General features: G+C 45.4%; 1 protein-coding gene across 1 annotated transcript; it reads left to right on the top strand.

The window, feature by feature from the left end:
• The first annotated feature begins 29,135 nt into the window (after positions 1-29,135).
• YWHAG (tyrosine 3-monooxygenase/tryptophan 5-monooxygenase activation protein gamma) lies at positions 29,136-64,336 on the top strand. Its single transcript, XM_090025253.1, has 2 exons — positions 29,136-29,455; positions 60,841-64,336. The coding sequence occupies exons 1-2, from the start codon at positions 29,369-29,371 to the stop codon at positions 61,495-61,497; spliced, it is 744 nt and encodes a 247-aa protein (XP_089881379.1). The 5' UTR covers positions 29,136-29,368; the 3' UTR covers positions 61,498-64,336.
• Positions 64,337-72,089: the final 7,753 nt, after the last annotated feature.

Below are 72,089 nucleotides of genomic sequence, written 5' to 3'. Positions count from 1 at the left end.
AACACTTCACAATCCTGCTCCCTTTTCCCAATGCAAATTCAGTGTAAGGAAAAGCCTTTCCCCATTTGCATCTGGGTTAAACAAAGATGTCGGAGGTTCCATTCAAGGATGGCCTTGGGACTCACAAACATGCCCAGAAATCCTCCTGACTCCTGCTCCTGGTCTGTACAGGGTAACGTCCTGGAGTAGAAGCTTAAGGAGGCCTTGTCTCCTTCAGAGAGGCACGTGCAGCTCTGACTCCTCCACAGTTGTTCCACTCACGCATGAATGCTCATTTCTGCAGAGCCCAGGGTGAAGGATAGGAGAAAGCAGCTCATGCTATGGATACCTAGGATGTGATAGGAATAGGGGTGTGGTGAATCAAAGGCTGGACAGGGCTCAAAGTCCTTTGACTAAACCCTTGCTGTTGGGTTGAATAGAAGGACATCAACAATTTAAATGGCAGTGGAAAAAAATTAAGGGGTTTACTTATATCACAGGAAATCGGATTTATCTATCCTGTATGTACCAGTCACCCCCAAATACCCCTCGCTATGACAGCTACCTGCTCAGTGAGTATATAATATCACCTGAAGTCACACTGAATTCAGTTAAAGAAGCACTTGCACCCACATCTTGGATCCAGGAACCCATAAACACTGGAAGGTTTGATATGTGGATCTGGATGTGGGTTTGGAGGCTCAGGTCACACCCCAGCTTTCCTTATGGGACACAGTGCGTTTCTGGTTACAGTCTTCTAACTCAGCACAGAACAGGCACTGAGGAGCTAAGGTTTCTCCCCAGCCCCAAAGGTTTGACAGTCACAGAACCTTCTTGTTCTCTCTTCCCTCTATCTCATGTCGGACTACTTCAGTACAAAAAACTCTTGTGAGTTTCCCAAAGGCGCCAGTTAAGTCCATTTGCTCAATGTGATCTGGACTGGCCAACATGCGGGGAGCTGATGTTGAGGATGTAGGCACAGCCAGGAAGACATGCTGGGAAACCTGCATTTTCTCAAAAGGGAGGAAGGACGACACCGGAAACTATAGGCCAGTTAGTCTTACCTTGATCCTGGGTAAGCTTTTTGAGAGAATTATCCTGGCGCATGTCCACGAGGGGCCTGCAGGGGAGATTATGCTAGGGGCAATCAACATGGGTTCATTAGAGGCAGGTCCTGTCAGACCAACCTGGTGGCCTTCTATGACCAGGTCACCAAATCCTTAGATGCAGGGGTGGACATAGTCATTCTGGACTTTAGGTAGGCCTTTGACACTGTCTCTCACCCCATTCTCATTAAAAAACTAGGAGACTGTGGGGTCAGCACCTACACAGTCAAATGGGTGGCTAATTGGCTGGAGGGCTGCACTCAGAGAGTGGTGGTGGATGGGTCATTTTCAACCTGGAGGGATGTGGGCAGTGGGGTCCCCCAGGGCTCGGTCCTCGGGCCCGCGCTGTTCAACATCTTCATCAGTGATTTGGACAAGGGGGTAAAAAGCACCCTGTTCAAATTCGCAGACTAAGATGTGGGATGTGGGCACACTAGAAAGGAAGAATAGGCTGCAATCAGACCTAGACAGGTTGCAGGGATGGGCGAATGAGAACAGGATGGGATTCAACACTGACAAGTGCAAGGTGCTGCATCTGCGGGGGGAAGAACCAGCACCATACCGACAGGCTGGGGAACTCCCTTCTCGTCAGAGCAGAGGCAGAAAAGGATCTTGGTGTCATCATTGATGCCAAGATGAACATGGGCCGGCAGCATGGGAAGGCCAACCATACCTTGTCATGCATCCACAGATGCATCTCGAGCAGGTCTAAGGAGGTGATCCTCCCCCTCTATGCGGCACTGGTCAGGCCGCAGCTGGAGCACTGCGTCCAGTTCTGGGCGCCGCACTTCAAGAGGGATGTGGACAACATGGAGAAGGTCCAGAGGAGGGCCACTCGCATGATCAGGGGACAGCAGGGCAGGCCCTACGAGGGGAGGCTACGGGACCTGAACCTGTTCAGCCTCCACAAGAGAAGGCTGAGGGGGGATCTGGTGGCCTGTTACAAACTAGTCAGGGGGGACCAGCAGGCACTGGGGGAGTCCCTGTTCCCCCGAGCACTGCCAGGAGTGACCAGGAATAACGGTCACAAGCTGGCAGAAGGAAGATTCAGGCTAGACATCAGGAGGCACTACTTCATGGTCAGGGCGGCTAGGATCTGGGACTAACTTCCAAGCGAAGTGGTGCTGGCTCCTACCCTGGGGGTCTTTAAGACAAGGCTTGACAGTCACCTTGCTGGGGTCATTTGACCCCAGGACTCTTTCCTGCCATGGCCGGGGTCGGACTTGATGATCTGCTCAGGTCCCTTCTGACCCTGCCAGCTATGAAACACAATCCTACTTGAAATACCTGGACACCTACATGGAACCCAGGGTGTGTCCTGTCTGGAAGCTCCATACCCAGGTGACAGGAGTCCTTTTGGGACATGAGGTTAAAAAAGGCCAATGTGCTTAATCTGGTCTTAATCCGCTCCTGCAGGCAAGGGGCCAGATGCCTGGGAGTTAGGCATAGCTCCTGCCTGAGACTCTCCTTTGAAATTGAGCCTATTTCCTGAGTCTGTGCCTGGAACTAAGTGGGGAAATGTTCTCAAGTACTCTCTGCAGCACCCACACCTGCCTTAGGGGCCTGATCCTGCTAAGGACCATGAACCTCCTGCTGAGCTTTAAACTCCCTTGACTCCCACAGAGCTGCCAGCACTCGTGGTGGGTCTTTGAGGAAGGGGCTCACAGTAACATTGGGTTTGCAATGCACTGCTTTATCAAGACAGGTTTTCAACTGCCTGTTGTTCACTATGGGGCAAATTAATTTTTGCAGCCAGTAGTCAGATGAGAAAGAATTATGTGCATGGAAAACCATATTTGGAAGAATCCTTTCTTTCCTTCTGGCTTGCTGTCAAGCTGCAGAGCACAAGAGAATCTTTTGGAGAATGCAGTCCTATTTCTCTGTAGTCCATCCCTCCCCCTGAGGTTCCCGCCTGGTGGATTTGTATTGAAGTCTGCAGATTTGTTTGATTTACAGGCACAGTCGTGGAGCTGCTTTAGTGTGACTTGCAAGGCATCCCTGGAATTGCACTGCAGTGCTGGGTTTGCCTTCCAGTCCTGGGTGAGTGCTGCTTTGCTAATGTGCAACAGACAGCCTGTCCTGTTTGCACTACGGTCCTGGAGGAACAGGGACTCGCAAAGCAGCCCTGAGATTTCCCTGCAGTGGCAGGTTTGCAGCCCTGTCACTTTGTGCAGGGGCCTCAACTTCATTCCAGCTAGCACCATGATTTTGTAACCAGTTAAGGACATGCTCCGCTCACTCAGAAGCACAGGCCAAGTTTGTGTCTTGCCGGGCTTGCTCTGCAAAGAGCAAAGCATCGTTGGGAGGTGATTTCAACCCTGTGCAGAGGACCACTGAGATACTGCTTGAACGCTCAAGGGCTGTGTTCCACCTTGAGCCAAGCAGGCCAGGAGTTCACCACGAGAGCACCATGGCCTGGGGCCAGCAATGGGACAGTTCCTTTGCTCAAGGTTATAACTAGGATTCTCCAACCTTTTCACTCTGGCTCTGAGAATTGGGAACAGGACTGAGTTGTCCACTAGCTTCTTTGAGAGCTTCACCTGGCTATATCGTGCCTCCAAGGAGTTTGTTTCTCTCCCAGCACTACTCCTCCCAGCACAGTGGCATGAGAGTTGCAGATGTACCCCGTCAGCCCATGTGCTGGGTTTCTCATCGGTTCAGGTGCTGTCTTCATTCCAGCCAACACAGCCTTGGTCTCCTTGTCCAACCAGGTGTATTGCTGTGACTTCTTTGTAGTGGGGGTACTGGGAGGTCTTGGCTCTCTGTAGTGCTGCCTTCAGCAAATCAAGGTCCTGCTGCTTTAAACTGTCCTGCAGTTTCTGAAGTCCACAGCAGAGTGAGTGGGGTAGAGTCCCCAGGGGCGAGGCCTGGTATGTCATCTTGTCAACTGAGTTAGAGCAGTGGACAATCTAACACAGAGAGCTACAGGAGGGCTTGAATTCCTGGTCCCAGGGGTTCACAGTGCCATCCTACACAGCAAAATAAATGGGCTTCAGCCTAGTGCTACTGATGTGAATGCAGCCTGAGGCTCTGGCCTCATGCCTGACAGGCTCTGCACCCGCACCATGTAGCAGAGCCAGCTGCCAACAGGGCACTGCTTAACTAAGGTTCACTGTTGGCCTTGCTCTGGGTGGACAGAAATACTGTCAGCCTATAGCCATGATCTACAGCTGCAGTGTGGAGGGGTCTTATGGAAAGCTTATAGAACAGACTGGAATCTGTCCTAGCCTCACACTCACATGCCAGGTGCATGCTGCACTCATCAAGGCTTGGTTTGAGGTCAAAACCATTGTAGGCTCAATGACTCATCATCAAGTACTTCTGCTTGGAGCACCAAACTGCATCTGGCTGAAAAACCTCTCTGCCCCTCCTTTCTCTGAAAGAATGTGGCTAGGATCATAGCAGCCAAGGGCTGTTGCACCCCAGGATTTAAGCCAAAGAGGATATACAAATCTTGTGTTTCTACCACTCCAAGTTAGGAAGCCACAGACTGTAACAGGAACGAGATCCAGTGTAACAATGGTGAGCCCAAATTTGCGTGTGCAAAGGCCCCTTGTGGCTCTGAAGCTGTAACACCAAATGCCAGGGCGGTGAGTCACCGGCCCAGGGCAGCGAGCCCATGTGGCGCCAAGGACTGAAAGCATGGCTCCTGTGAGGGAAATGGTTCTGCAGATTCAAAGCAGCTCTGGTTAAAATGCCTTTGAGATGAGAGGAAAAGTATAGCAAATGAATGCAGGCTGGGGTAAGGGCCTTGTAGCACTGGTTTGGTGACGGAGCAGAGAACCTGGAGTTACTGGTTTGGTCCCAACCAGGGCCTGGGACTTTGTTGGACTGGTGAAGTGAGCAAACCAAGGGCTTGTGGGATTGACTTGGTGATGGAGCCTGGGAGGATTCATTTAATGCCAGAGCCTGGGCAGATTGTTTGGTGACTGGGCCAGGGGCCTGGTGAGCTGGTCTGGTGACACGGCGGGGCACAGAGGTTCCATCCCAATAAATAGCAACATGATATCATTTGCTTGTGGCAATATAACATCATACCTCCTGACTCACTGAGGAAACAGCTGTTAATGGGACTCTTGGGGGATACAAGTAGCAGGAAGGGTCACCCCAAATCCACCTGCTAGTTAACTTGTATACCGCAAAATAACTCAGCTGGTGGGCAACAGGTGGAGGAGTTTCAGCAGTGGGAGGTATCCAAGGGGCTGGCAGCACTCTGCAGGTTGGGTCTTGCTGTTGTCTTGTGTTTGACCTTGGAAATCCTTCTGCCATGGCTACTCCATTGAGTGGCTTCTCAAGCAGGGAAGGAGAGGCTGGTCTGCCAACTCCAGACAAAGGTGCAGCTGCTGGGGTCAGGCTGCACTGAACTGAATGGGCACATGGGAATGAGCAGCTGAGACTATCTGCTCAGTATTGTTCCTACGTGTTGTGTCAAAGTGGAGGTTTGGTGGGAAGCAGGCTGGTATTTTAGGCTAGGTGGAGGTCCCAGCTTGGGGTGTTGAGGCACAGCAGTTATGGTATCTTGCCAGGTTTGCATCAGAGCCTCACCCTGGAGGCCACCCCTGGTCAGCCAGCTGCCAGTGGGTACCTGGTCATTTTGGTGGGGGAGTCAAAGGCATCCTGATATGATGCTGGCCTTGCGTGACAGTGGCTACAAAAGCTAGTATGCCTAAGCCACTCTGGTCCAAAGGACCCCCTAGGCCTGAGTTTACTTTTGAGAGCTTTTCTGAGATACCAGCTGCTGATTGTCAGTGTGTCTGAGGCCTGCCCTGCTCTACTCCATGTTCCCAAGCCACAGTTCTCCCATTTCCCTTGGTGGGAGCATCGTCCATATTCCCCAGGAAATCTTACCATTCATCAGAGGGACAAAGGCATGTCCCAGCCCATCCATCAGAGATGGGATTGCTAGCAGTGGAAGTTTCGGCAACTGGCCCCAGTGCCAGCAACGCGCTAGTGAGCCCTGGCATGGGGACATGGGTGCGAACAGGTGTGGGGAGCTGCAGTGCCATCCAGCAGAGGGCACCAGTCCCTTTCACAACACAAGCTGGCAACTGTGGACCATGCCAGCAGAGTCTGGGTCCAATCTTGGTAAGGATGCCTGGCAATCCCGATGCCCACTGGGCGAAGAGAAGGCGGAGCAGAGTACAGGAAACAAACTGCTTTGGGTTCTGCTCACCATGAGCTCCTCCTAGAGCTGCAATGGCAGAGACCATGAGGATGGGACATGCTGGGCTGGGGCAGGTGGAGGAGTTCCTTCAATGAAGCATCCATAATGGGACATCCCCTGGGTGTCCCTTGGGAAGCCTGGTTTGCCCTTGGCACTGTCACCCAGTCCTCCCTCTGCTCTGACCAGTCAGCAGGTGCCAGTTGACTGGTACCATGCTGCCTGCTGGACCTGGGGCGCGCAGGAGGCAGCTGCTGGAGAGCCTGCGAGGAGTCCAGAGGCTTTTTTTAGCTGTGTTCTAAGTGCTGCCTATGCGATATTTATATCGGCTCCTTAAATAAGAGCTGACCTCTGGGCCCTTTCTTGCCTGCTTAATTATTAAAGCTCCCTCTGCACAAGGGGCCTGGGGCAGTGTTTCCAGAGCCCCCTGGAGTGATATGTGCCATGGAGACGGCTGTGCTGTGCTGAGGATAGCTTGCCTGGGATTGGTACAGGGGCAACTGTGCTGTGGCTTTGCAGTGCTCCAGTCTGTTAAACAGGCTGTTTAACAGAAGGGGACACAGTGTGGGCAGGCAGTTGTGCATAGCCTGCACCCCTGCTCCAAGCCCAGTTCTGGTGTCTCAGGAGGGAGCTTCTCCTTTCCCAGGGCTGGACACGAGGAAATGAACCTCTGCCCCATCTGGAGGGGTGGAGTGTGGTGTGGTGAGGACACCCTGTCATGCTGGCTTTCCAGCCCATGAGACAGAGCCAAAGCGAGAGAGATCTCATGCAGAGGCAGATCAGGGCCTCATCCGTCCCCGTTCTTCCTAGTCACAGCAGCAGCTGCCTTCTCTGACTTGGCTTCCTTTCCCTGAGGGGAGTGGCGTAGGCTGCAGCAGCTGACTCTTACAGGAGCAGTCAAGGAGCCTTTTCACAGCCTCCCTTAAAGGGAAAGGTGGCCAGCATCCACATCAGACTCTGCAGGTGGACAGGGCCTTGCTGGGGGGTCCTTCTGGTGTCCCAGCTGACCACCTCCCAGCTCTGTTTCCAAAGAACTGTCAGCTGGGCCGGATGCCCCCACAAAGACCGGTGGGCGGGTGGGACATCGCTTGCTGTCTGAAGATGCCCTCCAAGGGGAAACAGCCAGATGCCCATGTCTGTCCCAATAGTATCTCCCAGAACTCTCTGGCAAGCAGTCACATTCAGGACCGGCTTGGCACTGATGCCAACATTTGGGGTGGGGGCAGTGCTTAGCTCTTTGGCTCTGAACTATATTGCTACCAGCATCCTGGTAAGCAGCCAGTCCCCAGCCTCTGCAGGGTGCATGCTTGCAGCACTGAGCTCCTGACCAAGAGTGAGGTATGTAAGTCCGTAGGGCTAGCACTTGACTGAGCACCACTGCAGGTTGGCAGGGAGGAGGAGCACGTGGCTGGACCTTTGATTCTGCTGGAAGAATTCCCTGCAGTCTCCTCTCTCTTCCACATAAGAGTTAACTTGACTCACCACCAGGAGCGGTGGATAGCCTCTGCATCTCAGTTTAGCCCTCTGTGAAACAGGGATGTGTCCCTGTCAGGTCCAGAGAACTGCAGAGTTGAACTAATGATCCCCAGGATGCCTGGAAATGCTTAGTTAAAGGGGGTTATATACTGTAAATGCAAAGTGGGGTCTTCCAGTTACTGCAAGACTATAAAGCTGACAGGAATAGGGTGCATTTGGCATGAAATAACTTTAGAGAATCTCAGATCCATCTGTCTCTCCATCCTGCTGAACAGTTGGGCACAGGGATGCACACAGAGTGGTGGGTATAATCACCCAGCAGGGCTTATGTCACAGCACGTCCCCACCAGTCACCTTCTCACTATGAAGACCACCGTTGGTCTGTTTCCTGCCTTTCTTTCCTGCCCACTGTCAGGCAGAAGGTAACTTTAAAAATGTATTTCTTCCCTTCCATTTAATCTGTCTTTTGCCTCCTCTCTTTTTCATTGCTGACTCATCTGCAGATGCATGTTGCTGTGTAATTTACAAGGTGTTTTAATTAGAGATGGGGCTGCGGGCACAGTCTGCATCCAAGTCCTCCTGGAATCAGGATAAAGGAGGATTTAGGAATCTGCATGTAGATCTGGATGGTAATGCTCAGGTCTCCCTCTACCACCCACTGGGGCCATGAGGAGTCTGCCAGGGCACAAGTCTTTCCTTTTCCCAGTCCAGAGTGATCAAAACCAATACTGTAAAACCAAACACAAAACATAAATGTCTTGAAAGTCAAGGCCGTCTTATTGACAAGAACCTGGCACAACCACCAGTATGTGCTGGAGGCAAAAGTAAGGGAGCAGTAGAGGGTCCCAGCCTGCTTGGGTTGGTGTTACCAAAGAAATCAGCTCCTGTTTACATTTCAGAGCAGAGCCGTGAGACGCTAGAGACTGCAATACCTGAGAAGAGACAGAGACACTGAGTGCATGAGAGTCGGGAGGCCGGGGCAACGCGTAGGGGGTGCATGTGGGAGTCAGTCCTCGCCACCTCCCCCTCTGCCGCCGACAGCGCTGGCAACGTCTGCGGGAGCTCCCTCACTTACCACCACTGCGCTCCCGCCGTCGCCATGCCACCCCAGCCACCAGGGGCACGCCGTTCATGTCGGGAGGGGTGTGTGGTATATGAAGGATGTGAAAAACATGCTATGGTCGAGGCATCCAAGGGGGAGAAGGAAGTGCAGATTTACTTATAAAAACCCAGGCAGAGATGAGGCCTGTAGGATCTCGACCTCAAAGCCTAAGATCACCTGCAGATCTCCCAGAAGGACTTTCTAAATACCAGGCTATAAGGAGACTGCACTGAGGATTATGTGAAACTTATGCAAGGCTTTCTGTTGTCTTTTTGGCTTATTACGTTGCATTTTAAGTTAGACTAAATTCTGTGTGCTCTCGCTGTGTCTTACTGGGCTCTGTCTTAGCTTAGGCGTAGTTTTTCTGTTGTTCTTTGTCGTGCTTGAAGTTGCGAATTGCTGTGTTCAACAAATGCTCTCTTCAGAGAACAGACTATTCTTGTTCAAGCATTTATGAATTCATTGCCACTACCTGAAGTCTAATATTAAGTCTGGTAACGATCTGCTGAGCCAGGACATGGCTAATGATGTTTTGGCAGCATATAGAGATGTCAGCTGAGGTCAGGGCCTTGCTGGTGTCATCTGCTGTACATAAATGTGTAAGAGGTGGTTCCCGTGCTAGAGAGTTTATGGATGAAATGGAAGGAGACTGAATTCCCTAAGACTGCAAAGTGAATGGCAGAAACAGGAATGGGACCATGGGTTCCTGATCACCAGGCCTGCACCTGCTCTATTAGATTGCTGTGTTTCTCTTGGGCCTTGGTGCTGGAAGGGGGTTGGTGCAAAGGTAAATCAGCCTCTGACTATAAAGCAAAGGGGTGGGTAGCAAGCAAGGCACTAGGCTGTACAGGATCCTCAGAGCCAGCTATGGAGTACAGGTTTCCCTCGCTTTATGCGGGTTCTGTATATGCAAATTCACTCTTACGTGATGACCCTTTTTATACCAAAAATTCATTATATGCAAGGTAAATTCACTCTTATGTGATTAGTGTGGCAGAAGCCTGCAGTCAGCTGCTTTGTGTGGTGCATTATGGGAGTGATGCGCACTAAAATATAGTCTGCTATGTGGATCTGTGCTCCTCACTCCTTGTCTGTGACACGTTTCTGTAGTTGCCATCCCCTTAATAACAGTACCCTGTGCTTGTGTACACTGTCTGCTGTTGGTGAGTACCAAAATTGATTTGTAAAAGTGATAGAAATGGGTCTGGGGGCAGTACAGTGAGGTCTTGGAATGTATCCCTGTTTGCTACATTGTAAGGTGGGTTCCCTTTATGCAAATTTGAGTTATGTGCTGTTTTCCAGGAACGCATATACAGTATGAAGTGAGGGAAACCTGCCCTCCGACCACAGGCAGCCTTCCACTCGAGCAGGTCCTGCCCTTCTCCAGGTGTAAAATGTAAGGTTACTAGTGCAAAGTGAACAGCAATGGTTTGGCTTAAGGGGAACCCCTAAACACCCTCCCTGTCTCTGCCACCCCTGGGGAAGGCATCCCAGAGACCTTTGTAAATGAGAGAATTATGAAGTGTACAACAGCAGAACTGAGCGGTACAACCCAGATCACTGGTGTGTCAAGCTGGGCTCTCTACAAATGTATGAAGACAATTCCTGCCCTAACACTGGGGACCTTTTGCACTCCTCTGCAGCATGCAGCATGCAGCAGGGTTTACCGCTTCCAGTCATGGAGCTTATCTCCCTTAGGCAACTTCCTGCTATCACAGGGGCCCTGGGCATTGGTGGCAGAAGATTAGACTAGAGTATCTAAGGGTTTGCTTTGACCTTAGAAACAATTTAGACACAGGCTGAGATGGAAGACAGTGGTGAAGTGTTGTGCCCAGGATCACACTGCAGTCAGCAGAACTGGGAATAAAGTCCAGAGCTCCTGCCTCCCAGTCCCTTGTCCATGGAAGCCTAGGTGTTGAAGATGGAAGGCCCTTTACAGATCTGCCAAAAACTGCTGAAAGACTTCCCTTTTTCTCTCTGTTCCTTGTGGTTTCCCCTCGGAGCTTTTTATCCACATTTCAGTGGAAAAGGGCATTCCTAGTGATGCTTTCCTATGGGTGGGTACTTACAGGAAACTGGTTCTTTCTAACTATTGAATTGTGCTTTTATCTGCCCAACACCTGGAGCAATGTGAACTCCACTCTAGGGAGTGAGGGCAGGATTGTTGTGGTCTTGGATGGGTGCAGGTCTTTGCTGTCCATCACCTGCTCTGTGCTCTCCAAGTCCTCAGCCTTACTTAATACTGAGAACCTTCCAGCCCTCAGGCATTAAGCTACAGAACTAGTGGCTTCTTCCCTCTTTCCTCTTCCCCTGGGCAATAATTATGGAAGTAATGAGTATGGGCCATGTTCTTGGCTGGTATAGCTCTGATGAAATCATGAGTAGACGATGTTGCTTCTTAAGTGGGGTCCTGCTCCTAACTGTGTGGTGTCATTTACTCTGAAGCAAAGCAGACACAAAGCTGCTGGTCAGAAATGCAGTGCTGGGATCCTGTTGCAGTCTGAGTGACCAGATGCAGGTCCCCAAGGGTATGACTGGTACACTTTCCTCTTCACTAAGAGAGGTTCCCGTAGGGAATATTTTATCTGTTATACTGCAGCAGTTATATGGGGTTATGTTTTGCAGGGACAACTTTTGCATGGATACTCTCACACCAGAATGCGCTCATCCAGGTAAAGATACCCATATTACTAGATAAGTTTACCTTAGGGTATACTAAAAAAAACACTGTGTTTGGAGAAAAGCTTGTACCTTCCCAGGTCCAGGTCATAGGAGAACTGGCCCAAAATTTCCAGGATCCAGCCCATGTTCCCTCCAAAAACTTTCCTCTTCATTTCTCTAAACTCCAATTAATTATTATTAAAACTATCTCCCCTTTAGACAATGGGCTCTATCCTAAAAGAGCTGAAAGTGCTGGACAGATAATATGGAATAACTAAAACCTGCATCACTAACTTGCAGCCAAGGTCTTGGAGAGGGGAAATGTAGCAGCTGCTAAGCAACATACAGCCACAGTTGGGACAGGAAATGAAGTAGACTGTTGAAACCAACCAAAAGGGGCATAGACTGTAATTGGCTACGTTAGAATATGGCTGATTCTTATGCTACCTATGCCCATAGACTTTTTGGTGATGGCAGAACATGATCTGGGCCTTGGTTTGTTATCTCCACACAGGTCCCCGGCTCTGGATCTGCATGGCAGGAGAGGAGGATAGCAGCAGCTACTTTCTGTCTCATGTTTCCCAAGGATGCCCTTGCGGAAGTCTGTGATGCCCATGGAGCACACACTTTGGCTCTGCTCTTGCATGTCCTATTAGAGATGGGAATGAGCCAATAACATCCTATCTCCCCAGGAAGCTGTGCTGTAAGGAAGAAGTGGGAGTGAGGCAAGGGGGACATGACCTGGAGAGCATCTGGATGTCCAAGCTTCCAAACCTTGGAATTTGAAAGATTTGGAGGCCACTTCCACAGTCCAGCAACCACACCCAGTGTTCTCTGGCCCTTTCTGCACCAGCCATCCCAATCAGAAGTGCTGAAGGCATCAAGCAGGGCATTAGGGCTTCATCTTTCCTCCCACCAGGGATGATGCAGCTTGCAGGCAGATTGGCACTTAGGGAACTGCAGTCCTGGCTTGGTTGCTTCTGATGCAGGAAATATGACGGAAGACTTCTGGCAAAGCCTCCTTTGAGAAGAGCCCCGTGCCAAATGACAAGCCCAAATTGAACCAGAATATGTGCTGAACATTCTGACTCTTGTGAGCTAAGGCCTGCCCCTAGGTCTACTGTTTGCAACAAATCCACGCACGGTAAACTATAGACACAATTCCCAGATACATTGCAGAGGTTTGCAGTGCCAACTAGAACCCGTGTTCCTTGGCTCCAAAAGCAGAGTCTTCGTTAGCAAACGGTTGCCACAGCAGCTCCCATATTTCTATGTCAGCCCCCAGAGGGAGACATTACAGGCATCTACCTATACTCCAAAGTAGAATCCAGACTTAGTGGGGCTCACAGAAACCTGGTGGGATCCTACCCACGACTGGGCAGTGGGCTTCAGGGATACACACTATATAGAAGGGACAGGACTGGGAGGAAAGGCGGCGGGGGGTCGCCCTTTATGTCAAAGAGCAACTCACATCATCAAGAATTAGCTCTGGGGCAGAGGAAGGTCAGGCAGAGGCACTGTGGGTCAAACTTCAAGGGGGGCAAGGCGAAAGGGAGCTTATGGTGTGTGTCTACTATAGACCACCCTGCCAAGGGGTTGAGCTGGACCAGGATTTCTCAGTACAGCTTATGGAGGCAGTTGGGTCTAGGGATGTCATTGTCATGGGGGACCTAAACTACCCAGATATCTGCTGGGAGGAGCAGTCAGCCAGGTCTGACCGTTTGCGTAGGTTCCTAGCTGAAATACAGGACCTCCACCTTATCCAGGAGGTGCACAGCCCCACTATGGGAGATCCCTTGCTGGACGTGGTCTTGGCCACTGGGGATGACCTGGTAAGGGGACTGCAGGTCCTTGACCACCTGGGTGACAGTGATCATCGCCTGCTGGAATTCACCATCCAGAGCAGGGTTTTGAGGGCTTATACCAAGACTAAAGCCCCTGACTTCAGAAGGGCCAACTTCAACAAACTTAGGAGATTAGTGGGGGAGGCACTGAGGGCCCAAAAGGTAAAGGATATGGGAATCCACGAGGGATGGTTACACCTTAAGGGGACGATCCTCCAGGCTCAGCGATCCAGAGAGGTGATACTCCCCCTCTACGTGACATTGGTCTGGCCTTAATTGGAGTACTGCGTCCAGTTCTGGGCACCACACTTTAAGAAGGATGTAGCCTGCCTGGAGAGGGTTCAGAGGAAGGCCACTCGCTTGGTTGGAGGGCAGCAGGGCAGGCCCTATGAGAAGAGGCTGAGGGACCTGAACCTCAGGAAACAGAGGCTGAGTGGGGATCTGGTGGCTGCCTACAAACTCATTAGGGGAGATCAGCAGCAAATAGGAAGGGTCCTATTCCCTCCAGCAGCACCTGGGGTGATGAGGAACAATAGCCAGAAGCTGCTGGAGAATAGGTTCAGGTTAGAGATTAGGAGGCATTCCACTGTTAGGGTGGCTAGGATCTGGAACCAACTTCCTAGGGAGGTGCTTTTCATTCCTATCTTGGGTAAATTAAGAAAGAGGTTGGAGGAACACCTGTCTGGGGTCATATGATCCCAGCGTGTGCTCTGGCCAGTGGCAGGGGGTCAGACTAGATGATCTGTTTAGGTCCCTTCTGACCCCTAACTACTATGAAACTATAAAAATCCATCTGCTATCTATTCACCTTCTGTTGTGGCTTTAGGAAGTTGTCCCCTGCAGATGAAGCCGCTTCAAAAATACCACTGGTTGCTAGAGAGCCCAACGCTGTGTGTTTAGTAACATCCCCATTGCATTCTGTTTTCAGTGTCAGAAACCTTTAACTCTGCAGACAGGCGGTCGTTACCCATTCTGTTGAACGAGGACTGTCCAAGGAGTTGCACCCACCATGCTCTCTCACAGATGTTTTGTCTCCTCCTTGTTTTAGCTTAAAGCAAGGCTCATCCTGATAGTTTGTTCTTTGTACGTGGGGAAAATCATAGTAAATAGTTTTGCTTGCACTGCTCCCCTGCCCACCTCTCCCCGACAGGGTCAACTACATTTCCTGTCTCTCCAGAGCAGTTGTCTGGGTAGTCCATAAAGCATGACAAGAAGGAGGGGATTTCTCTCTTCCCTGAGGCCTGTACTGCACTGATTTTTGTAGCGGTCAGGGTATAATTTTTTCACTGATGCTGTTACATCAGTAAAACTCTGCATGCAAGGAGCAGCTGTAACAGTATAAAGACAGGCTATATCAGTGTAGTTTATTCCTCCTCTTGAATAGGACTATGGCAGATGTACCTGTATACATGCATTTGTGATGTGGAGGGAGCTGTAGCACAGCACTGGGAGATGCCTGCTCTTTTAAGAGCACAAACAGTCACTGAAACTGCTTGCAGGTGGCAGAGGGGAGCTAGTGAGGTCTCACCTGACCGAAGAAGGCTCAGGCTGGAGCGATGTAAGCCCCAGCCACCATGAAGAGAGGAGCTGCAGGCTGCAAGGTAGCAGGGTGGATTAAGTTTTCTTTATAATATATGCTGGTAGGGGTAATCTGGTAAATCTGGAAGACAGTACACTGTAAGAAAACATATGGGAACCTCTGTTTTAGACAAAGCCTAAAACTATAGTGCAAATAAATGCTTCTCAGCAGTCCCCCTCCTAGGGCAATCGGGGCTGTCTCAGTCCCTCAGGCTGAGGAGGGAGAATTCTGCTGGCAGGGGCACTGCCAGTACTGAAGCCTCCCAGGGCTGGAAGAGCTCATGTGGAGTGGAGGCATCATGGATGCTGCTTGGAGGAGAGTTGGCTCCTACAAACTGAAGGGCAGTCCACAGGCGGCTGTGAAGTAGAGTCCCTGTCTACTCTGCTGTCTGTCGGGGGCTGCACTGATCTGCAGAGCAAGGAGCATGGGGGGTGTCCGGGCACCCTCTAGAACTCCAAGGGCCTGCTCCAAAACCCATGAATCTATGAATCTATCACCATGGAAGTTGGGGGTCTTTGTAGTGGCCTTGGCGTATTTTGGATCCAAAGCACTGCACAGATCCTCAGCTAACTAATCCTCAGTGTGCTCCCTGCCCTAGCACCAGGTTCCTAAGCACTGTTCCCATCACATACAGTGGACCATCCATGAAGGAAGGGAATTGGGACCATCCATGAGGGAAAGGAGGTGGGACGAGCTGTAGTAAATTAAGTAATTCCTCAGCTTGGCATAAAAAAGATATGCCTGGTGGAGCCAGAGCTGGCTGTTACTAGGAGCCAGTCTGGCTGTCTGCCACCAAAGATTTTCCTCTGCAGCAAAAAGCTAGGTTTTGGGATCACACCTATTTAGAAACCTGGATGAGAGAAGGGTTTTTTTTACACTCCTAGGCCTGAATTTTTTGGTATGCAAAGAGCCTTTTGCCTGTCTCTTGTTGGGCCAAGTGGGAACAAAGAAGCTTTGGATTGGCTGTAACTGAGGAGTTGGCTTTGACCATCCAGACTTTGGTGGTGGGAGTCAGCCCACCCTTGGCTTGGACTCGCTTTGACCTCTCACAGAGGGGAGCTGGAGCGATTAGGCCCCTTCATCACATAAGTGGGCTCCTTTGCACTAGACAATTCTCAAATGTCAGCTGACTGCGGTGCAGTTGCGCTCCAAGAAGCAGCTCAGGAACTTGCCATCGCAAGGCTTCTATATTTAGACACTTGTGGTGACTTGCAGAGCAGATATGCTGTTTCCAAGTCAAAAGATGACTATTTACCCCCAGGCACCAGAGCTGCACGCTCTGTCTTGGGACTGGGTTATCCTGTTTGGTAGTGGTTTAAACTGCTTCAGGTCTTTCTGAATGAAGAAGGTTAGATCCTCATTTCTGTATGCAACAATCAATTTATTCCATCCTTGTGGCATAAAGGGCGTGGAACCCGCCGCTCTAGGATATGCCCTGTGCTAAGACATCTCTAATCAGGGTGCAACATGCACAGTGGTTGCCTTTGAGCCTTGCTGCTAGTCCCTAGTGTCAGGTCAGAGAAGAGATGAGGGTGATGGCATGCTACAGCTGCTAAGATCTGGGCAGACTCTTTTACTGGTTATCAAATGTGCAGAGCACAAAGGTGGCATGGAGCCACTTCCTGCCTCAGGGCAGAGGAGAACAGTTGAAGTAGCTTTCCCCCCAGGAGGCCTAGCACCTGTAATGCAGAATGGTGTCAACCAACCCTCAGATGGGCTCCATGCTTCAGAACTGTGTGGTTCCTGACGGACACAGGTATTTCCAAAACTGTAACAGCCTTTGGTACATGCAGTGGCTCTACACAGATCACCTGCATTCCTGTTGAGGCCTGCAGTGAGATCTGCCTCAGCCGACCTCAGGCAGAGCGTGGGGAAGCCTTAAGCTAAGGCAGGTAACTAGGGCTCCAGAGAGAGTGGAGGGCACTGTCTTCAGGATCAGGGCGATTGCTGCCTTAAGCTTTCTGAGCTACTAGAGCTAATTACCCCATGTCACCTTTCAGCATGAGTCCCTGCTACTGTGGTGGCTTGTTCTGATGCTTAGGAAGCCTCTTCTCTCCTGGCTGGTGTTTGCATAATTCCTTTTGATGCCAAGCACATCTGAAGGAAGGGGAATACACTTTAATGCAGGCTTCCCCCTGACATCCCCTCCCCTTGTGAATGGAGTGGCAGGCGAGTCACAGCATGCTTTCTCTCCAAAGGATTCCCCTCCCCCTGTCAGCGCAGCCCCAAATCAAAGGATACAAGCCAGCCATGACAGCACTAGTGTCTTTGAGCTGTCTACTCCCTCCTCTTCTCCTGCCTGTGTGTCATCAGCTGAACTCCCCTGTCCCTATCTCTGAGCTATGCATGTGCCCACCTGTGACTCACTTCAAAGCACTCCCCTCTAATGAGCAAGCAGAACCAGGATCAGTTACAAAAAGGGGGCCTGGGCTCAGAAATCATATTCCATCTCCATCCTCTTTCTCCTATTCCTTGTCTGTCTATGTCTCTGTCGTCCCAATCTATTCTCTTTCTTTCTTTCCTTTTGTCTTTCTCCATATGTTCTGTCTGTCTGCAGCCTTAGTTACCTGCCTTATCTCTTGGCAGTCTTGTGTGGAAGCTCATTTTAGCAGAAGGCCCCTGCTACTCTTGTTCCCTAGAACGCCCATCTTCTCTTAGTTGATTCCTAGAGGCAGTTCTTAGGGTTGATTTCTGTGACAGTCACAAGGGCCTGACCTAAATTTCAGCCTTGCAAGGCACCTGTATGCCTGCAGAGCAACTCCAACAGTAGCCTTCACAGCCCAAAACTGATATACTTGCCTCACCTTCCAGTCAAGACAAGGGGAGTGAGGCAAGGCTAGCGGTCAGACCACTGGCCTGGGAGTCAAGACTCCTGCGTTCCACTTCCTGCGCCGTGCCAAAGCGGCTGTGTGACTTTGGAGAGAATCCTCCCCTTCCCTGTATGCTGGGATAATAATAAACACCTCAGGGGACAGCTAGCGAAGCAGAATTAATTTCTGCTTGCAGTGTGCTTTGAAATCCTTAGATGAAAGGCATAATATCAGTACAAAGCATTATTAATCTGCTGACAAGAGGGAAATTCACATTCCAAGCCCCTGACATCCACTGTCTGGTGTTTTCATCTTTTCCTTGCCGCCCCTCAATCAACTTGTCTCTCAGGTGAGAAGGCCATCTTATAAGCAAAAGAAGCCTTTTTGGAACCATACTCCTTTCTGAATTCCACATATCCAGAGTGCACAGGAATGACTGCAAGTGCCGGATCCTGGACACCATTACTTCAGGTTTGTGCCACTGTCACTCTGCTGATTTCAGTGGCCTTCCACCAGGGTAGAACTGAAATGACATAGTGAAGAATCAAGCCCTGAATGATCCTTACTGAGAGAGATCCAAACCTAGATTCAGCTTGTGCAGGCTGGGCAATTTCTGGCTCTTTGGACTTTTAAAAAATGTATTTGTAAACAAAAATATCTGTAGCTCTTCCCATGATTTGATATGGAATATGTTAACTATGGGGGTTTGAATATCAGTGACAGTAAGCAAAGCAGAAGGTTCCTCTTTCATAGTATCCATCAGCACTGGGGCACTTCCTCTAAGCTCACCCAACCCTTTCACTGCTCCTCTAGTCCTTGTCTTTGAAGACTCTCAGCCCTGATCGGGACAGACCAAGGCTTGGGAATGAGAAGGCAGACATTTCTCCATTTAAATGCAGCCCTTGGTCTCTGCTGACACAGCAATAGTCCATTGGGCTAATGCAATTTCTGATGTGAACACCAGACTGGGAAGTGCACCCAGGCTCATCTGAAGCATTTTGCATAGGTCAGCAAGCTGCCACTGGATGTAATGATTTCCTAGCAGTGCTGCCGTGTGCCCAAAGAGGGAAAGGCTCTACGTTCCACTATGAATCATTAGAGAGATGCATTCACTTTCTTGGGAAGGGAGAGAGGGGGGAGGAACAAAAAGCCCAATTTAAAGTTCACTGAAATCAGTGGGAGGATGTCCATTGACTTCAGTAGGCTTTGAATCAGGCACAGCCAGAGGAGTGAAGGGAGAAGGCCAGAATAAAGTGGAGCAGGTGGAGCTGTCCTAAATGCCTTCTGCAGACTGGGTGGAAGCTCTGACCTGGAGCCTGCTCAGGTCTCTTGTGCTAGATAGGGAAAACAGAGACTACTGTACACTCAGTTGCTCTCTGTTCTGCCATCTATATGTAGTTTAGGCCTGTGGTACCAACAGCTGCATTAGTATTAGATTATCAGATGGGAGGGAGATTTTGAACTTTCAGAGCATTAGCACTACAAACTCAATTAGCAACATATTGAGCTGACTTGTGCATGGAGACAACACAAAATGTCTAGCAGTGATAATTGTGTACTGTTAATCAGGAATGAAAACTCTGCCCCGGCTTGTTGGCTAAGACAGCGCACTTCTTTGTGCCTCAGTTTCCCTTACTTCCAATATGGGGAAAATGATGACCACGCCATACTGGATGGTATTTCAGTAGCCTGTGTGAAATACATGGCCATATACATATTGTTTTTTACTTCCTCTTCTTCCACCACTTGTGTAAGCCTGGAAGCTTGGGCCACAGGAAAATGTTTCCTTAATTCTGTTTCACATTTTATCAGCTCACAGTATGGGGTGTTGTCATTTAAAACCAAGAGGCTCTACTGTAGAGAATTCATGACACAAGGGTGGGATTGCATCAGTTTCAATGCAAGTATTGCCAGACCTGATCAAACCACTTGTCCATCATATTCAACCTCACAACGATGATCAATGCCCCAGACTTCAGAATCAACCTCACGTAATATGTTTTCCAGGGAGTAAGAAAGCAATTGCCACTTCATACCCTGATATATGAGACTGGAAGGTGTCCAGGATTGTCCTGTTTTGGTTGAGGTCACCACCTGTTCCCTCAAACAATATTCACTGTGGGCCAATATCACCTGGGATTGTTGTGTTTTCTTGTGGTGTTTTGATGTGCACAATTGCTCTAAAGCCCATTGTGTTGCTTTGGCATGTACCTGTGGGATGTCAAGAGTTTGCAATAACAAGCTGCTTGTATCGGAGATGCTCAAAAAGACTATCACTAATATCGCATGGTTTACGTTCCCCTGTTAACAGGCATTCAGTTTTCTCAGATTTAATAATCCTTGTGATGTGTGGTGGGGGTTTTTTGTGTGTTTTTTTTAAAGCATTGATTAAATATATTTTTAAGCAAACTCTTGCTGGAACTGTTATGACAAGTTTCCCCAGGAGGTGCTGAAATGCCATAGTAATGAGGATGATATAAAAATGGAGAAAGAGAGGTAGATCGTGCAGATGGATTAAGTACAGTAAATAGATCCTGCAGATAGATTAGCTGCTGGTAGATAGATTAGATTGGAAATCTATCCTCTGCACAGGACTCCCTAGTGTTCTCGGTGCTGCCAATAAAATGATGCTCTAAGCAAATTAATTAGTGCTTCAGCTGGTGGGGAGACCTGTAATGCCGACCTGCAGAAGCTGGTATGAGGAGATAATAGTTTTTGATGACTAAATAACAGCCTCTCGCTAACATGCATAGATGTCTCCACTGAGAGTCCTGTGAAAAGCCTGCTCCAACATGGTTGTGCAACAGGAACATTTTTGGGCTGCATTTGCTGTGTTTGCTGCACAAGTACTGGAAAGCCCAGTAGAGACCTCCTCTAGCACCATATTAAGTGGTGCCCTGGTGAAGGATTCTGAGAGACGCTTTACAACAGAAGACATCAGGCTGCTGACATTTAAGATGAACTGAAGGAATATCTTTTCAAAATCTGAAAGGAGACAGGTGAGGAATCAAGGGATCACTGCGCTGACTGGAAATTGGCAAAAAAGAAGGAAAAAAGGGGGTCAGGATCCCTGTGAAACAGCTCTGAAATCACAGTTCATATTTTACTACTCTAGTAAGGATAGCACACATTGTGGGCACAGAAACAGCCTCAGGGATCTCCCATGGGGCTTAAACAGGACAGGGGTGAATTTCACCCTAAGCATGCATCACTCTCTTCAGTTTCCTTATGAAATTATCTGAAATCTCTGTGTTTGAGCCATTAACCTGGTATTACCAGGTGATCCTGTAGCACTCCTGCCTGGTCATTCTAGGATTATAAAAGCCTACATCATCTGTCTGTCTCTCTGTTTGTAACCCTTTATTTGCATCTGACAAATGGGCAATCAGAGCGCAAAGAAGCGTTCTGACCGAAGACAGCCATGATGGTGGGGACACAGGGGACGGAGCAGGGGGGACAAGGCCAGCGCTCCCTGGAGGTGGTGGCAACAGACCAGATGCACCCTGCTCCCTGCAGGTAACATGGGGGTGGGAGGAGCGCGCCCTGGGGCCTCCTCCTACCCCTTGGGCCTGGGCCCAATTGTCCCCCTGCCACCGCCAGGTTGGCCTGGGCCCACTGCTGCCCCCTTGCCATGGCAGCCTGGCTTCTCCTCACCCTCAGGCCTGGTCCTCCCCCACATCAGGCCCTGCTGCGGTGGGGAGAGGGGGAGCGGGCCCGGACCCCAAGCAGCAGGAGGGAAGGGGGAGCGGGCCTGGAGGGGGGGCCCGGAGCTCTGTCCCCACACCCTGTCATTCTCGACAGGCAGTTTGGCTAGTTACCCTATGAATACCACGACTCCTTGCACATCAGCACTGCAGCCTGTCTGAGATTCTAAATGGCTTTGATGGCTTCCCACTGTTATTAAGGAATCTGCCAAGGTTGTGATGTTTTCCATGGCATTTTGACTCTCATGTTTTCATGCAGTTTCTGCAACAGTTTTTCTCATGATTGAGTGGAGACACTGCAAGGAGAACACGGGGGGAAAAATACTCTTTATAAAATAAACCGGTTAACAGACGGAACCTGCTCAAAGGGGGCTATAGTGCAACTCACTTCAGAGTCCCACTGCCATCCAAGACTCATTCCCATTCCCTACTGCTGATCACATGATGCTTCAATTCTATTTTATTCATCAAGTTGGAGATTCTAGGCCAGATAGGGAGATTACAGCTAGCTCCCACTTGACACCCAGTGTGGAGAACTACTATATGGAATGGCAAGGTTGAATGTGGTCAATAGATGCCAGATGTACTAATGCACCTTTGGAGAAGACTATAGTATGGTGTGAAAAACTGCTCATCATTCAACAGAAGAAGAAATTACTGCTAGTATCTCCAAAGTCCAAACAAAATACTTGCCTTCTACCAAGGCAACAATGGTGCTACCTCCAAACAGGAGGGTCTTTTGTGTCTTTCAACTTCTTCCTATGGTTTCAGCCCTTCTAAAGCTTTCAGCCTTCCTCATGTTGGGATGTACACTATTGAATCCACCTTTAAACTGTTTCTGCAAACAGCTGGAGTAGTCTCCTACTATTGCTGCTTTATGCCTAGCTCCTAAGCCTGGAACTGCCAAGAAACTCAGAGACTAGCACGGAGTGACTGTGCTACAGCAGACAGCAAAGATACCACCATTGCAATGCAATGGCTGTCCTTAAGGTGTCTGTAGTGTCAATAGTGTCTATAAAATGATTTTCCCCCAACAAAAACAAATTGTATAATGCTGAAGAACTCTAATCACAAACATGAATGTTGTTCCCACTGAAGTTAAGGGGTGATTATCTCCAGATAACCTATAAGAATATTAATCAGCCAATCAAAATGAGCCTTCGAGTCAAAGTACATTTATAAATTTACCTTAATACGTCACAAGCCATTTACCATGAGCAGCATGAGAAGCAAGCAAATGTGAAGAGATGACCTTGTCTCCCAGGCCACAGGAATTAATAAAGCAGCATATTTGAATGCTTTTGAGCTATTTTAATACTGTAGGCATAATAAAGGTTATTAGGTCTTCCAGGGGGATCTACTGAATATATATTGGAATCTTGCACTCCTGGTTATTTGTAGCTTTCCATGCCCTGGCATTCATTCAGAACAATTAGCAGTCTCCTATAGTGTATAGAAGTGTTAATATCATCTTTATACCTCTCTGTCAGTTTGTTTTTTTGCAAATTAAAACAGCACATTTGACTCAGACTCGGTAGCATCATTGAAAATGGTTGAGAACCTAGGCAACCAGAAACAGGGCACAACCCCGCCCCAGGTAGTTGAGGGATAATTCTATAATATGAAAAAGAAAATCCACATGCACTGAAGTCAACAATGCCAGCCTCTATTATCCATTGGTTCACTCCCCCCATGAGCCTCTTCATGCGTTTTTTCTTGTACATGGACTCTTCTCCATGAAGCCACTGGACACTTGCCCATCCCCAATTGTACCCTAATGCCTCTGGGAAACTGATTAGTGGTGCCAGGGACAAATCTGGGGTTCCAGTTCTAGCTGTACTTAAATATAAACATAAAATAAGGACAAAACCTGTCAACACTTAACTTTACTACTGCAAGTTGTCCTATTGCCTCATAAAGTTTAATAACTACATAGGTGATTGCAGAATGGGGATTTATGTGTCCATATACCAGGTCTGTATAACATTATGTTTTCTGTCGCTCTTAGTTTTCTTCTTTCTTCCTTGTATCTTGCTGTTTTGCATGAAGTGCCATCTGTTGTCTTAGACTGTAAGATCTGTGAGGGCAGCACTGTCTCTTAACATTTATACAGCACCAAGCCACACAGGAATCTGTAGGCACTGCTATAATATAAATTATAAAAGATTGTGGGAGGAACAGGTACAATATCTGAAACGCAGTAGCTAAACCACAGATAACTTTAATGTTCTCTTAAATATTGTACGTTCTTTATGTATGGGTATCATGCGTAGACCAGAGATGAAGTGTGACACACCACAAAATATGCTGCTGAATGCTCTAAACTAGAGATTGTAAACATTACTAGTAGAATGCCTTTACCATGTATCTCATAAAAGAATAATAAACTGCTATTCTATATCCTGGAGTATCTGTAGGAAATTGAACTGTAAACAATGCACAAGACAAAGTGTGTGTTTATACCAGATATTGGCATACCTCCAAAGATGCCATGAAGCCAAATACACAGCACATGTGAGCGTGGAACTGAATCAAACATATTTGTAAGAGATTGCTAAGGGGTCCTGCTCCATGCCATTCCAGATACTTGTGTTTTGGCAACCATGCAGGTTTTCCTTACCAAGGGCCCAGCTAGACCCAAACCAGCCAGACAGGGCTGGGAGTGGATGAGTGTTATGCGTCAAAGGAAAGGGTGGTTTAAAGGTGATGGGAGGCAAAATGTGCTCAGCGGTGGTTCCCATGGCTGCTCAAGAAAGAAGTGATACGTGCCTTATTCCTGAAGTTAACAGTAGGCTACACTTCCAGCCTACCTGACCACGCCCCTTTGATACAAGCAGTGCAACTAAACATTAACTAAACTAAACCTTGTGAAACCCCCAGGAACTCTGTGGGAGTCTCTCCACTGACTTCAAGGCTCTTATTAAGACAAATGTTTTCAAAAACAGCCACTGATACTCAGCCTTTAAAAATGCTGATCTCTGCAGAGGTATAATGCAAGAAGGAGGAGGGTCCCTACATGCTGGTTTTCCCTCTAGTGTATCTGCAAAACACAGAGCAGGATTTTCTCAGTAAAATATGAGATTATCTATTACCAATATGCACTTTGATAGAGCCATAAGCAGATATGTTGCAATCCAGAGATTAAGAGGCCTTCCTTTATGGAAGTCAATGGGAGTTTGACTGTTGAGTTAAATGGGTTTTATCCATGGTTCCTAAGATTTACATTGCAAATTAGACAGTGACAGACCATGAAGACAGACAAAGAAAGGAAGTAGAAAAAGAACAGACTTCTAAAACTGTTGCATATCATATGGGGAAAAGATATGAGCTGGATATACTTTTTAGTCTCCATTTATCAAAATAATTGATTCCTATTAGACTTGGGAACTATCACCAAAATATCTTGAATAAATCCTTGTAATATTATTAATAATTATCTATAAAGCACCACTTTCAAAAGAGTTACTGTCCTTAAGTGGTTATACTATTGTTGATTACCGTTGTAATACGCTACAATGAATTTCAAATTGATTTTTTCCTTCCATAATAGTTGTGGCAACAACTTGTCTCCAAATTTTAGAGGGACACAACAGGATACAACTTCAGCTATTGACCCCATGAATGCCAACACAATTTTTGTATTCTGTTCCAGGTGTGGTATGTATAACATGGTACATAATTCTCATTCATGCATTTAATTTGCATAAAGGGTGTTTGGTGTGAGGTATCTAGGGGCCATACAGTAACAGCTAAATGCAAAGCAGTGCCAGACACAAAAGGCAGCCAGACAGCATTCAAGAAAACACAAAGCTGTGCTGAAAAAGGATCCTGTTCCAACTGGTTAAAGGAATGGAGAAAAATAAAACCAAAAGAAGATATTGCTCCAAACTGCTTAAATGCACAGAGTTTACAGGGAAACAGCAATAATAGCAAAATACTGATAGCCACTGAGGAACCTTGACATAGGAAAAACCTGTTCTCATCCTGACTGAACCTAGGAACCGATTACAGACCTGACCAAGATGGCCATAAATTCCTGGTTAGGTTATGAAGTGGGGCTTGACCACTTGGATACTTCAGGCTGAGATGATGAAGGGGTTTATATTTAAGTACAAACATCTTGATGGGTATGTTTCAGGTAACAGTGACCATGTGAGTACCATGAGAAGCAAATGTAGCTGACTTCCTCAGGCATATCTGAGGAGTTAGCAGACAGCTGTTTTTGCACCTGTCATAGCCTAATGGTGAATTAGAGGGAAATCCAGTTTGGAGCCCAAAGTTGTAGTGTTGCCTGGATGTGATGACGGATGGACACAGCAGTCCCCATGGGGCAGTGGTCTTTGCTGCTCAGCTGCTACAACACAGGGAGAGGAATGCTGTAGGGGACTCCCATGAGGAAGGGAGTAAAGCGTCCACACCCGAGAACAGGATGGTGATCCAGGCCGACCTTGACATGCTTGAAAAATGGGTAGATGAAAACCTGATGGCCTTCAACACTAAAAAAACGCAAGGTACTCCACCTTGGGAAGAAAAACCCACAGCATGCTTATAGGCTCGGCAGTGCTACACTTGCATCACGGCCAAAAGGGACTTGGGGTCATGACTGACCACAAGATGAGTATGAGCCACCAATGTGAAGTCGCAGCTGGCAAGGTGAGCAAAACTCTGGCTTGCATCCATAGATGCTTCTCTAGCAAATCCCAAGATGTCATCCTCCTACTGTACTTGGCCTTGGCAAAGGCACAGCTAGAGTACTGCATCCAGTCCTGGGCTCCACAATTCAGGAAGGGTGTAGAGAAGCTTGAGAGAGTCCAGAGAAGAGCCACGCACATGATCAGGGGTCAGGAGAACAGGCCTTATGATGACAGGCTGAGAGCTATGGGACTCTTCAGCCTGGAAAAGCGCAAGCTCAGGGGGGACCTGGTGGCTCCCTATAAGTAAATAAAGGGTGTACATCAGGATCTGGGGGAACGCCTGTTCACCAGTGACTCAAGGGATGACAACATACGTGACTGGGTAAGTGACTGGGTAAGTCAAACAGACTGGGTAAGTGTCTGGGTAAGTCAAACAGTCACAAACTTCTCCAAGACCATTTCAGGCTGGACATAAGGAAGAACTTTACTGTCCGAGCCCCCAAGGCCTGGAACAGACTGCCACCACAGGTGGTGCAAGCACCTACTCTGAACTCCTTTAAGGGTCAATTGGATGTTTATCTTGCTGGGATCCTGTGACCCCAGCTGACTTCCTGCCCCTGGGGCAGGAGGCTGGACTCGATGATCTCCCGAGGTCCCTTCCAACCCTAACGACTATGAATCTATGAAATCTATGAAGGGGAGGCACAGAATGACGGTGGTGCTGGACAGTTCCATGGCAGCTGAGAGCAACTGTTGGGGCTGGGCAGCTGGATCTGGGGATGGGAGATGGGGGCCTGAAGGCAGTGAAGAGATGGGTGGATGGAAAGGGAAAAATGGGGAACAGACAGCATGGCAATCAGAGCAGTAAGTCATCACCAGGGTGGAGAAAACCAGGGGCCAAGAAGGAAAAGCAGGGTATGAAACCCAGCTGGGAGATGAAGAAGGCTCCTGGCTAACCTTCCTCTCAGCACAGAGGGGACATGAGGCACTTGAACTAATGGCCATTGTTAGGCTGTGCATGCTAAAACACCTCATTCTCTGGTGCTATGAATAACTCAATATCTATGTGGGAGGAGTTGGTAGTGGGGAGGCTGAGAGGTTGATTCTCCTGATACTGTGGGACAGAAACTGAATGTGGGCTGATCTCATAGCTACAGCACAGGACTAGGTGTCAGGGTGACTTCATTCCATCCCTGGCTCTGCCACAGACTTACTTTGTGGCTTCAGGCAAGTCACTTACCCATTCATAAGATGGAGATGACATGGTGGTTGGGAGGCTTGGTTCATTACTGTATGTTAAGCATTTTGAGATCCTCAGGTGGAATGGGATGTAAAGGGCAATACATTATTATTTAATGTAAAGTACTTAGGGTATGCACTTGCATCCATGGTTATCAAGCCAAGGGACAGTGAGTTATCTCAACATACTTATGCTCATCTCAGTACTAGTGGGTGTATACTAGTGGCCATTATGATGGGTAGGTATCTGTGGTACCATCAGTGAGATGTTTGCACATTTGGGATGGCATCCCTCCTGATTGAGACCATATCTTTTGTAATGAAAACCCCCAACTTCCCAGATAGTTTGGAGGAAGGAAAAATTCTTTTTACACCCCAAACTTGGTTGTTAGTATGTATTATGGCAGCCATCTTGCTTAATAACCACATCTGTTTATACCTGACATTTATTTCCATTTCCTAAAATTTATTGGCTGTCTTATCAAGGAGGTGAAGGAAAGAACAGGCTACGGAGACAACTCAATTTTTGCTTCTGGAGGTGAAGCTATCAGGTTCAAAATGAGTACTTGGGGGAACTGTGTGTTAGTACTTGTGCATTGTAGACCTGTTCTCTGATATGAGATCTCTAAACTTTGTTTTATAAATCTCTGGAATGTTTTATACATGTTGCTATGTCTACAGGCTTTTTGGGGAAAAAAGGTATCTCTTAAGTTTTCCAGTGAAATTCGTAATGTGGAGTTGTTTACCCTGGTACACAATGAATATGCCTTTTTATTTCATTTTTAATTGATGAATTAACATAATGCACTCATTGGCTTGCCACTCATGAATTGTATGGCGTCATTGCTAACAATGTTTTTCCCTTCCAAATTGATTGGCACCATCCCTATTTTTCCCCCCCATGTCCTCCCAGCTGAACTGTTGAATATTACTCAGTGGGGGAAATAAACCACTCTGCGGGTGCCATGACAGTGACTCAGCAACATAGTATCACCATTCAAAAATATAATAACACATATAATACTACAATTGTCACCATGTAACTTTGCTATATAGGGCACATTGCCAAATCATAATACTGCTTTTCATTTCTATAGTACAGTACTGTTCATCCAAGTATCTCAAAACTCTAAAACATTAATTGAACCTTCAGATTATTCTGTAACATAGCAAAGTACAAGCACTGCCTGTTCCAAAGATTTAGAGCCTGCCTCCAAAAATCCTGAGATTCTCATAAAATCATGAGTTTAAAATAGGACATTTGGTGGTTTTTATTTGCCTTGTGGCTGTTTGGCTTTTTAAGGTGTGCTCTGGTCAGGTTGTGCCTTGCAACGAGGAGGGCCAGAAACGAATTGTTTTTAAACCCAAGTTCCAATTCTCACATAATCACCTGCCCCAAGGAATTGAAGCCTAAAGGAAGGATCCCAAATATCACAAGTCTTGGTACAGGGTGCCCAGAGGGGTGGTGCAATCTCCATCTTTGGAGGGTTTTTAAAGCCTGACTGGACAAAGCCCTGCCGGGGATGATCTAGTTGGGGCTGGTCCTGCTTGGAGCAGGGAGTTGGACTAGATGTGACCTCCAGAGGTCCCTTCCAACCCGCATTTCCCATGGCTCTAGGACAGGGGTCAGCAACATTTTTGGGGGGCAGAGTGCCAAAAACACCTGCAACCCCCACTGGGAACGCATTGCCGCGCGCCCCGGGCCCACTGGCAGCAGCCTCAGTGCATCGCGGGGGTGGGGGCAGCCCGGGCGCGGGGGGTTCTGGGAGAGCGAGTCCCCCCCGGGCAGCGCCGCGTACTGCAAGTCCCGATGTGCCCCGCGCGGCGGGCGGGGCCGCGTGACGCGCGAGGGGCGGGGCCGCAGGGGGTGTCCTGGGCGCGGCGCGCACAGCAGCGGGTGCAGCCGCCGCCGCCGGAGCCGCAGCAGCAGCAGGAGCAGGGAGAGGCGCCGCCGCTGAAGCCGCTTCGCTTGCTCGCCCGCCTGCCTCGAGCCGTCGCTGTCGCCGCCGCCTCCGCGCAGCCAGCCCAGCCCAGCCCAGGCCCGCTCTGCTCCGCTCCGCGCCCGGCGGGAAGATGGTGGACCGCGAGCAGCTGGTGCAGAAGGCCCGGCTGGCCGAGCAAGCCGAGCGCTACGATGACATGGCGGCCGCCATGAAGAACGTGAGTCCGGCCCGGCCCCGGCGCCTGCCCCTCCCCCCCTGGCGGGTGCAACAAAGGGCCCGGACGGGCGGGGCCCGTGCCTCCCCGCGGCCGAGGCGATGCCCTCGGAGCTGTGGCGATGCCGGCGCCCGGCCCCCCCCCCCCCCCCGCCCGTGTCTGGGCGGTGCCCTCCCCGCCAGCTGCCCCGGCCCCTTCCCCGCACCCTTCCTGCCTGCCTTGAATCGTAGGCTTAAAATCTAGAAAAATCACCCCGCGGTGTCGGGGTCTCCCGCTTCCCTCGGTCACCACCTGCTGCCTCGGAGGCCGGGATGACCCCCCTGAGGGCGGCTGAGGATCCTTGGAGGGACTTGCCTCGAGCCGCTTGAGGGATGCATGTCCTTCCTCGCCTGCCGCCCGGCTCTCCAAACGCATCCTCGGCTCCTTTGCCCTGTGGCCGATTCCCACAACGTGCGGGACGAGCGTAGACTGGTGTCCTCCGTGACTTCTAAGTCTTTAATGGCTCATGCTTATTTCCTTCCTCTTTTTTCTTTTCTTTTTTTTTAAATTGCCTTTCAAGATCTGTGAGCTGAGTTGGGGGTGTCTTCATTTCATGCTCTTAAAATAAAGGCTCTGTGTTTTAGCGGACCCATCTGGTTTGTGACACTTTAATGTGTCTTTTTAATTAATACTGACACACATTTTTTGACAATCTAACAAAAAAAATCCCCTCTGATCTGATCTTGCAAACAAAGCAATCGTGGGAGGCAGTATCAAGTCATTCCAGAAGATTCTGCATTTGTCATATTGCAGAGAGGCTAGACTGGGTGGAGGGAGGGAGGGGTTGCTTTAAAGGGGAAAACTGTTCTTTATATTTGTCTTCTTAGTCAGGTCTGAGCCTTTAAGAGAAGCTGGGGTGTCCTCCCTTGCTGATGAGAAGTGAATGCTGATCTAGGAATGTCGCAGTCTCTTGAATGCAGCTCCGTTTGCCTATCTTGCACCATTTTGTCAGTAACCTTGCATTTATCATATGGGCAGAACTGTCACAGCCTGAGAATGGGATGGGAGTTGTACCTCCATAAATGAAGTGTGGAACAATCGGAACAAAATGAGCTTGACAGCGGTTCGGTGGCTTTAATACATGAGCTGCTCTACTTCAGGATTGAATTTTCCAATTTTTTTTGTTTTTTATTATTTATTTATTTATTAGAGCCCGAGCTTTGGTTTAAATGAATAAAATATTTAATATTTGCATACATACAAGTAATATATAGCTACTGCTGTCTAAAACAGAACATAGACTTATTGCAATAAGATTACTTTGCATTTATATTTGTTTCTCCACAGAGATATAATTGGTATGCTTCTTCCCTTCCCCCCCTTCTATATTTTAGAAGGAAAAGGCTGACTTAATAAAAGGGCATGATTACTTTTAATGGCCATCCTGAAACGGCAATCTGGACTGTGTTGCATCTCCAGTACACTGGAATCAGTTTCCTATAGCTGAACTATGCTGGAGATGTTCGAGCTTTTTCTACATCACACGTGCACACAAGCAGAATTTCATTTTCTTCTTTCTTTTCCATATCCTGGAAAATGCTACTTGGATCTATGCGTGGTCCTATCTTACTGGACATGTTGCACTGAGTTGCTCCTGATTATTGTCCCATCTAATCGCCCATTTCCCCCCCCTCCCCATCTCCAGTTGTGCAGGAGGCTTGTGACCTCGGACTCATTTCCGTAGCAACGCAGTGATGTCAGAAGCAGTGGTACAAGCTGCATTGCACCCAGGTGGTAGCAGAGAGCATGCAGAGTGCATATTTCAGAATTGATGCAGAAATGTTACCATGTAGTTATCCAGTGGGATTAATATTCTCCCAGAAACTAGATGATAAATCTTTCATATGTCCTGTGACATCTAATGCGTGACACATCATTCCTGACAGATTATTAGATCAAGCATGACTATTACCACTCTCTCACTTGCTGCATGTTTTTCTTTGTAAGATTGTATACAAAGAAAGCAGTGGCACTGTTTCTTGTCTTTTAGTGCAAACTTGTAAGTACGGTGCAGTAGTTCACACAAAAGAACATAGTCACATCTTTGAAAATCAATTATAAGATTAAATGTTATTGATGACTAATGCGTTTGTGATACAGCCTTCAATCAATTAATTCAACAAACCCAACCCATACTTCCTTGGAAGTTTTTAAATAGAATAATTGCTGTTAGGGCTTCTTATTGGACATGCTGGACTCTTTCTAAACGCATTGTCTACTGGGCAGCCTATTACTGCAGTGGGGTATACAAAACTGAATGAAAATGTTTCCTTATTTGGTTATCTCCACACCTGAATATCTAGTGGGCTCTTGATGAAAACTTGATTTTTAAATTTGCTAACTACACAAATCCATTGTGCTTGGGTAATGCCAAGGAAGCTGGATAGTGACAGTGGATGGTTTATGCTCAGTTGAAGCAGCTTGGTACCTCCTTCACAGCAATTAATGCAGCAAAGAATCAGGGGAAAACTGGCTTCTTGAGTGAGCACCTTTAGAAGTAATATTGCTGAATAAATACAGTACTGGACTAGGGCATGAGAGTGCCTTGCTCTAGTCTTGGCTGTGCCATTGACCTGCTGGCTGACCTTGGGCAAGTCACTTGATAGCCCCACCTATATGGGCAAATTACCCTTTGGTATGGTGCTCTTAGAGTCTCTGAAAAGCACAGTATGAGCCTAGAGTACAAGTTATAATGAATGATCTTTTGACAGGTCTGTTCCTGGATTCTGCTGGCTACCCAGTCATTTAGTACTGGTACGCCCCTCAATTTCTGGAAACCAGAGAAAGGGATGTGTGGGGGGGGGAGTCCCCTTAATAGGCAACTAGGATTCTGAATAGCATGTCACTGACAAGGTTCTTACTCCTTCTATTTATTCATGTGTTTTTTTTAAATTAAATTTGACCTAGTAGAAAAAAAAATGTCCTTAATACCTCAAGTGGATGCAGGTTGCTTTTTGTGTGAATGGCTACTCGAGGAGGCTAGCTTTAATTCAGTGTAGAGTTTACGGTGTGGTGCATCCGCTTATGCTGTAGTTGCTTGATCAATATCCATTAGCAGTAATGGAGCAGTGACATCTTTGCAGGCTTTTGGAGGTGGAGCCCTGCCAACCATCTGAGTCATGTGATGCTTGGGAAATTGTTTCCTTCATAAGTGTGTGCATATGGAGTGCAGTCCTGGCACTTACCCATCTATCCATCCATCCCACCTGCAAAAAGGGGGTGCATGTCTCAGATATTCATTGTTTTAATAAAACTATTTTCTGAAAGACGGAATCATTAGCTTTTTAAAGCTCCTGGCCTGGTCTTCCTATTTAATAGGCTTGTTCTGTAATTTGTTTTTTTGTTTTTTATAGGGGCTGCAACTTTTCTATTTTTACAACACGGACACAAGATCAGCCCAAACTATTTCCCAGGTTCTATATAGAAAAATTCCATCTTGTCTTTAAAACGTAATTTCCATGTAGTCCAAAATTTTGCAGGATGCATTAAGTCGCTTCTAAAATCTTGACTTCCTAGGAAGAATGGGATCTAGGTATTGCTTGTGGACCTTGCCATAAATGTCATTATCTGATGGCAACTGCGCTATCCCAGTCCAGGAGTACAAATGCACCATTTGGCATAAAGCATTAGCCCCCAGTGTGAGAGTCCAAACTATGTACCTCTTTTAGATACACAGGTCAAGACACAACATTCTTGCCTCTTTCCCTCCTCTCCCTCCTTTCTCATGAACCTTGAGGATCTACTGCATCGAGAGGGATCTAAAAGCGTACATCTCTGATATTTTGAGGTTGTCCAAGGGTCAGGTTGGAAGCTGAGGCGCAGGAAAAGTATAAATGGAGTGAGTAAACAAGAACTGAGCTGGTTTGGGGCATGGGTAGGCAGGAGCAGGACTGCTTAGAGCAAAGAGATGATTTGCAGTGGTGCTGTGCAGGATCTTGAAGTTGAGGATAAGTAATTTTAAAGCCTTTTTGCTGGCTTCCCAAAACTCAGAAGTGAAAGAGTTGGAAGCGATTGTGGCAACATCTTGCAGAGGAGCGATGAGAAGTAAGGAAGCCACAAAGGAAACGACTGCAGAGAATGAAACAAGGAGGAACAGTTCCTAGTATTGAGGTTTAGAACCATGTAATATCACCATGTTGCAATAATCTTGCTACTTAAGTATGCAAAGAGAAGAACTTGTAAACACCCAGGAGTCAATGAAACTACCTGCTGTTTCTAGAATATTGCAGTTGTAACTGAAGGTTTTTCTTTTTGTTATTTTTAAATTTCCAAGTGTCAGTTGTTTGCATTGAACTCTATCTCTTCCTCTTTTTGCTTGGTTTGACAACTACCAGTCCTTCCCACAACCTATGATATCTGCTAATGTGTAGTAGTGTGTCTCTAATATTCATTTACCTTGTTTCCTGTTAATAGTTCACATGGGGAGGGGGGTAAATGCTCAGTGAGCTTTGTTTTCAGTCTTTGCACCTGGAAAAAAAATCTGGTAATTCATAGCTCTGATAAAAGGTCCAGGGATGCTTGGTGGTCCCTCTGTGCACCAAGGGATCTTGTAGCATTTGTAACCTTGCTGTGGGCTTGAAGGAGGAGGTTCACAGGCTGGCACCTTACTTCCTCCAAAGGTTTAAATTTATTGGAAGGTTAAGCTTGCATATGGTTTTCCACAGCTCTCTGAGCATCTCTGAATTTCTGAGTTTCTCTACTGCTCTTGTTCATGACTGAGGTACTTACCCCTTTCTGGATGCTATGAAGAATTGCAGCAAGACTCTCTTTTATGATGCCTACTTTACTGCAGAACTGTGGAATGGTGCAACTGCCAAAACCGTACAGGGCATAGCTTTGCTAAATTGGCTAAAATTAAATTTTTGTCACACTTCCTGAGTGTTTGACTAGACATGTCCTGGAAGTCAGGTCCAGAATGCTGTGGGATATGAGTGGAAAGCCTTGCCATAATTGCAACCATGCTATCAGTAATAACAAGTAGTATTAGCGTCTCTTGGTATTGTGGAATATTCCAGTGACAGAGCAATATTAAAAGAGGTGGAGCCCTTAAATGTAATGCCTGCTTGCTTTGTGATATTTGTGGTGTTCGCTTTTAGGCATAAAGGCTACAAAGATAAGGCTATCCAGGCAAGAACCCCAGATTATGCTCCCATTTGAAGGTTAGTCTGAACTTTGTATGACACAAAGGTGAAGGCAGCTACTGATTACGTTCTCAGCACAGTCTGGGCCTGTTACAGTTCTTGGCTTTGAAGCCTGGCTCTGGAATTAGAGACTGACTTCAAGCTCTGGAGGTCCCTGGGTCCACCAAGATAGCCATCACTGAAGCATGACAAAGCTGTTGCTTGTAGCCTTGAATGCTTCATTACTTAAAGCCATGTTTTGAGTGGTTAGTTAACTTACTTCCAGGTTCTACTAAAAGTAGGCAAAGCCCCATAGTGTGGTCTGTGAACAAGTAACCACTCACCTGGTAGGCCAAGGAAATAGGGGCAGTGAGTCTCTATTAATTTTTAACTGATTAGTAGATTTCTTCCCTTGGGTTTCCCTTGTAGTCTGTGGCACATACTTGAATATAAATATCTTTTGTGAGCAGAAATGTTATAGAAAACACTTTTGGTGGCTGTGCTGGGGTATATAGAACATGACCAGGAATAATAGAGAATTAGGGTTGTAAAGGACCTCATGTAATCCACTCCCCTCTGTAAAAGCAGGATCATCTCTTATCCAAATTATCCTCTACAAATCTGTCTTGACTCTACAGTTTTGTTAAGAATTAACTGTGAGACCACACAAGATGTAACCTACCACAGGTAAAGCAGGAGATCACAGCAGCCAACAGCCTGCTGCTGTAAAGGTTATTGATATATGTTTGTGAGATTGGGGTGTGACTCTTTCTAAAAGACAGCAGAAACCCTCACAGTCCATACCAATCTGACTCTGGGGTAAAATGGCAGACTACAGTTAGCAAGCAAGGCTGGCTTAAACATGGGCAGGAGAACTCTTGAAGAAAGTTCTGCAGGCAGGTGAAGGGTTAGCAGCTGGTTGCAGGAGTGAGGAAACAGGTGAACAGGAAACTTGGCTTGGTTTGGTCTAAAACAGGGGTAGGCAAAATACAGCCCCTGGGCCAGATACAGCCCACCAGCTAATTGGATTTGGCTTGTGAGGAGTGCCCACCAACTGACTAAATCTGGCCCACTGCTGCCCTCGCTGAACTCAGCATGGGGCTGAGTCTTGCTAGAAGCAACGAGCACCATGCTTCTGCCTGCCCCGGCCAGCGCGCACAGCTTCCAGCGGGGCTATTCCCCTTGTGGCTGCAGCCGTCTAGATGCTGCTCGGCTCCCCTCGCCTCAGTGCTCCAGGCCACTTTCCACCTGCTCTGCCCATTGGCTGGTGGGTGTTTGGACACTCATCTGCTCATCGCACCCCCCTGCCTCCCAGGCAGCCAGCCCCGTGTCCCATGCTTCCCCCCCCCCCCCCAGGACATGGGTGTGCAAGGAGCAGGTCACAAATCGGCCCTTGGCTCCAGCCTTGTGCTGGCACTGCCCTGTGACCTTGCCCCATGATCCTGGCCTTGCCTGCGAGTCCAACTCCTGAATGCTGCTTCCTGCCCACCCATGGCCCGATCCCACCTAGGGAGCTTTGGTGAGTTGTAGGGGGTGGGGAGGGGTGTGCTGACCCAGTCCATAACAGTGCATCAAAACTTCCTATGTGGTCCCAAATAATTGCCCACCCAATTGTGGTGAATCAAAGGCTGGACAGGGCTCAAAGTCCTTTGACTACACCCTTGCTGTTGGGTTGAATAGAAGGACATCAGCAATTTAAATGGCAGTGGAAAAAAATTACTTCATAGTTTTAGTTATGGCAAGCTGGTTTTCAGGTGATACTTGTGTGTTGTGGTCGGGGGGATGGAAACGGGACTGTCAGGTCTTGTCATTGTCTTTTTGGGCAGACCAACCTATTAATAAGAGTGCTAAAATAGCCTAGTTATAGCAAACCTAGTAAATGCAATTCAAATGAAGTAAAATACCATGAAGTATCCTGAAATGAGCAATGGAAATGGAAGTCTAGTCAGTCCTTGGCATTTCTGTTCCTGAACACCTGACTTGCATGTGCACCTCAGGGATCAGTAAACCATGTAATACTGCACATCATACTACTGTTCTTGGTCTGTCCCATCTAGTTTAGGCTGGACTCAATTTGTCTTGGCTCATAGTCAGACTTCACCAACCACAACTAATTTGCTGGCTGATGCTTACAAAGAGAAGTTGAAGGATGAGGATGCTGGAGTAAAATGCAGTGTCCTGGTGGAATCCAGTGTCTGGCTCCTGGTACTGCAGCATGGTATTGGTAGGCAGTTCCTTCTTGGGGGAGGACCTGTAGTAGTGTCTGGGAATAAAAAGGAAAATTGGCAATTTCTCCTAGTTTAGCTGCTAGCACCAGGAAGCTTGTCTTTGATTTATAGGGTCCTTCTTTTTCTTCTTTGTTCTTCAGAGTACTCCCTTGATGAGACTTCCAATTTTCTTCTATACATGAAATAAGCTATGCTGACAAAAGGACTCCTTCCTGTACAATATGCATCTGTATTGGGCTGTCTGGTATAGCTATTTATTATTATTTATAGATTCCCCCCCCCACCAAACTCCCGACATGGCGGCAGTGGCAAAACTTCAGTGCCTCGGGGCCTAGCAAATGCTACGTTTCAAACAAATCGGTGCACTCTAGTTAATCGCAAACCCAGTGGAATGTCAGTAGCCACAAGCTACTGTGCATTTGTGATGTTTAATTCAAGGCATGTAGCTAGTTTAAATTCACCATGTGACTTGGTCCTTCCTGTAAGTATTGTCTCTGGTAAAGAGTAGATAGGCTTGTTCTTTTTTTGAATAAAATACTTCCATAAAAGCTTTGGGAGAAATGCCTTGCCTGAGACAGAGGACTGTTCTTTGTTTACTGGGTGTCTGCAGAAGGGGTATATCAATTTCCCCCACTTTTATGCCAGAAGGGCTTTTGGTTACCAGATATTTTTGTCAATTAAAGCACAGAATTGTGAATTAAGAACATAAGTATTGAAGATCAATAATTAAAGACATGTACATACAACTGAACTTCAGCACTTTTAGCACATCCTCCAGTGGTGTCATATGACCTAAATAAGGCTGTTAGTTTTGAGGTTTGGGTTTTTTTAATCACACCTGTCTTATTTAATGTCATCTGTTGCATTTTCATATAATACCCAAAAAGGTATTATGTTAGTAACATGACTTCCTTAGCGGTAGTATTGAATGACAAGTATAGACGTCTGAGTGGCAAAAGTTTTTCCAGAAGTTTAGTATGTCTGAACTGGGGGGGGGGGGGGGAAGGGAAAATGTAATTGGTTTAAGAGATCTTGACAGTGCCTAGATCTTTCAGATGAAGGGTCAGGAAACCTAACATTGGGCAAATGTCTCATCTGCCCTCAGGGAGCCTCGTTCAGATGGTTTGGTTTAAGCTGTGATGTATTAAACCTGGGAGATGAAATACTGAATTCCCAGAATACCTAGGGCTAGGTATTCTAGGGCTGCTGATCTGCTGCAGTACCTTAATGTGAGACCATATGAAAAAGGAATCCAGGAGTTGTGTACTAATGCATGATTCCTAAACTACTGAGCAGCAAAGCATAAGTAGTAAGAACTTGATCTTGGACTTCATGGAAAGGGCAGGGTCCTGTCTGTGAAGAGAAGATGCTCTATCCCTTTATTTATAGGAAAGTCCATGCTAAATTCCAGTGGCCTGTTGAGTCTTTGAACCCTTGATGCTTTTGAAGGTTTCGCTATCTTCAGACTTGAGATGGTCTGTTCTGTAGTTTATGGCTGTTCTGCTGATCTTCCAGTCAGCTGGGAACAACAGTACTATCTGAGTTGCCTAGATCTTCTTTACAGCCCTTCAGTTGAAATGCATAACCAGGTCATGTATTAGAAAAATGTATAACATGAAATAAATCCTGTGTTAGGGATACATGGTCAAACCCCACTGAACTCATGCAAAAAAAATTTAATTTTGGTGAGTCAAATCTTTCACTTTTTTTAGTGGCTGGCCCCTGTGTCTGAATTGCACTCTTTCACTGGCTGACCATTTTGGGTGAAAGGTGACCAGGGGGACCTAATGTAATGCTTGTTAAAATTAAAGGAACAGAAACTGGAGTTTCTTCCCTTCAGACCTGTCTAACTTGATGTGATATCTGAAGGCAACTGGAATTAAATGGCGTGCTTTTAGATCTCAGACTTGCCTCCTGGCTTCAGGGTGCCTTAAATGTGAATGACTGTCCCTGTTTCTCTTTTCTAATTCTGCTATTGTCTGTGACCTTCAGATGCTTTTCATTTTCCTCTGTTATCTTGACATCCTTTTCTGGAAAGGTTACCCTTCTTTGATACCATAGACAGGTAGCCTTGGTATCCCAAAACAATACACTCTTAGTGCCCCAGTATTTGTAACCTACCTGGGTAAGGCAAGGTTCTGATCAAAGGTCCTTTTAAATAGGAAGTATGGTTAACTCTTAGTAGCATAGGATCTGGGATTTTAATTGTACTACAGGGCTTTCCATAAGGTGGGTGGACTTGAGTAATAGTATGTAATCTTGGGTCCATGCCACCCCCTTCTTGTCAGGTTGCCTCTTGGTTTGGTGGCTGTTAACATTAATTGTACCACATGAACCTTCAAAGCAGCCTTTGCACTTGAATATGGAACAGGTGACTTCATAAACCTGCATTTGGACATAGATTGACAAAAAAGATGCATGTCAATGTGAGCATGCAGCTAAGTATCCATTTAGGTCTTGCCTTCCGTGTGGTGCTTGTTCACTAAAGAAGTTCAGTAAGGATTTCCTTTGTTGCGCTAGAAGCTATGCAGTTAACTTAACCTAATGTCACCATTACCTCTATTTTGCTTTTCCTTCCTGGCTGGTTGGTCAGATTAGTAATATGTCCAACCAGTTGAACTGTTTATAAACAATAACTTGAGAGAACTATAGTAGCAACAAAAGTGGTCTTGGTCTCTGAACTACTGCTTGTCTCTTCAGCAAGTCACACTAGGAGTAAAGATGTATAATGAGGCTCCAGAGTTACTGTCCCACAACTGCATACACTTATGGAGCAAATGCAGTCACTAAATTGCTCCAGTGGAAGCCTGCTGGTCTTGTTCATCAGAGACTGTAAAAAGCCTAAAGAAGCTAAATATTAAACAAAGCCAACTTGCTTTGTCAGCTTCACCTGCAGGATTCTGAACTTCCACTGATCTTTCCAGCCTCTGCCACACTTGCCACCTAGTTAATATAAATGCAGTGGTCTGCATGCTGGAGGTGTGGAGGCATTGCCTTTCTACTGGCTGCTCTCCCGAGGGGACTCTGGCCTCCAGCTTGAAATTGGAAGGTTCACAGGCTTCATTCCCTCCCTCCTGGCACTTGAAGATCATTTAGTATGTACTGGTTAACAGGACCCGATGCATTGGTTCAAGCAGAAGCTTCCAAACAATATATATTGTTTGAGAGATCTGAAGCTTTGTTTCACTACACTTAAATTCATGGTAGCTTGCAAGTTCTAATGTAGTGTTTTCCAACCTTGACTGATTCATGGAGAAACAGTAAAGAACAAGTAACATGTTGTGAGCAACCTTCTTTATTCTGTCAGCCCTATCTTTAGCTCATTTTTCTATGGATGCAAACAGTGTCCAAGGGTCTTGCAGGCAGCATGTGGCCTGAAGCCCATGTTTTGTGGACTACTGTTTAACCAGATAGCGAAACTTGACTTTTGAAGTCCAGCATTGTTTATACATTCAACTAACATACACTGGCTTTTAAAAACTGGTTACTGGGTAAGCTGGAACCAGTTTAAACTGCTACATGGCCAGAAGTTTGCGAGTGAGCTCAGGCAGTTGCAAATGTAGTAATGAAAGCATGGCTAAATATGCTCTTCTGTTGGAATAGCTAATTCAAGAAGCAGCTGTAGTGATACAAAAGAAGACAAGTGAAGCTGATGAGAAGAGGTAGAGAAGGCCAGGCTCAACTGCTGCAGGTTTGTGACTTTTTTTGGTATAATTCTGTAAGATGTGCTCAGCCAGGTACTTAACCATTTTTGAGGAAGACCTGCTTCAGTGAGTGATATGGGAAGGTATGGTAATAATAGATTTCTTAGTGATCCATGGCATGAATCTGCCTCTGGCACCCATAGTTGCAATAGAAACTATCACTAGAAAATTATGTTTCATAATTTGTAGGGTCAGAAAGGACCTGAGCAGATCATCAAATCTGACCCCCAAAACACAATGACCCCTTCCACTCTGACAAGAATTTTTCCCCCTGCCACTTCACTTACCCCTACTTGATCCAGCCAGGACTTTGAACTCAGATCTCCCACCTGGGAGGCAGAAATTCTTCCACTCAGCCACCAATGTTGTTTTAATGCAAGTATGCCCAGCGGGCTTACATTCTCTTTCTCTGAACATGATGTATCTGCTTATTTTATCTATGCAGGACTTCATTAAGGAGAAAATCTGTACTAATTTAACCTCCATTTTAATTTCTTTCGACTTGACTTTTACCTTTGCATTTCTTGTACATTCTTGAGTTTCATAGTTGTGGTCAAACTGTCATGGTACCTAATACAAAACCAGTTTGCATGGTATGAACCCATTTGCGTCTCACTTGGTTACAGCAGATCTCTAGAAATATTTGCCAGTAACTTAGTAAGGGGTGTTTTTTGCTACTAAATGTTTGCCCATTCAGGCAGTTATGGCTTTGTGGATTATTAAAATGCTCTGAAGAATCCTTAGCTGATAGGCCAGTTGCAAAATAATATTAATAGTGCTGCCTGGTTGATGATCAGTGTAACATTAGCTATAGCTGAACTTTACTAGTGAAGTGGGCAGTGTCTAGTAGATAGCAGTGGCTGAAAAGCCAAGGCAAGATTCTCAGTGACTAATATCTGCAAAAGTTGGTAAATTGCTGGATCTCTACAAAGTCATACCAGTTTGGGGATCTGCAAGGTAAACTTCTGATTCAACTGATGCCAAGCCCCTATTGACATTGGTGATTTAAGTAGCATCTGAAGCTGGGGCACAGTCTGTTCTGTGCAATAGAACAAAATCTGGTAGAGGTTATAGTTAAGAATTAATCTATACTTGCGTTGCTACCAGTACTTGCCATATTTACTCTAAGACTAGCCCCCCCATTTAACATGGGAACCCCTCATCTTAGGATCAAGTACAAGGGAGTGGAGGGTAAAGCAGGTAGCTACTGTGGCTCAGGCTCCAGTCCCTACCTGGGGTTGGCCCCGTACCTGCAGCTGCTCCCCCCACCTCTGCACCCTTGCCCTCTCACTCCTTGAACCTCTCCTCCTCATCTTCCCTCCCCGCCCCCCCATGCAGCTTCTGTTCCCCTGCCTGCCTTTATGTTCCTTCTCCCCTGTTTTACTTTTGCTCTGTACCAACATGCTCCATGCCACCTGCAGCATGGGGCACTAAGCATGGCCCCAGGCTCTTAGAATGAGGATAGAGCCTGCCCATGCAGAGCAGAAGATGGGGAGAGGTTGGTGGGGAGTATAGGTGGCAAGGGGCAAGCTGCTTGGCCTCTCCACTGCCTGCCCCCCCCCGCAACAGTGAGAGGGATGAATTAAAGACGCCTTCCCCAATAATTACATTCTGTACATGGAAAAGTATAACACATTAAAACAAATTCCATGTATAGAATCTAATTATTGTGTTTGAGTAAATATCATAGTTAAGCCATAAGGGTCAAAACTGGAACTGAGAACTTAAACCAACAAAAAAAACCACCCCCGAACTAAAAAAACCCCCCAAACTGCAAGTTGTATTCACAGCAGTTAAGCTAATATCAGAATAGCGTGAATTGTTTGAAACAACAAACTCTGCCTACCACAGAACAGTTTGCAGGGTAATAGTGATAAAAGATTTGCCTGTGCCAGTTAAAAAGTTGTAACTTGCTTAAGCCACAGATTTCCTTTAAAACTGGTCACTGAAAAATAAGCAGGCTGGCAGTTCAGCAAATTGTGTAACTACATTGTATATCACACACTGGTAAGCATGGCTTCCCTGGTGAGAGGTTGTTAAAAGCCTGCTTGTTTGGTGGTTAACTAAAGCTTCTGCTTCCCTAGTATAATTTGGGGATGTTTTTGCCATGTTCTGAGAATTAACTGCTAATGGGTACTAAAGTTAGCAACTTCATCGTTCTGTTTAAGAAAACGGTACTGAAGTCTGAAGGGAAAAAAGAGAAACATTTCATATGTAATTGTGCATGTGGGGGGACTGTTGTAAACTAACACTGGAAGAAATTAAACATTTTAGTTTTTAGAAGCTGACAAATGAGCACAGAAAGTACAAACCTACAGTTCCAATAATCCTGTCAGTAGTGAATACAGGTCAGATGTCAGGGATTGACTTCAGTAGCTAATAAATAGCAAGAGTACATGAATGCCATTTGGAATTGAAGAACCTGGCATGACATGTAGTCCATTTATACTTCTGCTAAGCATATGAATTCTATTTGGCTAGCCTTTTACACTTGCTTTGCACAAAAGGGTGTACACTAAGTGCTAAGCAATGACACATCAGGGTTAGGGGCCAGTAGGCATAGGCTGCTTTTGCACTGCTGCAGCAGTTTCTAAATAAGTCTCCTGCAGTCTTGCTTGCCTGAATGCTCCTGTAGCATTTCTGTGGTTACATCTGCCTCTCAGGATCACATGTGAGGTGTAGGTAAAGTGTGCATAGCTAACCTGTGGAGCTGCTCAGGATAAAATTTCTACAGTACATGTCTTGGAGTACATGCAAAACTTGTTCTGACCTCTTCATGCCATACAAATTGGAGGAGGGCACAACGACAAGAATTAACCATTGGGACCTGTGAAGTCAGGAGTGGGCTAAATACAGTTCATGGGCCAGATCCAGCTCTCCAGTTGTTGGTTTTTGGGTTTTTTTGGTATTCGTTTTTTTTTTTTTTGTATTCAGCCCAAGGCTGCCCCTGTGGCAGTCTGCATGGGGTCAAGCCCCACCCATGCCACACTCCTGCCCACATCTGCCCCATAGGCATTTGTGGCTCCACCCTGGCCTGAGCCTAGGCCTCAACCCCAGTGAGTATGTACAGGTCCCTGGTGGGGGTGCTGTTGCTGCAGCTGCCCAAGTGCTGCTCAACTTCCCCCACCTCCAGTGGTGCTGCTCCGGCCCCAGGCAACGGGTAGCTCGGGGAAGTGATGGCAGCTGTGGGGGCATATGTCGGGTACTACATGCCTAGCCAGGCAGGGGAGAGGAGCTGCAACCAGGTGCTTTTGCTCCAACTCCTGCTGCCTGGTGTGATTGATCAGCTACCTACAGGCAGCTGAATGGATGGAAGACAGCCCTTCCAGGAAGCTGTGCAATGCATCAGCCCCGGTCAGCAGTGCCATCGGTGGTTGGGGGCATGACATGGGCTGCCCTGGGAGGGAGTGGGCAGGGCTTGGCCCCAGGCAGAGCATCATGGGCAGCCATGGGCTGGATGGGGGGCAGGGGGGAGGGTAGACTGCACCTGTGCATGTGCCCCCTGCCCCTCTTTCTCCTGGCACCTAGCATGTGGGCAACTCCCCCCACACATGCATGCAGCCCCTCCCAATATACCTCCCCCACACAATATTCAAGAATAAGACTATTTTGAGCTGTTATTCAAATGCCTCTCTCCCCCAAAAAACATAGATTAGGACATTTAAAAAAAATATATTGAAGTTTGATTTTTATATATATCTATATCTCTATAACTTGTTAAAGTGGTAACTTCTGAAAGAGAGTGTGCAGCCCTTGACAGCTCACCAAAATTCATTAAGTGGCCCTCCAGCCAAAATCCTGTGCTAGGTGCTAATTTAAGAGATGGTGTGCTCCTTGGAGCCAAACAATGGTAATGAAGGAATGTTTTGCCATAACTAGAATTTCTTGGAAGGGCAGGAGTGGACCTTGCAGTCCCATTCACTGACACTAGATCCCAGTTATTGGTATCTCTTTATAAATACTTCTACTTGGTATGCTTACCAGTAGCGTAACTATGGCGGCTGGGCAGGACACTAACCCCAACCTTGGACTATGAGGGGAGGCCAGAATCCTCCCCTTCTCCCCCCTCCCCCCTGCAATCTCCCCCGGTGTTTTTACCATGGCAAGGGGCAGCCCTGTACTGCCCTGGCCCAACCATAGGAGTAGTCTTGTACTTGGTTGTGTATCTGGGAGGCAAGGACAAATGGAATGATGCTTCCTTGTCTCAAATCCCCTCCTTAGATAGCGTGTGTGGTGTAGTTTTGTGTTTTTTTACAGCAGGTGCAGCCTGCACACTGTATCTGTACCTAGTGAAGGGTGGGAGAATTTGGCCCCTGGGTGGCTCAGGGCTGCTGTATTGGGCTCTGCATAGGGAAGACGGTGTCACCTACAGTGGCAGCAGTAGCACCTGTATTGTCTGGGGAGAGCCCAAGCAGGTAAGACTTGACTTCCCTTCCCTTTGCTGCATATTCCTCCCCTCCGCCTTGTGCCTCTGACACACACAACAATAGTGCATTGACTTGCATCCAGCATAGCAGAGCCCAACAAGCCGTTTGGCAAATGAGTAGGAATTTTCAAACTTAAATATTCATTCTTCTGCTGTGTTTATAAAGCATTTAGTAAACATTTCTTCTGTTCTTCTTTGTAGCAGGGGTTGGCTTTGAGCATGTTGTGTATCTTGAATTGTCAGAGATCAAATTCTAAATTGCTATATCCTCTTGTTTGAACAAGAATGCCTCTAGCACCATAGCTGGTCCACTTAATTTAAGTAACTGGACTGTACAGCTGTGTCAAAGCCTTTCACTGTGGTAATTAAGTCAGCTCACCTTGACCTCCTCCTGTGCTGTCTTGAAGTGATCTCATTAAATAATTGCTTGGTCTTCTGATAAGCAGTTGACAATACAGGAGTAATTTTACTCTTGCACAGTAGGCTGGAGTCTCACTTTGATCCCAATACGTTCTGTCCCTCACAGTGGTAAAATAATTACTAACATCTGTCTGCAATACTACTAACTTGTAGTTTACTAATTCCTGACAGAAGTACAGAAATCTGAGGGCTACCAGAAGCTGATTCCTGCTTTAAACTTGTTTCTGCAATATCTCTCTGAAGCAGCAGTCAAGTAAATTGCATTTGAGGCAATTTACCTCAATTAATACTGCAATATCAATGCAAAGATTTAACTCCTCAAGAGTACCAGGGACAAATTTGCTTACAAAGAGTCAGAGACCTATAGCCCTTCTTCCCCCTTGCCCCCCCCCCCAAAAAAAAACTTGCAAAAGATGCTTGGGTTCTGTCTTGCTTTAGCAGATCTAAAGGAAGTTGTAGGCAGCCTAAATTAGGAACATCACAGATGAAGGAAGTGAACCTGCAGGTTAGCCAGAGGCATGGGGCAAGAGGATTTTTTTCTTCCTAGTAGCTAAAATATTTCTAAATTTATTTGCACCTTTTTAACCAGAGACACAAATATATCAGGATAAGGAAGAAGGTGGATAAACAGGATTTGCATGTTGGGCTTTATTGCCATGTTACTGTGCCTATACTTGACTAAGAGCTCACACTTTCATACTGTTCTCTGACTTTGGAGCTGTTTCAACTGTTCAAGTCATAGGGAGGACTGCTGCTCTAACCTTCGGGGCTTAAATGTCACCTCTCATCAGACCATTTACAAATGTGGGTGAGAGCACTAATATCCGTGCCAGAGCAAGCCTTGCAAAGCTCTGAGGTAAGCCGCTAACTCTTAAAATAACACCGTTAAAGTGAAAGTTGGCTCACTGCTTTCATGGTGTTGAAACTACTTTGTCTGAATCTGGTTTAGGCCACTTAATGGTCAAGACCGGATTGCTGCTTTTCCCTTTAATGCTTCCCCATTCTGAACAGCAGGTTGCCACAACCCTCTCTGTTTTTCCTTATGTGAGAAGCAAGAATTTCTTAGGGTGATAGCTCTTATTGGGCCAACTACATAGTTGGGGTAATAAAATATTACTCTAAGAAATCCTTGCTTCTCTTATAATTTTCTGGGTTATTACAGTTACAACATCACTTATGCTACTGTAATTTTTTTTTAGGAGCTTGGAGAGGCAGGCAGTGATGGTTCCATTCTTCAGAACTCAAAGCCAGGATTGTGGCGGGGAGGGAAATCTTTCACTGGAAATCCCTTGTTCTTTTTGTTCAAGCTTTGTTCTTTCCCAGACAAATGGGGAGGGGGAGGGGAGAGTGTGTGTTCGTGCACCCTTAATCAGAGGCAATTAGTTCCTCCTCCATTACAAAGATCTTATCATTTGAGTCTCCAAAAAGGACGGGGTAGAAAGGCTTCTAGGAAAGTCGCTTTCTTTTTAATAAATGCTGGTATTAGAACTCCCCCTCCTTAATTAAAGTTATTTTTACTACAGTGAAATAATACCTTTGCATTCTCTGACCACGGGAACTAACTATATAATTGGTGTTTAAGTAGAGAGGACTGAAGTCCTGATAAAACAGGTCAAATGGGTATCTTGTCTAGTCCTTGCCAGTTCAGGATTGTTCCCTATAGTTCCAAGGCTTATGTAGAAGGATGGGGTGTCTCTTAATGAAACCAGGAACTCCAGGGTGGCTGATGAGGTTGCTGCATGTTTTAAAACTGCAGAGGCAGGCAGATGTACTTCCTGATTACTGTAGCTGTGGAATGAGTAACACAGCCTGCCATTTCTTCCAGCCAGCAGACCAGGGTCCTGCTAATCCAGCTGCTGGAGACAATAGGATGAATGACAGTCTCTGTGTGCTGGAAATGATGTAATTGGATTTACTTCTGTCTCCATGTGCAGGCAGGAAGGGATCAATCCAACATAGACTAGTGTAGAACAGTCTGTGGGCAAAATCTAAATCTGAGGAAATCTCCCCAGTGTATGAGACTATACAGACAAGGTGGAAAAGGATCCACTTGGGAGGAACATTTTCAAGAACACTTATATCAGCAATTACTTTTAAGTGGAGTTATTGAGAGAATGGTAGTCATGAGAAGTCCAGTCTATGCAAGGAATTTGGCAGATTTACCTAATCTGGAAAATACCTGCTTTGTAAACCAGGTTTTATTTAACTGTTTGGTTTCAGATTGTGGAAGGAGATGCAACTGATATAGAATCAGCTAGGAGGCTATGCAAAATAAAGCTGCACTTTTAAATGCGTTTTATAATGCACAACATGCAACTAATAGTAGGAAGTGCAAAATATTCTGTCTAGCAAGTTTTATAACTTTTAGTTCAAGTAAAACAGCTATTTACAGCTGAACATGAAGGTCCTCAAACTAAATGGATATCTCGGGATTGCTCAGGTCTTTGGTCTCCTTGTACCAGCTCTTCTTATCTCCTAAATAGCTGTTTGCTGCTTACGTGAAGTGGAAGTAGCCACCAGCAATCCTGTGGAGCCATGATGTTCAGCTGCAAAAAACCTGAGCTGCTCAATGCTGGAGTCTGCATGTACAGAGTGTCTATACATTTGGTAGCACTTTGTACAAAATGATAAAGAAATGCAAAAGGTTGTGAACGTGATGAAAGACAATCTGCTGTATGTGTGTTTTGTTTTATTTTTTGATGGTCCTTGCTTTTTCTTATGCAGAACCTTTTTACAGGAACACAGAATTAGTGCGTAGAAAATGAAGGAAAGGGCTTTGAGAGATTGGACATGTGAAGTACCTGAAACAGCCTAAAGCTTAGAGGTAGATCTCTGTAAAGTCTGGGGATTTAAACTAGGTATGCTAGGGAATGAGCAAAAAGCTATGTGAACAAAAATCTTAGAACCGAGGTCAGGGTTTAAAGGGGCTAGTCAAAACCTGGTGTATAGTGGCCTTCTTTTAAGGTTGTTTGACCACATCTGCACTTCTGGAAGACTGCAGTGACTACTAGTTGATGCCACAGGGAAGCTCAACATTTCTGTTCTATGTGTACTATGTCACAAAAGGATCCAGTATAGCCACCCCTGAGTGCAGTGATTGGACCTGTGTCAAAAAAAATTTTGGATGTTGTACTTGGTACCATACATGGGGTAACTGCATTCTTCTAAGTACACTGTCCCGATCCATGTGTAGTGTTTACTTCTCTGTTCCTGGTGGACGCCTTTGTAGATATGCCCTCTGAATTTTTCCATTTTGAAAACTGTAGCATGCAACTTCTAGAGTCATTTTGAGGCCACATGCAAAAAGAAGTTAAAGTGCTATAGAAACTTGCTGCTAGACCGAGGGTTATTAGAAATTGCTGGGTTAAGGGAGTAGGGTAATCCCAGAGCATCATGGTGAATGTATTGCATTGCCGCCTTGACCATGGAAAATAATGTATAAGGTGTCCACTGAGGCTTTCAAAACCATTGGTCTTAATAAGCAACTTATCTGTGTTCTCCAATTTATTCTCTTGCTTGGAGATGGAAGTGAAGTTTACAGAATGCTGCAAAGCTACTTGTTCCATTTGGAAACATGGCTTCAGTTATTCCATCCACATTACTTTGTATCTGCCTAAATAAAGGACAGAGCGAAAACAGGAACTACGTCCCATATAATAAAATGAGCTTTACTGGAACATGGTGAAACAATGTGGTTGAAGACAACTAACTCGTGACCATAACGTGCTATCTGTTGTACAGGTGGGGACAAAACTTGAAAGTCAGACTACAGATTAGGGCTGTGTGAAGCTTCAGTTGCTGATTCAAATTGGTGAAGAATTGGCCCGATTTGGTGGCTGAATCTCCGAATCAAATTAGGACACCCTTTAATCTCTCCAAATTGAATCAATTTGATGATTTCTCTCCCTCTGAATCAATTTTGATGATTCAGACATAGACACAGCTTTAAATGTTTTTTCTACGTACCTCAGTATCGGGTGGCTCATGAATGCTGAGATGCTGGGGCAGGTGGAGCATCCCACAGGAGCGTGTGGAGGCGGGGGTCCCCAGTGTGCTTGACAGCAGACTTGGAAGTGGACCAGAAGCACTTCCAGTCCACTTCTGGGGCCGCTGGGGAGCGCGCTGTCCCCCTGCCCCCCTCCCCCAGCTCGGTGACTGGTGCCTCCTGGCTCTGGGGAGGTACCCAGAGGCCCCTTGCGGCCAGTCACTGAGCTGAGGGGGTGGGGGGCAACGCACTCAGTGGTACACCCGGAAGTATTTCCAGTCCACTTCCGGGTTCACTCCCAAGCAAGCACCCCCCCACCCCGCACTCCTATGGGATGCTCCATCCGTGTCACCATCTCAGCATTCACGAGTCGCATCTGGTACCTTGAGGTAGGTAGAAAAAACATTTAAAGCCGTGTCTATGGCTGAATCTCCCAATCGGCATCAAATCTTTAGATTCGGCCAGATCTAATCGGGGCAGTGATCTAAATCAACAAATTGAATCACTGTCTCTGATTCAAGCTGAATCCGAATCTAATACTGCCTGTTTCGCACATCCCTACTACAGATGGGTATAGGAGTGTAGAATACAGGGCAAGAGGCTGTAATGAGTCCTAGAGCTCAGTGTTAGGAGAAACAGAGTAACATGCCTTTTAGGGAAAGGCTATTGAGTGAATAATGTTGGGAGATCTGACCTGGCCTAATCTATTTAAATAACTTGGTCTTTCAAAGCATAGGACAGGATTCAGAGAAGTAGTTCTAACCACTGTACAAGCATCAGATCATAAGTGTCCAGGGACAAGCTATTCTCTACTTTTTTTAATTCTTAAAACTCAATTTTGTGGTATTTAGGAACCACTAGTCAAACCACAAACTAATGGTGACAATAAGTGAATATGATACAAGGAAAGATTACTGGCAAAAAGGCCACTAGAAAATAATAATTTAGAAAAGGGACTTTGCCACACTTCAGCTTCTTGGTTTTTGTCTGATACAAAGGAAAATGTTAAGGCTGCTTAATTTTACTGTTTCTGAGTTAAGTACACCTGTCTCCCCCCAGCAGGCAGGCAAGAAACTGGTTTAACAACTTTCCTCAGGTTCTTGAAAAATGTCTGTCTTAAAGTCAGCTGATCCTAGTGGGCTCTGTAGACAGTATAATTATAGCAGGTGATCAGGATGACTAACATTATTTTTTGGCAACTAGCTATTCCAATTAAATGGATATGGAGAAAGCCATGAGTGTTTTCCAGTTCTACTGAAACACCTGGGAATAAACACAGCCATTAATGAGGATAAGGACATAATTTCCCCCCCTCCCACCTTTCTGTAGGGAAAACTAGTTCTTTGTATCATCCAAAGAACTTAAGTAAAATATCTCAGGTGGTGGATAAATAATCTGTTTTTAATATTAGTTGCTGATGGTAAGTAAGCTTCTATATTTAAAAAAAGGCAAATTAAGACCATCAGAGATGGGTAAACTAGCTGAATAAAATCCTGGGTGGAACAGATTGTAAAGGAAAAAATACCTTTTGTAAACTATGCCTCTAGTCTAAAAACCTAAAATATGGCTGCAGAAACACAGACGAGAATCTTAACTGTCAGTTTGGGCTTCTGTTCAAAAAAAAGCTCTGGCTAGTCAGCAAAGCCCTGGGTGGAAGAGTGTAACAGCAAATGCAAGATCTAAAACAGAGAAGAACAGGAAACTTTCAAGGTGGTAGCATCTTGTCCCAAGATTCTTGGCTAGGATCAGATAGTAAAATGTTCACATGATACTACTTAGTTTATTCAAAGCTACAAGACTGCAGGGAACTTCAGGGGGAACCTAGTCAAGGTAGGTCAGCCAACAGTGTGGTATTACGCAAATCAAAGCTGGCTAGTACACGTTGACCTTCACGTATATAGCCCTGACTACAAAGAAAAGACTTGATTATCATTGCAGTCCATAGCCATTCCAGCAGAGGGAATGATCACTGAGGATGGGCCAAATCTCATGGCCAGGGCTTTTCAGCATTTAAATCCCATGGTCATATATTAAAGGCTTAACCTTGTCTGGCAAATCCTATTTGGGTAAAGTTCACTGGACATTCAGAAAAGCAGATCTCAGTACTTCAGGAGCTACTTTAAACGGTTTCATGGAATACTGTATTGCATTGTGCTCACTTTTGATCTTGAAATACCACCTCAAGGCTTTTTGAGGGGGAAGTGGACAATATCTATAATTGGAGGAAAAAAACTTTTAATGGTTTGGATGAGTTTTTCATTTGGTGGAAAATATGACTAGTCTTAGTCACTTTAAGATGTCTTATTCCATAATGAGGAATTAATTGGTTCCTATTTCCATAATAAGGAGAGGAATGTTTTAATCAGAGTGCGGATGTAAAATGGTTACCTCAGATTTACAGAACGAGTTAGTTAGTTCACACAGTTCCAGATTAAAATCTGAAAAGACAAATTTGTATAAATTGTCCTTGTCAAAAACTATTTTCTGTGTAATGGTCTATTTTGATGAAGTAAATCTACTATTTACACTGTGCAACATCTGTTTTCAATTGGTCTGTAAGGGTGATTTTTCACCCATGGTGCCTTCAGATCCTTCAAAAATATCGTATGATGTGAACAGATAAATGCAGACTGGCATGTTCTTGCCTGGCTGATTTCCCCTCCCCCCCCCTGCACTACCCAGCCTCTCTGCAAGGAAGTAAGCACTGAAATACATAGACTTGTTCTTGTGAAATTGAGTGGTCCCAAATTTCAAGTTATGGAGGGGTGACTCCAGTCCAGTGAGAGAGGGTGTTTTGAGTTGAAAAGGATTGAGAACCACTGGTTTATAATGTGCAAATCTACCCTGCCTTATTGTGTCAGTCATCATGGTTATTGTGTACCCACTGTCCTTAGAGAAGGAATAGTGCATGAGAGAGCCCACCTGAGTAGCTTCAAAAAGTTTTAATCTTCTGTAGGGCCTAAACATTGACCTTGGGTGTAGGTAGAGGTCTAACAGCATCACTGTCTCTCAGTGGAAACTTTGCCCTGTGTGTAAGCTCACAGCTGTTATATGACACTTCAGATCCCTCAAACCTGCCCATCCTCCAGAACTAGGGAGCTGAGTCGGAACATGACACCTGTAATGTAGAAAGCAGGAGAAACTTCCCTGCACCCTCACCCCACCTCCAAAAACAAAGGAACAAAAAAGCTTTAATTACAGCTAGTAACTTACTAATAAAGAGCTCTGCAGTTCCCTGCGGATGCTCCTTTTACTGCTTGTTTCAGTAGTCTGTGATGATGATTAACATCCATTTAATGCCCTCTTCTTGTGTTCTTTGTTTGGATCTTCTGCCCAACAGAAGGCAAAAGATTAAAGTAAGAACCTGTCAAAAACATGATTTGTGTCTTAATTGTTGACACTTCATTCTGTAGGCCTACTGACTGGTGCAGACTTGTCCAGCAAAGCTCATCTTTCCAAAATTTAAATATGACCTGATCATGGATGCCATCTTCTTCTATAATTTGTTACTATAGTAGAAAATTGAAGGTGATTTTTAAATTTGATTCAGAGGCAGCTAAAGAGGGAATCTGAATCCTGATATTGTCTGTTAGGAACAGGAATAGTCTTTCCCGTGCTACCAGAGTACTGCTTGCAAAAACATCGCCTGGAGGTATTGAGAAATCTTGATTCACCCTGTAAAGATGGCACTTATCCAAACCAGCCCTTTCCAGCAATCCAGCTCAACTTTTTGGCTTTTTATTTCAGTTCTGCTAGAGAACCTTTGGCGTGGGGGCTTCTGGATAATCTTCCAGACTTGCTGCTAATGTAGAAACTTAAGTGCAGCTTGCCCCTTTTCTTTGTCCAGGTCTAAATATTCTGATTTTTGTTTTTAAGAGCCAGATAAATTGAAGCAGTCCTATGAATAAATATGGGCAAAGCAGGCTTGAAGTGAAAGTAACACCTACACACTTGCACTAAAATCACAGGCAGTTCATTGCAAGTGATGCAGACACTCTTGTTGCTGTTCCGGGTAGACAAGCCCACAGAAGCTAGTCTTTCTAGCTTAGACAATTTATGAAAGAACTGGAATGTTTCTTTTACCATCCAGCTTAAATAAAGCAACAAATAGGTCCCTACCAGGTTTTTGCTGTTACAGATGACCTTTTTATACCATGTGAAAGGCTGACCTTCCAGCTTTCAGAGGAGGGTGTATTTCTCCCCACCCCTTTATCGTATTGATTCATGTGGGTGTGAGGCAGAAATGGGACTTTGAGATAAACCTACCTCTCAGCAGTGGGGGCTCTGCTGGTCAAGAAGATCTGACAAATAGGGAGGCAAAAAACTGAAAGGAATGACTGAGCTCATACTTCCCTGGACAGCCTGGTCATACATCCCTTTTAGATCTGCACTTCGACTTGCTATATGGGGTTTGACATTTGCTCTTTATTCATCTTGGGTGTTAAATACCTAAGGTACAAATTACAAATATCATTAAGTGTGAATGAGTTGCTGAGTTTTTGGTTGTACCCTCGTTGGTGTAAGGACATAGGCAGGCAAGATTTTTTGAGAAGGTGTGATTATATTTCATTAGTCCAACTGCGTAGCTGGAAAAAAGTTCTTCGCTAGTTTTTGGGCACAATTGCCCTTCTTCAGGCGCAGGGAGTCTCTGCTGTTCTGAGACTCTCTCTCTTAGCTTCTCTCATTCCTTGGAATCTCAGAACAGCAGAGACTCCCTGCGCCTGAAGAAGGGCGATTGTGCCCAAAAACTAGCGAAGAACTTTTTTCCAGCTACGCAGTTGGACTAATGAAATGTATCACATTTAACACAGTTATCACCTGAGATCTTACCCTTCGTGGAAGAGCACCTGTATGCCTCTGTACACGGATATTGGGGATCACTTCCAAAAAGCTGTGTGTTGGTGATGATGGATAAAGGAAAAGAGGAAACAAGGGAGCTAACAGTAGAAACTTATACCTAAGGCTCTTGGTGAAGCTAAAATATTAACAAAATTCTTTAATAGATTCTTGGTTAGGGTCATAGCACTGATTTAGAAATCCTCTTGGAGGAAGGTGGTTAAGCATCGGAGTAGACTGCTTAACAGAGGCTTTGGAATTCCTGCATTAGGAAGTTTTCAGGTGTAGGTTAGACGGACACTTGGCTGGCTCTTAAAAGGGCGATTCTACTTTTGAATAGGGGTTCAGATCAGTGACCTCTTGAGGTCCCTTGCAGACCTGTTTTCTAGAGTCCTTTGGGAGGAGTAAGTTCTTGTATTTGAACTTATCCTCAGAAGAGAGCTGAGTTTGTTTTGTTTGTTTGTTTTCATGATTGAATACCCTTACAGTTCGATTGCACTTTTGACTAAGCAGTGCCAAAACTAATTTTTTAATGCCTTCTGTAAAATGGGCCAGCTCTGGATTCATGGTACTGTAATAAGGATAGATCAGACTTTCAGCTCAAGACATTTTATTAGAAAATGGCTTCTCTCTGTTTAAGGGATTGACATTATTGCTTTCCTGTCTCTAGTATAGTACATAAATGTTCCACTTCTCTAAATTTCCCTAGGTGTTAGTCACGGCCTTCCAGTTATTGGCTTTCATTATTTTAGCTCAATACGGGGGAGAGTTGAGGCGGCTCGAACTAATGCTTGAAACTAGCACAAGTTATAGGAGAAGCCTTAGAGAATGATCTCTGCAAATCTTATAGTATCTAACTTTCACTATTTTCTTAGATGGGGTATTGAATTACAAGTGTAACACGGGCTTTTCAACTTCAGGTTCAGCCTCAGATTTAAATATAATGTATGGTGTTGCCTTGGTTCCTGACTGAAACTGGACTTGCCCTGGCATCTTCTTACTGCTTAAAGGGAAACAAGTGAATAGGAACCTCCTTGTTATGTCAGGGTATCAGTCTGTCTCAGGCTCCAGAAAGATTTTGGTTTTCTTGTTTCTGAACAGGACTGAATTTAACTGTCCTTAAATGCTTTAAATCACAGCTGGATTTCTGATAAATTTGAGCTACTTAATAGTTTAAATATTAAACCTGTTTTTTGTTTGTTACGCTTGCATCCTATAGGTCGGGGCCGGCAATTTATTTTGGGCAGAGGGCCGCTTACCCAGTTTTTGGCAGGCTGTTGAAGGCTGCATGGGTAGCCCCGCCCCTTGACAGGTGCCCTGCCCTGGTCACCATCTTGGGACCAATGTCCCAGGGCCAGCATCGGTGGTGCACAGGCTGGCAGGGGTCTGTGGAGCTGGGCTGGACTGCACCAGCAGGGTTGGGGGGAGCTTGCACGGCTCCATAGAGCCCCTGCCAGCTGGGACCCTGTGCTCCTGTCACCCTGCTCTGGGCCCTGCTGGCACTGGCCCTGGGACACTGGTGTGGGCCCTGTGCTCCCACTGGCTCCCCACCTGCTCACACCCAGTGCTCCCCACCCCTGTCATTTTTGACCTGAACCAAGGGCAGCAAAATGTTAATTTTCTACATTTTCTTAGGGGCCCCACAGGCTGGAGAGAATGGCCTTGGCCCACCCCTGCTGTGGGTGAAGGGAAATCTGATTGCACAAAAGCAAGAACTGCTGCTCCTAAGTAAAAAGCTTGCTAAATGCTTAGAGCCCTACTTACAATAAAGATGGAATAACTGACATGAAATATTTCTAAGCTTTCCGTTTTGTTAAGCTCTTACAAATTCCAGGTATTTAATTATGTAAACGAAATGCACCTGCCCATAATTGTCAAGCCTCCCTTTTCGGAGTAAGATGAGTAACATCTCTTCTTTTAGTTGCTGACTCATATTTGGGAATGAAGTAATGGAAATCTGAATTTATGGAGACTTTGCCTCTTTAAAATGGGAGAAACAATTCAACAATTTTATGTTAACGCTGGTACTTTGGAACTACCCTGTAGGCCGAACATGCATATGACATTTGGAACTATTTCTTCTTTCTTCCCGTTCTTGCATTTGTCTGCCTTGCTTGTTTGTATCATCTCTTCAATCTTCACTTTTTGCCAACTCATTGAAGTATTGATTCTTGCAAATGGCTTGGTTGCATCAACTTTGGAGTTATCAATGGCCAGTGGAAAGATGATCTCCAGAAAGAGGAGCATAGCCAGTAAACTGCTGAGGAGTCTTGCCTTGTCTGTTGCTTTACACTATCCCTGTAATACAGAATGAAACTGCATTTTCCCCTGCCCTCCACCCCCATCACGTCATAGGGATCTTGATGATGAAACAAAACTTCCTTCCATAATCCTTTAAACTTTAAATCTCTGATTGCTGCTGTAAAGATTTTAAATGAGAAACTAATCCTACTAAACACTGCAATGCTGACTATCTTGTGTATCGCTTCAGGGGATTTTATTTTAAAAGGAAGTATTTCAATTTAGAAATCATAATGGGGAATGTATTTATATTAAAAAAAAAAAAAAAGAAGTAGTAAAAGCAGCTTCAAAAGCTTTCCAGTAATCAGTGTTCACCTGGCTGAATTCTTGAGCAGTCTGGTTACAACTGGCATTTGTCTGAGCTCATCGGAGGGGTGGGGGGGTGAGCATCTCACTAAAATTTAGTGTTTCAATTATGAAAGGTATTCTTAAACCACTAGCATCCTGATTTTTAAAATGGTCTGACCAAGTATTGTGGCTCTTCCACTGCTGTTACAATAATACTCAGGAAGATGGCTTTTGACAGTAATATGCTAAGAACTGCTAGGTTAGCTTTTTCTCAGACAATTGTCAATAGTAAAGCTGCTTTTCTTAAGTATTAAAAGCTGACAAGTGGGGAAAATTCAGGCAATGTCCATTTTGGTGAGTACATGCTCACTGGTTATATTGATGGCTTTCTAGTTCGTCAGGCAAACTTGCTGTGTTCTGCCCGGCGAGGTAAAAAATGTCAAATGCTTCTTCTGACTTGAACATAGAGATCTTTTGAGACTACAGGATCTACAGCACAACTAATGTAACTTCACTGTTCACTTCAACCTATTGTAACATGGAATACCTGCTGACTTGATTTTATGGAAACTAGATGTGCTTTTTTTATTAACTTATTTTTACTATATAAAATCTTTTAGAGGAGACACCTTCACATTCTAGCAATTCTGTCTTCAGTAATGTGGCTCTGAAAGTAATGTAAATATCAGTCTTAACATTTTCTATCTCTGCAACTTCAAAGGTACAAAACCCAAACATTTCAGTTTTAAAATAGAAACTAGGAAGTGGCACATGGTAAGAGAAATAGTGCCCAAAAGCCGGGAGCTGCAGACTCACCCTAACTACATTGGAGACACCATTCTTGTTTGGTTAGTAGTCTGGAACATTTAGGTTTAATTCAAGGATTTGGAGGGGCGGGGGAAGCCCTAGAAAACCTTGTGTATGGAGAAACTTCTTTAACATGTGATGTAAGCAAGAAGGAAAAGTTGAATCTCATGGTAGCAAGTGGTTAGAATGGCATGACCTGGCTGTAACGTTCTTGGGGATGGGGGTGGGGAATGGACAGGATTGTTTTTGTGTGTGCGGCTTTTTGAAAAACTTTTAAAGGGTTTAGTTCTGAAGTGGGGTGGGATGGAGGGGGCAGCAGTTATTCTGTGTTAAATTTCAGGAATTTAGGCAGTGTGCTGGGAGCCTTGAGACAGGAAATGATACTGAGTGCGGCATGGTTCCTGATTGTTCGTACTCATTGGCACACCTCTGATTCTTTGGCTCTCTTGGAGTCCAGAGTAATCAGGCCATGGGAAGCTCATGCAGTTTGAGGCACTTTGGGGTAGAAGTCAAATGCCCTTCTGGGGGCTTTTGTTGATATGCTGTGGCACTTGATGGGCTTGGAGTTAGTTAAGCAGACTGGAAGTCATAGTGCAACACTACACCTTCATGGGTTATGGACCCCAAAAGTCATAGGCTACTTGACTTTTAAGCTCCCTCTGGGTTCAGAGCTACTTTTTTTTACCATGGGGGAGAAAACACCGTGCATTTTTGGGGATAGATTAGATTACACGTTGCATCTGGGGCATAAATGTAGATGACTGCCGAAATAGCAGTGGAGATGATCCTACATAAACTTAAGTATGTGGGCTGTCTACCAACTGCTGTGGGGAGAGTATTTTGCTGCAGCTCCACAAGATGTTCTCTTGGCCTTATTCCTCTTTCTAGGGAAGAAAAGGAGAAACTGTAGGTGCGGGCCCTATGGCTAGAACAGCCAGCCAGCTTAATCTGGGGTTGATTAATCTTGAGGCTTGCATCAGAACAGGGCTGGGGCAGTTGCTTACGCAGGAGGCTTAAATGGCAATTGTTCTGAGGTAAAGGGTCAACATGGATACTCCATAGGTACTTTGGCTTGTCTGTCTGCAAATCTGGGATTTGCTGTGAGACAAGATGCTCAAACCCCTTGCACTTGGTGGTAGAGCTAAGTAAGTAATTTGGAGGCAGTTCAACATTGGCCTCTCCCAACCAGCAAATCCAACCTTTCCTCATGACTCATTCTGAATTACTAAACAGACATCCTGAATGGTCTGCCAGCCAAGTCCAGTGGGTGGTATGCAGGCTCTGTAGGTCATAAGCTATATGGCATATTGAGGACAACTATGCAAATGTTTTGAACCTTAAGATTAAGTCTGTGTGCAACCATCTTTCTGCCAAACTGGGAAGTATCATTTGGACTATGTTCAGAAATATTTCTTCTTGCTAAACTTCATAGAGCTCCTGCCAAATTCTTCTGTCCCTCAAACATGCTTAGAGTTTGCTCATAGTGCCTAAACTTGAGTCTCTGGCCATTTGGCTGGCTTAAAAAAGGAGTCATAATCTGATGAATGACTGATGGCTTCAGTCATTGACCTGCTCTCTGCTGGTTTAATGGTGTTTGCCACAAATCAATTGGCAATGGTATAATTCTGACTAAACATCACGGAGTCTCCTTCTCATGACATAAGAGAAGTCCTAACTGAGGAAGCCACTGTGCCTCAACTCTATGGCAGACTACTTTAAAATTCAGTGTGAGAAAAATCTACTAATCAGCCTGGCTCCACCACTCCTACAACTTCATCCAAAACAAACTAGTCGGTATTCTGACCCATGAAGCAATTAATATCTGAACTGTGGCATATGGAACTACTTTAAGGAAATGTCAGTATTTTTCCTCGTGTTTGTCCACGTGCATTGCCACCTAGTTCTAGATCTTAGCTGTATGTGCTCTTGCCAAAGGCACAGAGTCACTAAGGGAAACTAGTTTCCTATCTGCTAAAGTAGAACATGTCATCTTTTGTCCAGTAGAGATGTGCCTGGGCACATGTAAACTTGACTTAATAGCATAAGTCATTTGTCCTTGTTTACTAGAATCTGCTTTGAGGAGCTGTGTAAATTGCTGAGTATGTTTTAAATGTGGACACTTATTAAGAGCTATTGTGTGGATGGGATTTGCTGCCACACCTAATCAAAAGAGTTTTGCTGTCTGAAGTACTAGTTACCAAAAGGCATGCTGGGATCCTGGAGACTTTAGTCCCATCCACAGAACAGAGCAAAGCAGTTGTCCTAATATAAGGGTGGCTTCTCATAGCTTTACAGTTATTGTGGATTGCTACTCCTGATTTTTGGCTGCAGTGGGCCTGGGCACTTACTACCCAAGAACTGGAATGTATCCACAAATTGAAGCATGACACTACAAATTGTACTGCAGTCTTGGCTGGACCCAGCAGCTTCAAGACACCTGCCTGTTTCTTTGCTAGTCCCCTAAACCATCCCACCCTATTGGCACTACCTTTTGTTAGTGGACGTAGCATGATACTGATAGGCGTGAAGATATGCATGGAAATGTTGGCAGTGGAGAATCTCGTAAGAAGAATAGCATGCTGCTGCCATGTGATTTTATTTATTTATTACAAAGATAAGATTTAATAGATTTGTTTATTGTAGATTTAGTCCATGTATCTACTTTCAGGTCTAGACTTGATGCTTGCTTACACCCTCTCGCCCATGTAGTTTTGTGGGGAGGGGCTTACAAACCAATTATGTGGATGTCCAGTTAGCTTGAATTCCAGCTATTTGCCTGGCTTGTATTCCTACAAGTGAACTGACATGGCCTTCCCTGCTTCGCTTGGCCATTTACTTTCATCTCTCATCTATGCTGCTTGTTGAAGTCCATCACCTACAGTAAAGTGAAGTGCACCTGGCTTATCCCGGCTTTACTTGAGAGACTGTGCTAGCAAAGTGCGTAAACTTTGGAAGTGCTTTGGGTAAAATTGAACAACTGGTACGGTCAGAGTTGGTCACACCAAACAAATTGCTTTCTAGTGGTGGTTCTGACAGCTTCCAAACTTGGAATGATATCCTTAAAAGTTGTTGCATCTATGCTATGGAAAAGTAAACCAGAACCTTGTCAGCCCATACTTTGCTCAGGACACTTGGCTAGAGATAGGTGGGAACATCAGTGTGAGGTAGAGATGGAAAATGACAAGAGGTTTTAATTTAGCCCAACTTCTTTTTCTTTCTCCTCTTCCAATACAGGTGACAGAGCTGAATGAGCCACTGTCCAATGAAGAAAGGAACCTGTTGTCTGTGGCCTATAAAAATGTAGTGGGAGCACGGCGCTCTTCCTGGCGTGTAATCAGTAGCATCGAGCAGAAGACATCTGCTGATGGTAACGAAAAGAAGATAGAAATGGTACGGGCCTACCGTGAGAAAATAGAGAAGGAATTGGAAGCTGTATGCCAAGATGTGCTGAGCCTGCTGGACAACTATCTGATCAAGAACTGCAGTGAGACACAGTATGAGAGTAAAGTCTTTTACCTGAAGATGAAAGGGGACTATTATCGCTACCTGGCTGAGGTGGCCACAGGTGAGAAGAGGGCGACCGTGGTAGAGTCTTCAGAGAAAGCCTATAGTGAAGCCCATGAGATCAGCAAGGAGCACATGCAGCCAACTCATCCCATCAGGCTTGGCCTGGCACTTAACTACTCAGTTTTCTACTACGAGATCCAGAATGCTCCCGAGCAGGCGTGCCACCTGGCCAAGACAGCATTTGATGATGCCATTGCAGAGCTGGACACCCTCAACGAGGATTCCTACAAAGACTCAACGCTCATCATGCAGCTTCTTCGTGACAACCTAACGCTCTGGACAAGTGATCAGCAAGACGACGACGGTGGAGAAGGCAACAATTAGACCCCCAAATGGACTGGCAGCCGCACGCTGATGCTACTACTGCAGTCTTTATTTTTTTCCCACAAGTGGGGGGGGTCAGGGGTGGGGGAGGGGAAGGGAGGGATGACCTTCCCAGGGAGGCCCCCACGACCTGTCTTTGATTGCCTCTTTTGACATTTTTGCCAAAACACCACTAGTGGAAGTCGGGCTGGCTGTGCTGGTATGGAATGGCAGCCTCACACTGGCATATGGACTGTTCTGTAGATTATTAATACAAGTGGAGCTGTCTTTAATTTAACTTTATTGCTAGAAATAAAAGGGTTTTAAGATGAAATAACTTGAATGGAATGGCCCTCATTTTTTTAAAAAAAATGAAGTTCTGTGGTTCCAGTAAGGATTTATGTGCACGTCTTCTTCAGTTCAAGTGCCGTATGTTTGTTACCATATAGCAGCGTGCCCTGTGGCATGCTCAATCTGTCATGGCGTATCTTATAATACCCAAACTGAAAGATTTTTAGAATTTGGGGGTTTATTAATCCCCAGGGATTAGGCCATTTAACCTTTTGTTGAGATGTTTATTAGGGTAGCTTTACAGTATTAACACTAAATTACAGTTTACAGTATTTCTACATTACAGCCATATGTGACATCAAGCCATTGATTGTATAATTTTCTTTTGCTAGTTCATTTTGGCTTGCCATCCTTATCTGGTCCTAGCTGGTGGACTAGTTTAGCTATTCTTTGTCTCCCAAAGTGAGAAGACTGCCTGCTTGAGGAACATCAAAGCTGCTTTAATTTTGTTGTTGTTGTTGTTCAACTTGACAGGTGCTTGGCAAGCGGCTGTTTTAAACTATTAGTCCACAGTAAAGGAATTACACAATTAGAAAGGGGGGAAAGCCTTTAAAGTAAAAATGCCACTAAATAAAGTTAATTCAGGTCTGTATGTCATGTACTGTTTGGTATTTCAAAAACTGTCTGATTTAAGGTGCCGCAGCTCCTCCTCAGGGATTACACTGCCATTTCACTTGCACCTGACTTTCTCTCACTGTACCATGAAGCTCATCGGCAGATCTCTGGCACCCAGACTCCCTTGTCAGCTCTCACGGAAGCTGGGTGTTCATTCACCTGAGAGTTCATGGTGTAATGAGTGAAATTTCAGGATCTTAAAAACTAAATTTGGTAGAGAAATCCACAAAGGAAGAGCTACAGTCGTAAATGTTTCTGCCCAGCATAACCCTGTAATTTAGTTCTGCTTTAAAACCTCCTCCTTTTTTAATTTTTTTTTATTTTTAAAAGACTATTTTATTTGGGTTGGTGAAAATAATAAAAAAGCTTACCGGGTAATATTTACTCCTATTTGAGTAATGATTTTTTACATGATTGTTGGAAGTTCACTGTTTCCTTCTCTGACTTGCAGATCGCTGTACTCTGTGGCTTCTTAACTAAAGTTTACGCGGTAGAAGGAAACTGCATTTGTGTCACACTTTTAAAACAGGCTTTCGTTGTCCCTTTTGCTAGTCAGTCTAAACAGAGCATTTTGGTGTTGCATATACAGTACAATCCGTTTTGTTCAATTGGGTAGCGAGTCTGGCATTACTAGACTTCTAGAGCTAGCTTTTTTCCTTTTAATTTTTAATTGAGCAAAGTTAACAGGCCCTTTTCAGGAAAGAGAGTTCCTACTGGGTTGCTTTTAAAGATGATGTTCCTTACAAAATTGACCCTGCAAAGATGGATGGATATCCATGTGAGAATATGTGCTTGTTTGGTCCTATCGCACATACTTGGTGAATGTACTATATGCAACATCTCTTGGCTTACAAAAAGTGGCTTCAGTGGAAGGCCACCTCCTGTAAATTAAACCAAAATAGCCTGATTAAGGAACCCTACTGGAAAGATCAATAAAGAGGCTTGCAGCTTAGGTAACTGACCGAAACCTACAGGAAATGCCTTGGACTGGAAGATTTTATTTAGGCTTCTTAACTCTCTTTATTTAATTTACCTTCATGTTCAGTGAGCAGTGTTGTCCCTACCTGTATAATTTGGAAATGATTTACTGGAATTACAAAACCTATTTTTTTTATTTCAGCTTTTGCTCTGGCTGCTTTAGACAATTTAAACAGAAAAGATCGCACAAGAGGGCTAAACATGGAGTGGGGTTGGGGACTTGATTTTTAAGCAGCTTGAATGGTTTCTTTCTTTTTTCCTTTTTTTTTTCTTTTTTTTTTTTTAAAGAAATGCACTTGCCTATGATACTGTCTCTCCAGTGAAATGACTGCTCCATTACTCTATTGATACAATATTGTGCATGCTAGTGTCGTATTTCTATACAGTAGCTTGAAATTTATTAACTTATACTGTAGATGTTATGTATTCCTATGACAAAATAGTCTTCAAAATTTTTTAAAGTTTTTTAATTTATTTTTTTTCTTTTGGGGGTAAAGTTTGCTCTACCAAATAGTGATCGTAACAAACTGATCTGTTATGGATGTTGCTATAGTGACATGCAATTATATATGATTTTGTTTAAAAAAAAAAAAAAAAAAAAGGAAAAAAGCAAAAGAAAACACCAGTGTTAGCTTAATCTTAATGTCTGGTGTTCGTCATGGTGAAATTATAACTATTACAGTGTAGGAGAACAATGACTATGTTCTTTGAATGAGCCTTTGTTTGTGCTTTTTGTCATGTTATGCAGTGAACTATTTTTAAGGTCTAATCAGTGATTATTTTTCCAACTCCGTGTTTCTGTAAGGATTATTTCACACACGGACCATTCTTAGCAGTTTTCCTCAGTGATGGAATATCATGAATGTGAGTCATTATGTAGCCGTTGTACATTGAGCAAATAAACTTACAGATCTGATGTCAGTGCTACTTAATTGTATTACATGTGTTGCGTTTATTCGTTGGTTTGGGGTGGGGTTGGGGGGAAGGGCTTTGTAAACCAGTTTAGTTCATAAGCAGATAGTTTTTAAAACTGGGGATTAGTCTTGAACACTTCAATTTGATGACAAATGACTGCTTCCCATTTGTGGCCTACCTCTCTTGAGTGGGGGTAGGGTGAGGAGGGGACAGGCTGACTGGGTGGCTCATTACAATACATCTCACCAGAGATCTGGAATTGTTCAGGATCCTGATCCCTTATTTTCACAAAACAAATGGCTTGAGAGCGGCTCTGCAGTGATGGACTCCCCTGCTTAAAGTTTGTGAGAGAACTTTCAGTAACTCGAATCCAGAATGCTGCCTAGAGCAATGTTGCAAATTGTTTTGCAATTATGAACAGTTCATATGAACTGTCTGGGAAGCATAACTAGGGCCTAGGTGTGAAGGCTGGCTGACACCTCAGAGGAGGAAAAGCAAACTGACAAAACTATGCCTGCCTTCAAGTATTTGCCCATATAGCAATAGTCTCTGTTTTTAAAGGAAAAAAAATCTGCGTATGTATTGAATACGGTAGCAGAATGAAAGATATCTGGGACAGTAAAAGTGCTCCCACTCCTCCATGCTCATGGAAATTCAAGGGATGCATTTTAATTCCCAGCCCAATCTGCAGAAGGATTGGGTGTCTGGCAAGTTTGGTTATTATCCTTCAATATTGGATGGCTCCTGATTTTTAAAGGGAAGAGTCACTGATCTCTAACTTTTAATAGAGGTGGAAAACTTTGTCAGCTGAAAGACTATTCAAACTACCCTGGAGTCCCCAAAACAAAACACTTCAGTATTTTAAATTATCTTGGATACAAATGTAGCAAACACAATATTTCTGTACCTTTTCTAGATATAGGAGCATGTATTGCCGTTTGTGGACAGCTACCACTTCGCTGTTGCAGTTAACTTGCTTCAATAAATTTTCAGTAAAATGAAGACTTTCTTTTTTATTATTCAAACCCTTACAAGGAAGAGTACCCCTAAAGCACTCTCATTGGGTCAATACACGCTCTAGAAGATGCTAAATTTTACAAATGTGCTAGCTCAATTTTGGTAGACTACTATTGCACCACAACTCCATTAGAATAGAGCAGAGACTCCAACCTTAAAGTTCTGTCTTCACCATGAAAGTGTACTCTCTTCTCAATTTGGGTTTCTAAACTAAGTTTTCTTTCTTCTCTGGGTGGCTGTTCTGTTTAGCACTTCTTAGCATGAAGGTAGTCACTTGTAGGCCAGGCAGAAGAACTGACTTTGAGTGGGTGCATTTACACATGCATTAATGTGCTTTAGCTAATGCACATAAATTTTGTACCTCGGGGCACTTTTACACGTGCTCTGGGAGGCTTGCTGAATGAGCTTTGGTTCGAGTGCCGCCACCCCATTTTTAAGTGCAAGGACGCTGATATACAAGGTGCAGGAGGCTGCTGGAGCACAGCAATTGCCACACTCCAGCAGATTCGATTAAGGCCCTCTATTATGAGGTACTAGGAAAATATGAATTAGCCTGGCTTAGTTTTTAGTTAATGCACATTAAGTGATACACAATGTGCATTAGCCTATTTTATTGCACATTAAGTAGGGCACGTGGTTTTGTTTTGGTTTTTTTACGTGACACGTGCATTAGAATAGGCGAGTGTACATTAAAGCAAATGGGTAGATGTGCCCACTCTGTCACAGCTGTAGGCAATTGAAGGACAACTGAACTCCAAAATGTTACAAAAACTGCATAGATGAGAAATGCAAGCATGGAGTGATTTACAGGGTTTCTCAGGGCTACCTGTTGGAAGCACAGTCCTTTCCCAGTAGCAATCTGTTAATGTTGAGCCAAATGCAAGGAGTGGGGGCGGAAGGAATGAAGAGTCCCCCTTCAACTTTTTTTTTCCAACTACATGTTGAGATGGTCTCAAGCTCCAAGAGCTGAGACTTGGGGTGTGGGGGGGAAGAAGGTCATGACAGACTTTTCTTTTTTGTTTGGGGATTTTTTTACTTTGAAGTCATGTGAGATCAGGGTATTGCGTAAGAGTGGTAGCTGAACCTGAAGGGGAAGGATGGATTTTTGGAGATGTCCCAGTGAAAAAGCTACAGACTGATTCTGGGGACAAAATGAAGATGTGGGTGATTCAAGCCTGGTGTAGTTCTGGGGTGATACTGTACAGAGAAGGGTACTTGATAGTAGGAGAATTGCAAAGTAGGACTGGTAAAGCTTGGCAACACGTGTGAAGATGACAATTGGAACAGCACTGCTGGCTGCACACAAGTACTTAAAGTTACAAGTATTACACCTGAAGTTGCCTCCAAAGAAGGATGCTCCTTTCCCCTTCTCTCAAAGGCTTGATGCTTTTTTCCAAAACAGAAGTTCAGTTGTGGTCAGCCCTGGAAGCCTTTATTCTTGGGACACCTAGAATGGTGATTTCAGTCTGGACCCTTTGGATAATGGAACAGTGGAGGGACAGGGACAGTGACAGTCTTCAGTAAACATGTTTTTGAGTCCAAATGGTCACTGCAGAGATTTGGTGCTCATGGTCCTTCTTGCATCTACTTACACAGGGGAGACTAATGGACACCGCTGAGTTGTTTGCGTGAAAGTTTGGGGACCTTTCCAGGTGCTCCTCTCTTGTAGCAAAAACACTAGTCCCCCAAAAAAGGGGAAACCCCCCCCCAAACTTTAAATGCCAAGCACTTTTGGGGAATATAATAACCACTGGTTAACATATGCTGCAGTAGGAGTGTATCTATGCCAAAATGGAACAACCTGGAGCTACAGTCCTGAATTTCTCTAGGTTGGTTATTCTTATGCTGTGGGGTGTTCATCTCTTGACTTCCAAAAGCCAGGAGCCACTACTGAACTGTCTTGTAGTTCCCTTCATGCTGTACCAATGACCTGTGCCTGTGCTGCTCAAGACTGCTTTTTCAGTTCACCTAAGTGCTACTACAACTTCAGTCAACACTGATGGTCACTCTTATGACAGGGATGGAGATTCTGAGCTATTTTATCCTTTCTTCAAACAATGTTCTGCAGATGCATGTTAAAAAGATGGCTGCTATTCTTGAAGCTGCCCTAATGTTAGGATTTCTCGATTCCAGTCTTGATGCCATCAGATAGAAAGTGGGGAGGAAATGTACTGCAGCTGTGGAAGCTGGCTTTTCTGGCTGTAGAGTCCCCTTTCCAGGAACCAACTAGAAGGCTTCTTTAACAGCAGTCAGGCCTGTTGCCAGCTGCTGCTTTGTGGGAGGAGGGTGGGGAAAGGCACTGTAGTATATCAGGCCATGTACCTCCAAGACTTGCAAAGATGTGTGGGTGCTGGTGAAAACAGGCTCCTAGGATGTGGCACTCTTAGCTGATGCCTCCTGCATGTTCTGGCCCCCAAACCCTGGGCTGGCTCTTTTACTTGCACAGGGGAGAAGCTGGAAGGGAATAGCGCTCTCCTCCTATGCAGTTCACAGAGGCCATCTTGTTGCTATTACAAGCTCTGTTTCATCCCCTGCTACCAAGTATCATGAATGTATAGCTGTTTCTACCTTTACTACTCTGCTCCCTCCCCACCACACCCCCCCTGCATCACAGGTAGCAGCTGCCGCTTCTTCCAGTGATGGCAGCCTGAATTTATCTACAGGCAAATGCTGCCTCCCACGTACCTGTCACAGCATAAAGTAGCTGGGATGCCTCTCCTGTTTTCCAGAAAGAGGTCGGAAATATCCTGATCTAACTTCTAGCCATTTTGAAAAAGCACTGGGGGAGACTTTGCTGCGTCTGCCTGATCTGCTTTACAAAGCTATGTCTGTTTCCTGGTGTGCCACACACAATTTCCTGCCTTGTCTTATTTAAAGAACCTTTACCCTCCTCTGCACCTATTAGTAGGCAACCCTCGATCCTTTGGATCATGGTGTACCCATAAGACGTCTTGCCAGGTGCTTGATGGAGTCCTCCAACCATTGCACCAGACCTTCGGTGTGTACACCTAGGCAAGACCGTGGAGGCTGACCAAGACCTACTGTCCCCTCTTTAGACCATTGAGAGAGTCTGGCCTTTGGATTCTGAGTCCAGACTGTTGGCGTCTCAATGGTTGTGGCTTCTGCCGGAGAGCAACAGGTAAGAACTGCTGACTGCCTAACATCTCAGCAAGGTGCATTTCTCTCAGGGTGATGTCCCTTAGCCTTTTTCCAACCAAGGAGTACCCACAAGTCAGTGGGGGCTAACTAGAGTTTTGAGAGACCTTACCCTGGAGGTTACAACATTGTGGTATTTTGTAGGCGTTACCCTGCCACAAGTAGCCTCACAGTGTTGCCACGAGGCCTTCCAGTCGGATGCAGTTTATGGTCATATACAGGACCATCAAGCACCTGTACATAGTAAAGAACTGAGTATTTCAGTAGGCTTATCATTTCCCTCTCTAATTTTACCTTCGGATCTTTGTTTTTGCATCAGAGCTCAGGAGAGGGAAAGAAAATAACCTCATTGCCTTGGTCTTGTTCTGTCACTGAGTTTATCTACAGGGGATCCTTGTTGCACAGTGTGAAGGGAGAGGGAAAGTGCATATGTGGCTTTCCAGGTTTACTTGCTGCACCTTCCAGGAATGAGTGGTCCCAGTCGATGGGGGAAGAGAACAGCTCCAATGCTAGAACAGAAGCTATTGAATGAATAGCAACGAGCTCATCAAATAGCAGAGGAGCAAATGTTTCGCTCCCACCCAGAGGTTTTTCCACTTCAAGTTGTGCACTGTGACTCACTTCATAAAAATAATCTCCTCCATTTGAAATTATAAACCTAGGATGTGTGTTGACTCACTTGTTCTGCAGAGAAGCTTGGTGCCAAGGAGAGTACAGCAGTTTTTTCAGCTTCGGCAGAGTGAAAAGAAAGGAAGGGGGTCTTTTCGCTGCCACCTGACCTACAACACAGGGCTGTCTGGGAGACAGCCACGCTGGTGCACTTCGAGGTAAAGTGTAGGAGTGCTACATGCACAGCTCAGTTTCTTTTTGTTCTCAGCCTGTTTAACTTGCTTCCAAGCTGTTGAAGCTCTCTTAATTTTTGTCTCCAACAGCCTAATCTACCAACTGAGATGGTTTGATCTTCATACACAGGAGTTGGTACCTCCCTTTGTAGCCATGTTGAGTCCTACCTTGAGGAGGAGGTTCTGTTTCATTCTGGTGCATAGTAGGAACTGAGGTCACGATGTCCTCCTTCCCCAGCTACCATTCACTTGCTTATCCCTGCTCCTGGCAGGGGAACTTCAGTGGGAAAAAAACTGGTTTCCACCAGGTGAGACTTTGATCCCACCAAGGGGGTTAGAGGCTCAAGATCATTGAGTTTTTCACAATCCAGGGCTACAAGTCACCTAAAGAAGAGTCTGACTATTCCCTTGGCCATACTGGAGTGAGGAAGAGCATTCTGGGAATTGACATGCTGATGTGGGAACCTGCCAGAAGTCCTCATGCTAAGGAAAGAAAGGCAAAAAAAAATAGCCTCTCTGGCCTCCAATGAGTTCACAGCTACCTTACAAGCTAAGGTTAAAGCCCATTTAAGCATGTGCTGTACTTGAAGCATATGAACAGTCCCATTGACTTCAGGAGCGGGTGGGTACTTAGGCACATGTTCCAGTACCATGGTTAGGCTTAGTGGAAATGATAACCCTTCAAAGGGTCTAACTGTGAAGGATAACCAGCTCCAGGGGATTTTCCTGGGTTTTGGAGGTACTCGGCACCTTTGGAGCAGATGGAAGACATCTGGGAGCACCTGCCTTACCCAGACCTCAAGGCATTGGCTGCCTGTTCCTGGTCCTAATCCTGTATGACTAGGTGCCCCATTCAGCAAAGCACTTGAGCATGTTCTGAACTTCTATTGAAGTGAGTGGGATCTATACACGTGCTTCAGTAATTTCCTTGATCAGGCCCTTGGCTAAGGCTTCAGAGTTCCCAACCAAAGCCAAGCCATTGCAGGCTATAACTGCCCCTGTGGCCTCTGCTCTGACCCCTGTATTGGATGACTGAGACCCATGCCATGTGGCATGGACAGGGGGTTCCAAGCTCTGCTTTGAGTAAAATGCAGCCAGAAGAAAAGATTCTGAGAACTGCTGTTGCAAAATAAAAGACAAGCTGTGCTGGAGCATTGCATTCGTGTTGAGGCAGCATCCTTGGGTGATTCTTCCGTTGGAGTGCCGTGTCTTAAGGTGCCCCCACCACCTGCTGAGCTGAGGGCTCATGGCAGTGCAGTACCAGCTTCCACTGTAGCACAGAGCAAGGAGATCAGGGCACATCAGCCTCTCATCAGCAACATAGGGCTTGTCATCTATAAGTCCCTATTTCACATAAGGTAGGACAGGTGATCATGTCTGCTCTTCAGTCAGCTGCCAGCCATGGTCACTTAGCAATTGTCTATTGATTAATAAGGCTAGGAAGGGAAACAGGAAATCACACACACTTCCAAATACACTTTGGTAGAGCTTTAAATGAACACTGGGCACATACTTTCATAGTTATTAGGGTTGGAAGGGACCTGTTAGATCATCGAGTCCAATCCCCTGCCCTGGGCAGAAAAGAGCCCAGCCAGGTGTCTGTCTAATCTCCTTTTGAATATTTCCTAGGAAGGGGCCAACACCACCTCCCTTGGAAGCCTATTCCATATTTCGGTGACCCTCACTGTAAAGAACCTTTTTCCTATGTCCAGCCTGAATTTGCTCTCTCTTAACGTGCCCATTGTTTCTAGTTACCCCGACTGTCGCCTTGGTAAACATCGTATCCACTACAGGCCATCCTTTTATTCTCTATCTGTACAGTGCCTAGCACACTGGGGCCCTAATCCATGGTTGGGGATCCTGGGTTTAAGCACAACACAAATAATAAATCAGTGTTCAGTTGTCCATACACATATGAAAATTTGGTCACAAAGATTACACTATTTCTATAAGCAGACTTTTATTAGCTTAAGTGGTTCTGAAATTATTCTTGTTCCTGAACCAGTGTAGCTGTCTGATGTTAGTTCTTTATATTAGGATAAAGGGTTGTGAAATGATACTCCATATCTAGAGCCTGAATGAAAAGAGGGTCTCTAATGTCATACTTGGGTGTTGCAGCATTCAGTTAAGAACAGCTGGAAACAATTTTCTAGTCCATTTTGGAGAGAAATAATGAAATAGTCTTCCTGACTTCTAGACCAGAAGTCAATGACTGACAAACATTTCTAGTTAATCTGTTGTTAATCATGCTGCTTTCTCAGAAGCACTCTGGATGCTTATCATGACTATAAATTTTAAAGATCCCGCAGCACACAAGAACCACACACTATAAAAAGCTGTAATCTTCAGACAATAAATATTGAGAAGCCATGTCTCAGCCCCATACATGCTGTTGTATGAGGTTCCTTCGATGTCTAGTCCAAGAGAGAAAGGGTAGAGGTCAAGTGTAGTGCTGAATTTCTTTGCTTTTAATAGGTCTGCACTATGGCCTAAGCATGGCAGCACTCTGAAAGCAGCTGTCCTAGCAGGGTGAAGCTTCTTTAGGCAACTGAACTATTGAAAACAATTCCAAGTCCAATCTCCCAAACAGCTGAGTGGGCTGTTTCCAGGGTCTGCCAATGAGGGAATCAATGATAAGACTCTGCAAGGAGGAATTTTGGCCATCCTGCTGATATTTGCTCTGAATAAGCCTTCTGCTCCAGCTCACCCTGTCCCTGCTTCTCACCTCCTTTTCTGAGC

This window comes from Crocodylus siamensis, chromosome 13, assembly GCF_052110815.1.
Source record: "Crocodylus siamensis isolate JL-2025a chromosome 13, ASM5211081v1, whole genome shotgun sequence".
NCBI classification, from domain to species: domain Eukaryota; kingdom Metazoa; phylum Chordata; order Crocodylia; family Crocodylidae; genus Crocodylus; species Crocodylus siamensis.
Note: the sequence above shows the minus strand (reverse complement) of the source record. Positions and strands in the feature narration are given on the sequence as shown.

Bases quoted from the DNA above. Each gene is read 5' to 3' on its own strand.
- YWHAG (XM_090025253.1), top strand. From the start codon at position 29,369: ATGGTGGACCGCGAGCAGCTGGTGCAGAAGGCCCGGCTGGCCGAGCAA. The intron at 29,456-60,840 runs GTGAGTCCGGCC...CTTCCAATACAG, and splicing joins TGGCGGCCGCCATGAAGAAC to GTGACAGAGCTGAATGAGCC.